We start from the raw sequence: 68,309 nt of genomic DNA on the forward strand, positions 1-68,309 counted from the left end.
TTGTTGCCGGACTCCTCCATTCCACCCAAGCGCTAGCCGATCAAGCCACCACCGGCCACGACCGTCACGTCCCCCCCTCCACACGTGGGTCCCGCCCGGACAAGATCTCCCCGCCGCGACTTGGTACTCACTCCTCTGCCGACCCGTTCGCACTCCAGCGACACCTCCTCGCTTTGGAGACCTATTTCCGCGACGCTCTCTTACACTGGAGCCCCGGCCCGGCAGAACAGGCGTGGAAGATTTCTGTGGCAAACACCTCGATCTCCCAATCGGGCGGCCGTTTCACCACGTGGCTTGAACTCCATGGCCAACACGCGGCGACTTGGGAAGCATGGCAAGTCTCCCTTAAGTCTCACATTCTCACCCGCAGTTGGGAGTCCAAACTCCGCCACCGATTCATGCAGCTCCGGTGTTTGGACACCACACCCGCAGCGTTCGATGCATTCTTCCATCTTGTTATTAGTTACCAAGGCATCCTTCACGACTTTGAGGACCCTCTTAGCGATGTTGACGTCAACCGCCGGCTATTGGACGGTGTCGATGCCTTGGTTACTCACCGCACCAAAGCTGCTCTCCGCGCACGTGGCAACACGGTGCTCTCCGCAACGTCGGCCGACCTATATGAGATCATGATGGACGTCATCGATGACGCCATGCTTGAGGCGCGTTTCCTTCAGGTGTCGACGCGCCCCCGCCACCCACCAACCGTCGCCAACGTCATCGCTCCTGTCCCCGCGCCTCCACTCATCGCCAAACTCGCCCCCGCCCCCTCCACCACCACGAAGGGCCACACTGCACAACAGCTCGACTGGCTCGACCCCGCCAAACGGCTCCCCCTTGGTGACGCCGGCCGATCTGCCTGCGCCTATCTTCAAAGCATCAACGCGTGTTTCTCATGCCGCGTTGTCGGCCATCACCGCCTTATCTGCCCAACCCGCCCCCCTGTAAGAGGCTAGCCTCCGACCCAGTTGACCCACATCTCATGAGGTCACCACTTTCCCCAGCTTCTAATTTCGAGCCGCGTTTCAATTTACTTCCGTTTCTTCCTCCAAGTTGCGCGCGTCAAATTGCATCCGCTCTCCCTTCTCCCAGGTCAAGTGCTTTATTTTTCCCCTGTTTCTCCGAGCCGCGTCTCAATTTACTTCCGCTCCTTTCCTCCAAGTCGCGCGCGTCAAATTGCATCCGCACTCTTCCTCCCAGGTGTAAGTGCAGAGCCCTTACCACCATTCATTCTCACCATATGGTAGGATTTATTCCTATGCATTGGTCGATGTTGGTAGGTGAGATTTGATGCCGAAACGCGTCTTTCGGACTTCGCCGAAACGCGGCATCGAGCTCTGTCCCGCCTTTATCCTATGCATGATATTTTATTCTCATGCATAGGACCGGCAATTGCTGCCGAGACGCGGCGGCGGACTTTGCCGGATCTCTGTCCCTTTTTTTCGATGGACTTCTGTTTGTTTCTGCATACATCCATACATATATATATATATAGATCTCATACATAGTTATAGTTTTCTCTTTCTCTAAGCGAAACTCATGCATATCAACCATTGCTAGTTTCGCATCCAGTAGACCACTATAACTATAAACAAACACCGAACGCTTCCTCGAACGCATCCGAACGCCCTCTAGACCTATACCACGAACGCCCATCCTTTTTCGAACGCCCACCGAACGCAGTGAGGCACACTCCAGTGCCTACACCAGGTCACGTGCATTATTTTACTTCCGCTTTTTCTCTTCTTATTTTCTCTTCCATTTCTCGTCCTAAGTCCGAGTTTCTTGTCCGATTTTTCATGCCACAAGCCCCGGTGTTTACCGGAGCTTTGGTCGCGACTGGTTTCGAGAGCGAAGGCAAGGTACATGGAAAGGTTGACACACAAATTCCTTTATTCTTTTATCCTTGTTGTGTTCAACCTTTTCCTTCTTCCGACCGTACAGTCACAAGTACCTTGCCTTCTCCTCTGTAAGCAGAGCTCTTTACCAGTTACCTTCGCCCCTCAGACCCCCTGGCTAATCTTGATCAGTGTTCCTATCAATTCTTCATCTTGTCTCCTTTACTAGTCGCTGATAGGACATAATCAGGTAAGCTTTGGGCTCCTTGGGTTTCACACAAATTCCTTTATTCTTTTATCCTTGTTGTGTTCAACCTTTTCCTTCTTCTGACCGTACAGTCACAAGTACCTTGCCTTCTCCTCTTGTTCCTATCAATTCTTCATCTTGTCTCCTTTACTAGTCGCTGATAGGACATAATCAGCATATGCATTTGGGATCTTGTTTGTGTCACGAGCCTGCACAAAGAAGAAGAGATAAGATATCATAGGAGGGAGTTATGTAATAGGAAGGCAAGATCCGATTCAGATAAGAAGGTCCAGCTGGACCTCCAGTTGGACCTCCGAGAAAAGAACTGGACCTCCAGCTGGACCTCAAAGGATATAAATAGATTTCTGTAGAAGTATATAAAGGGGAGCTTTGTCCTCGATCTTGATCTTCTTCCCCTCGAAGATCAATATGTCATAAGTTACTTTGCGAAAGGTCCTCGAGCTCCCAGTGCTCACTCTCATCTTACCTTGCACCACCTTCGACATAAACTTACTCCACTAGTATATAAGCTTGCCTGATCTTCCCAAGCGAATATACCTCCGCCCTATACCATACGCCAACAGACAAGTGTCAAGAGGTATATCATACATATATCTCATTGCTTAGTTAAACTACGGCTTTCTATCTCGTCTCCAAGGCCGGACCTTGTTGGGGACGAGTCGTAACAGTAAATATTGATCTTCCACACTTGTGGTTGGTTGGTATAGACTTYAWGTACCTTTTACCTTCGACACATAYGTATACCCTTATACAACTTCATCAACAACTTCATCAACAACCTCAGCCACCTATAACCTCATACCACCACTTCGTATACCATATCCTATATCATGTCAGGTCCATCCACTCGTAGTGGTCGAGCTGTGGAAAAGGTCGAAAAAGGCAAGGAAGTAGAACATACCCTCGATGACGACCACAATCCCGCGGGTTCATTCAACACCAATCCTCAATCCGATCCATTTACCGCCGACAACACATCAAACGACACCCAAACCCAACTCGAGATGATGCGCAACCATATTGCAAGACTTGAGCAACAGAAGGAAGAGTTGACACATAAGTTGGAAGAGAGCAAAGTCGAACGACAGATGTTTGATAATAGTGAAGATAATGAGGGCGAAAACGAACAAGAATTGGATGAAGAAGACGAAGAACCTAGATCAAGCCGCAACCTGTCAGCGCAAACACCATACTCAGAAGTTAAAAGGGAATACAGCCGACAACGCACCTCAGTACCCTCCAGTAGACCTCAAGAGCCGAAGGTATCCCAACCCGAGTACTACCATGGGCAGTATGCCAAGCTCTCAACCTTTATCACTCAAGTAACGATGGTGATTACCCTCCAACCTTCTCGTTTCCCTACTGAGACCTCCAAAGTCCTATACGCCGGATCTTTCCTCCGAGACACCCCATTCTTATGGTTCCAACCCTTCGTAACCATCGATCCCCAGCCCAAGTTTATGCTGGACTTCAAGAAATTTTGTGCCGAATTAAGGAAGAACTTCGGAGATCCAGACGAAGAACAGACAGCAGAACGACAACTAAACACTGTTCGTCAGCAAGGTTCTGTATCCTCATACCTCGCAACCTTTATGCGTTATGCCACCTTGGTTCAGTGGAACAACGAAGCGAAGAAGGCTTGCTTCTACAAGGGCTTGAAGGATGACATCAAAGACGAACTTGCCAGACTACCCAAAGCCAAGTCATTCAAGAACCTCCAAGACATGGCAATCCGCATCGACAGCCGCCGATATGAACGGGCATTAGCAAAGCGAGACCAGCAACCAAAGGCGCTTTTCAATGCCACCCGAAACGACTACACCCACACCTCTTACAATAACAATCGCCCCAACAACTTCAGAGGTTTCTCTGCGGCGAATAGCATGCCGATAAGGTCTACCACTGCCAACACCACCTTCAATAAAGAGGTGACGCCGGCAGTCAACCTGAGGGCTGCATTTGTCCCAAGTTCAGCTAGGATAACCAGACGTGGACGTCTGACTCCAGAAGAATATCAGAGGCGAAAGGATCATAACCTCTGCCTCTATTGCGCCGACAAAAACCATCAAGTCGCCAAGTGCCCAGTGGTCCCCTCGCAACAATCCAATACTACTCTCCCTTCAAAAAACTAGATATGCTCTTGTCTGCCAAAGTCGAAGAAGGTAGCCGGGAACAAGAGCGTACTATCAAACCGGCCAATACAGACTCCTGCGAATATCTCCAAACTCTCGAAGATAATAACAAAAACAACAAAAACCAACTCACAATCGACTTTCTCTTTCACAACAATGTTTATCAAGCTTTAATCGATTCCGGTGCCTCTACAAACTTCATCGACAAAAGATTCGTCCAGACCTTTAACCTCAAAACCACGAAAATAGAAGATTCGATCCCATTATACCTATTCAACGCTGCGGGTCAGCGAACTATAATTGAAGAAGAAGCCAACATCCTGGTCAACTTCCAGAAACCATTCGGACACACCTTACTCCGACTCCTCATAACCGACATCGGCTCCTATCCCATCGTCTTAGGTATCACCTGGTTACAAGAGCACAATCCGTCCATCAGCTGGGAAACACTTTCCATACACCCACCTGTATCACAGACGACGAGTGCCAACTTAGCCATGGTCATCACCAATGACAAACCYCCAAAAGAAAACACCGATGCCGAAATAGTACCTAAAGAATACCATCAATATCTAGATGTATTCGACAAGAAAAGCGCCGATACACTCCCAGAACATAGGTCTTTCGACCACCATATCCCTCTCGAAGAAGGAAAGAACCCACCTTTTGGTCCCATATACAATCTCTCCGAAACAGAACTTGAAGCTCTCCGCGAATACCTTGATGAGAATCTTAAGAAAGGTTTTATCTGACCGTCCGAATCACCAGCCGGAGCACCCATACTCTTTGTCAAAAAGAAAGATGGATCGCTTAGGATGTGTGTCGATTACCGGGGAATCAACAAGATCACCATCAAGAATCGCTATCCTCTACCATTGATCGCCGAACTCCTAGATCGACTCAAATCAGCCAAAGTATTCACCAAGATCGACCTGCAAGGAGCCTACAATTTACTTCGCATTAAGGCAGGCGAAGAATGGAAAACAGCTTTCCGTACTCGCTATGGGCATTTCGAATATTTGGTAATGCCGTTTGGCCCCACCAATGCCCCTGCATCCTTCCAACATCTCATGAACCACAATTTCCGTGACTTGCTAGACATATTTGTTATCATCTACCTCGACGACATCCTCATCTACAGCCCAGACTTGGAGACTCACCAGTCACACGTCATACAAGTCCTAGATCGCCTCCGCCAAACCCAATTATATGCCAAAGCTTCAAAGTGCGAGTTCCATCAAACCTCAGTAGAGTTCCTAGGTTTCGTTGTCAGCGACCAAGGTCTATCAATGGACACCAAGAAAGTAAAGTCTATCACGGAATGGCCGACACCTTGCAATCTCCGTGATACCCAATCCTTCCTTGGGTTCTGTAACTTCTACCGAAGGTTCATCAAGAACTACTCTAGTATCGCCAAACCTCTTATCGACTTGACAAAGAAGGACTTACCCTTTGTATGGGAAGAACCTCAACAAACATCTTTTGAAACACTCAAAAGGAGCTTCACCTCTGTTGATCTCCTATGTCACTACAAACCACCAAGAAATTAGATCACCACTATCTCAGTCCCTACACCATTATGGTGCGCGTTCCTTCCCACGCGTATTGCTTTGAGTTGCTGAAATCAATGCGCATCCACGACGTCTTCCACGTCCAATTGCTTGAGAAATATATTGAGAATGAGATACCAGGGTGAACACAAGTCGCACCATCATGAAGGTGACCTAGAATACGAAGTTGAGTGCATCCTCAATCATCGATTTTACCGAAAATGCCGCCAATTCCTTATCAAGTGGCTCGGCTACAATGCCGAACAGAACAGTTGGTGTAAGAGGCTAGCCTCCGACCCAGTGACCCACGGTCACCACTTTCCCCAGCTTCTAATTTCGAGCCGCGTTTCAATTTACTTCCGCTTCTTCCTCCAAGTTGCGCGCGTCAAATTGCATCCGCTTTCCCTTCTCCCAGGTCACGTGCTTTATTTTTCCCCTGTTTCTCCGAGCCACGTCTCAATTTACTTCCGCTCCTTTCCTCCAAGTCGCGCGCGTCAAATTGCATCCGCACTCTTCCTCCCAGGTCACGTGCATTATTTTACTTCCGCTTTTTCTCTTCTCATTTTCTCTTCCATTTCTCGTCCTAAGTCCGAGTTTCGTGTCCGATTTTTCATGCCACAAGCCCCGGTGTTTACCGGAGCTTTGGTCGCGACTGGTTTCGAGAGCGAAGGCAAAGTACATGGAAAGGTTGACACACAAATTCCTTTATTCTTTTATCCTTGTTGTGTTCAACCTTTCCTTCTTCCGACCTTACAGTCACAAGTACCTTGCCTTCTCCTCTGTAAGCAGAACTCTCTACCAGTTACCTTCTCCCCTCAGACTCCCTGGCTAATCCTGATCAGTGTTCCTATCAATTCTTCATCTTGTCTCCTTTACTAGTCGCTGATAGGACATAATCAGCATATGCATTTGGGATCTTGTTTGCTTCTCTCCAGTCCGAAGTTAAGCCTCGAGCCCTGCCAGCCCTAAGAGCCCACCAGTTCTCTCCAAGCCTTGTCCCTCTGAGCTAGTCCCAACAGTACAGTGAAGGTCTATTGTCCGGACCTTACACTTTTTTTCAAACTCATTACCCAAATCAATTCAAACCACACCCCACCACACCAACATACATCATGGCGTTCGACTCTCAGGGCCAACCCATCATTGCCTACGACGAGGTGACTTCCCGTCCCATCATCGGGCATCACCCCACTGGCGTTCCCATCTTCGGCACCTTCACGGAAGACCACCTATCGTCCACGGGCTCCGGAGACAATTTGGCTTCGCCCACAACTTCTAACGTGGTGCCTTCGGTGCCTGACACCACCGACGAAAAGATGGTAACCTACGCCACCCCTGTACACGACACCACGGGTGCAACCTACTGAAAGACCCCGGGCCCCACCACTGCCCTTTCCGGCACGACAGTTCCTGAGATCGACGAACTTAAGTCTATTGTTGCCGGACTCCTCCGCTCCACCCAAGCGCTAGCCGATCAAGCCACCACCGGCCACGACCGTCACGTCCCCCCCTCTACACGTGGGTCCCGCCCGGATAAGATCTCTCCGCCGCGACTTGGGACTCACTCCCCTGCCGACCCGTTCGCACTCCAGCGACACCTCCTCGCTTTGGAGACCTATTTCCGTGACGCCCTCCTCCACTGGAGCCCCGGCCCGGCTGAGCACGCGTGGAAGATTTCTGTGGCAAACACCTCGATCTCCCAATCGGGCGGCCATTTTACCACGTGGCTCGAGCTCCATGGCAAACATGCCGAAACTTGGGATGCATGGCAAGTCTCCCTCAAGTCTCACATTCTCGCCCGCGGCTGGGAGCCCAAACTCCGCCACCGATTCATGCAGCTCCGGTGTTTGGACACCACACCCGCCGCGTTCGATGCATTCTTTCACCTTATTATCAGTTACCAAGGCATTCTTCGCGACTTTGAGGACCCCCTCAGCGACGTGGACGTCAACCGCCGGCTACTGGACGGTGTTGATGCCCTGGTTACTCACCGCACCAAAGCTGCTCTCCGCGCACATGGCAAAACGGTGCTCTCCGCAATGTCGGCCGACCTATATGAGATCATGATGGACGTCATCGATGACGCAATGCTGGAGGCGCGCTTCCTTCAGGTGTCGACACGCCCCCGCCACTCACCAACCGTCGCAAACGTCATCGCTCCTGCCCCTGCGCCTCCACTCATAGCCAAACTCGCCCCCGCCCCCTCCACCACCACGAAGGGCCACACTGCACAACAGCTCGATTGGCTCGACCCCGCCAAACGGCTCCCCCTCGGTGACGCCGGCCGATCTGCCTGCGCCTATCTTCAAAGCATCAACGCGTGTTTCTCATGCCGCGTTGTCGGCCATCACCGCCTTATCTGCCCCACCCGCCCCCCCTCCACCCCGCCCAACGCCCCCGCGTCCGTGCCGGTCGCCAACCTCGTCTCCCTTGCCGACGATGACGAGTCCGACCACCAAGGCGTTTTCGCTGTCGGCCCTGTCACAGACACTCTAGTACAGGATGCCTCATCTGCGCTCGCTGGGTCAGTACCTCTCATCATGGTCAATTGCTGTTTCAAGGCTGACGGAGACACTGTCCCAGCACTCGTTGATTGCGGCGCTGGCATCAACGTCGTCGACTGGGCGTACACAGAGCAACAGGGATGGCAAGGACGGCCGATTATACCGGTGGGGACCAAAATGGCAGACAATCGGGCGGGTCCAGTCGTAGACCAGGAGTATGTAGTGGATGTAATCATTGGTGACACTACCTACAACGCTACCCCATTCTACGCCATGGCCCTTGGTCCACGATACTGCCTTATCCTCGGATTACAGTTCTGTCGTCAACACCGCCTATTTGATGGGGCGGAGCGTTTAAATCACCTCCTCAATGCAGGGGGGTCATCCTATACATCGCTTGTGCAACTACAACTCAACTCCATCACACCAGTCGAATCCCCGACCGTAAGCACTGAACGCCACTCCCACTCCGACGCCATCCTCCGTGAATTTGCCGACATCCTTCCAGCCAATATCTCTGACGTCTCCCACTACCCGCCAATTTGTTCTTCCACCTCCCAAGTCTGCCACCGAATAAACATTCTTCCTGATGCGATGCCTGTCGCCCGAGCTGGATTTCGAGTACCGTTAGCGTGGCGCGACACCCTTCGGCAAGAAATCGAGAAACACCGTACCGCAGGCCGCCTCCGTCCATCCAGTTCCCCTTGGGCCGCCCCTGCTTTCCTCATCAAGAAAGAAAATGGCAAATTCCGTTTCCTCTGCGATTTTCGCGGCCTCAATAGTGTTACGGTTAAAGATCGAACCCCGGTTCCCAACATTGACGACATTCTTCAATGCGCCGCTCGTGGCAAGGTTTTCGCCAAACTCGACCTTACCGATGCATTTTTTCAGACGCTCATGCACGAGCCTGATATCGAGAAAACGGCAATCAGCACTCCCTGGGGTTTATACGAATGGGTTGTGATGCCGCAAGGTGCGTGCAACTCGCCGGCAACACAACAACGCTGCCTCAACGAGGCTTTACGTAACCTCATCAGCGTTTGTTGTGAAGCATATGTCGATGATATCATCATTTGGGGCGCGACCGACTCTGACTTAGCGAAAAATATTCGCGCGGTTCTCACGGCTTTACGTAACAGCGGGTTTGTTTGCTCGCCTAGCAAGTCGAAATTTTTTGTCGACTCAGTATCCTTCCTGGGCCACGTAATCTCCCCCAATCACATTGGGCCAGATCCGAAGAAAGTCGAAGCACTACGCGCATGTGTAAGGTCCGGACAATAGACCTTCACTGTACTGTTGGGGCTAGCTCGGAGGGACAAGGCTTGGAGAGAACTGGTGGGCTCTTAGGGCTGGCAGGGCTCGAGGCTTAACTTCGGACTGGAGAGAAGCAAACAAGATCCCAAATGCATATGCTGATTATGTCCTATCAGCGACTAGTAAAGGAGACAAGATGAAGAATTGATAGGAACAAGAGGAGAAGGCAAGGTACTTGTGACTGTAAAGTCGGAAGAAGGAAAGGTTGAACACAACAAGGATAAAGGAATAAAGGAAATTTGTGTGTAACCCAAAGAGCCCGAAGCTTACCTGATTATGTCCTATCAGCGACTAGTAAAGGAGACAAGATGAAGAATTGATAGGAACACTGATCAGGATTAGCCAGGGGGTCTGAGGGGAGAAGGTAATTAGTAGAGAGCTCTGCTTACAGAGGAGAAGGCAAGGTACTTGTGACTGTAAAGTCGGAAGAAGGAAAGGTTGAACACAACAAGGATAAAGGAATAAAGGAATTTGTGTGTCAACCTTTCCATGCACTTTGCCTTCGCTCTCGAAACCAGTCGCGACCAAAGCCCGGTAAACACCGGGGCTTGTGGCATGAAAAATCGGACAAGAAACTCGGACTTAGGACGAGAAATGGAAGAGAAAGCAAGAAGAGAAAAAGCGGAAGTAAAATGATGCACGTGACCTGGTGCAACAACCCAGGGGGGATGTTCACTGAAAGAGTTCGGCTTGATTTGATTGAAAGAGAGACGGCTGGAACACGACTGTTGTCTAGTCGGTGGCAAGGAAAGAGGTAGTTGGATTGTCCGGGCGCAGAAGCGGTCTATGAGTTTGCATATGTTTGTTGATCACTGGGCAGAGTGTCAACGAAGCTATAATTAAAGCACTCAAAAGAACTACAGCAGGTCGCGGACAACCAAAGGAAAAGGGCTCTCTTTCTAAAGATAAAGAAGAAGTTACAAGCCTACCTGGGCAGAGTGTCAACGAAGCTATAATTACTAAAGTCCGCCCAGTTAGCATAAAACCACAATTCCAAGTAGGAAGTGGGACTCACAAGCACTCAAAAGAACTACAGCAGGTCGCGGACAACCAAAGGAAAAGGGCTCTCTTTCTAAAGATAAAGAAGAGAGGCTTTTCCTTGCTGCAAATTCCTTTGAGGCCTGTGAGGAGCGCGCAAAATAAACGGAATCAAAATAAGAGAAAAGCGGCAGCAAATCTATGTATGAAGTGAAACAGACCTTGGGATCATAATGACCGTGTTTGGCATGCATGCCTTACACCTGGGAGGGAGAGTGTGGATGCAATTTGACGCGCGCGACTTGGAGGAAAGGAGCGGAAGTAAATTGAGACGTGGCTTGGAGAAACAGGGGAAAAATAAAGCACGTGACCTGGGAAAGGGAGCACGGATGCAATTTGACGCGCGCAACTTGGAGGAAGAAGCGGAAGCAAATTGAAACGCGGCTCGAAATTCGAAGCTGGGGAAGGTGGTGACCGTGGGTCACTGGGTCGGAGGCTAGCCTCTTACACCCTCCCCCTCCTGGATGAGACGGAGTATGTGAGGGAGAAGAAGGAAATGAGACACACACACAAGGAGGGAGAAAGAAATGAGCTAGGAAACTGTAGAAGCTGGGCTTCAATGAGGGGCCAGGCTGAGAGACAATCCATGAAACATGTTGACTGAGGGAAACCCCCACCACGAAAAAACTCCCTGGCCTTTTGGCTTCTTTTCAGATTCTTTGTCTGGGGATAAAAAAAATGGGGGGTGGGGGAACCTCTTGTCTGTCTTCAGGCCCGTGAGGAAGGGGGGGAGGAAACTGAAGGAGAAATAAACGGACGAGAAAAAAATGAGAAAACACGGCACGAAGGAAAAAAAGGGGGGAACGGAATTGAAAACCTGGACAGGGGTGGGCTGGGGACTTGAGGAGGGGGGTGGTTTGGCATCTGTGCGAAGGTGTCAGCCTGGTCTGAGGGGTAGATGAGGAAAAAAAGGGTGTTAGGGAGGGTGTATACAGCTCACGACGGAGTGTGGCCATGTCGGGACCGTTAACCCTGGGTGAACATCTGAGGAACATCAGTAGTAACGTCCAGTACGTCGAGATGTAGCTCATCTTCGCCAATAAAGTCTTCCCAAGCCTCCTGCCAACCTGCATAGTCCTGCGCTGTATCGCGACTGAGCCACCGAGCCTTGGGGCCTTCACCGGCGAGGCGGGCGCGCACTTGGTAAACCTTTGGATGATTTCCCTTGGGGGTGAGGGTGCGGTCTTCAAGGATTTGGAGGATGCGTGGCGAGGAAACTGCCGGGCGGTCGAGTAGGCGAGGAACCGCGTGCTGGTGGTACTGTTCGGACTCTCGGTATGGCTTGAGGCACGAAACATGGCGGCGAGGCGTCGACTGTGTTGAGGTGACGGGGACATCCAATTCATAGAGTGATTGCTCGGGAAAGGCCTGGAGGATGGTGAAGGGGCCTTCCCAGCGGGGCATGAACTTCGCAGAACGGTTAGTGGCGGTCTTATATTCGTGACGGAACTCAGCTGTGTTCAAGTAGACTTTGTCTCCCGGGTGGTAAACAGGGTCCGGCCGACTGTAGGCACTGGGGGTGCCTCACTGCGTTCGGTTGGCGTTCGAGAAGGATGGGCGTTCGTGGTATAGGTCTAGAGGGCGTTCGGATGCGTTCGAGGAAGCGTTCGGTGTTTGTTTATAGTTATAGTGGTCTACTGGATGCGAAACTAGCAATGGTTGATATGCATGAGTTTCGCTTGGAGAAAGAGAAAACTATAACTATGTATGAGATCTATATATATATATGTATGGACGTATGCAGAAACAAACAGAAGTCCATCGAAAAAAAGGGGCAGAGATCCGGCGAAGTCCGCCGCCGCGTTTCGGCAGCAATTGCCGGTCCTATGCATGAGAATAAAATATCATGCATAGGATGAGGCCGGACAGAGCCGATGCCGCGTTTGCCGATGCTTAGCGAGAAGCAGTTCGTCACGAGCGATGCCCTCTTCGAGGGCCATGCGTTTGGCAGCGAGATCCCATTCGGAAGCCGTAGGTTGAGCGAGGGATGGGTCCGTAGCTGATGTTGAGGGGAGAAGCGGCGGAGTGAGTGACAGGCGTTTCCCGAAAACGAGCTCGGCGGGGGTGTGGTGGGTTGAGCGTCGGATGGTGTTGTTCATTGCGAAAGCGACCCGCTGTAGGTTGGCTGCCCAATTTCGGCCTTGGTCGTCAGTCCAGGTTCGCAGGATCTGGATGACTGTCTTGTTAGATCGTTCTGATATACCATCGGTCTGGGGGTGGTATGCTGTGGACATCTTTAGCTTAGTGCCCAGGAGGGAATTCAACCGATGCCATGACGCAGCAGTGAATAACTTATCGCGGTCTGAGACGATCGATTGTGGTACCCCATATTTAGAAACCCAGTGGTCGTAGTAGAGTTGAGCAAAAGCGGAGGACGTGAGCGTCGTGACTGTTGGTATGAGAGCGACCCAGCCGGTGAGGCGATCGGTAATGACGATGAGATAGTCGAAACTGTGTGATTGCGGTAGCGGCCCCACAAAATCTATGCCTATGTCGGAGAATTTGGTGGGAGGAACTGGTAATGAGTGTAGTAGTCCGGGAGGTTTTGTGGTGGTAGCTTTGGATGTCTGACAGGCTGGGCAAGTGCTGACAAAGTCCTTTATGTCACTAGCCATACCATCCCAGAAGTACTTACAATGCAATAGTTCAAGTGTTTTCTCCACCCCGAAATGGCCCATCGCATCGTGGCATTCCTGTAGGCACTGTTCTCGCAAGGTTAGTACGTCGGGAATGCAGAGCTGGTCCTCATATGTCAGCACCGTCCTGACCCCCCGTGCTCCATTGACTTCGGTAGTGCGGACACCCGGAGGACAGCGGTCCACTTCCCTCCAAATACTCATTACCGGGTCCTGCCCATACCCTTCAGCTACTTCATCTAGGAAGGTTGCGTTTGGTGAGAGAACCATCATGGTGAGGGCGTTGACGTGGGCATCAGAGTTGCGGAGCCGGGAGAAAGCGTCGGCGATGACATTAGTGGCCCCTGGAATATGGGAAATCTGGAGGTCGTAATCGGCGAGCACTAGTAGCCACCGCTTCTGACATTCGGACAGATTTGGTTGTTGAAAGAACCACTTGAGAGTCGCATGGTCCGTCATGACGTGTACCGGGACGCCGAGAAGTAGAGGCCGCCACTCTTTGAGGGCGTGGATGATGGCGCATAACTCTTTTTCATGTACCGGATAATTTCGTTCGGCGGCAGTGAGAGAGCGGGAATCGTAGGCGATAGGTTGAGCGTTGTCGGGGGATAAACCCGTGCCCAACCAGGCGCCGAGGCCGGTATTGCTTGCGTCGGTGAAAAGGTAGAGATTGGTTTGACCTGCGAGGATAGCTTCATGAGAAAGGGGGGACAGACCTGTGATACGTGCCACCATTTCCTTCAGCGCCTCTGTAAGAGGCTAGCCTCCGACCCAGTGACCCACGGTCACCACTTTCCCCAGCTTCTAATTTCGAGCCGCGTTTCAATTTGCTTCCGCTTCTTCCTCCAAGTTGCGTGCGTCAAATTGCATCCGCGCTCCCTTTCCCAGGTCACGTGCTTTATTTTTCCCCTGTTTCTCCGAGCCGCGTCTCAATTTACTTCCGCTCCTTTCCTCCAAGTCGCGCGCGTCAAATTGCATCCGCACTCTCCCTCCCAGGTCACGTGCATCATTTTACTTCCGCTTTTTCTCTTCTTGGTTTCTCTTCCATTTCTCGTCCTAAGTCCGAGTTTCTTGTCCGATTTTTCATGCCACAAGCCCCGGTGTTTACCGGGCTTTGGTCGCGACTGGTTTCGAGAGCGAAGGCAAAGTGCATGGAAAGGTTGACACACAAATTCCTTTATTCTTTTATCCTTGTTGTGTTCAACCTTTCCTTCTTCCGACTTTACAGTCACAAGTACCTTGCCTTCTCCTCTTGTTCCTATCAATTCTTCATCTTGTCTCCTTTACTAGTCGCTGATAGGACATAATCAGCATATGCATTTGGGATCTTGTTTGCTTCTCTCCAGTCCGAAGTTAAGCCTCGATGTAGGCACTGGGGGTGCCTCACTGCGTTCGGTTGGCGTTCGAGGAGGATGGGCGTTCGTGGTATAGGTCTAGAGGGCGTTCGGATGCGTTCGAGGAAGCGTTCGGTGTTTGTTTATAGTTATAGTGGTCTACTGGATGCGAAACTAGCAATGGTTGATATGCATGAGTTTCGCTTAGAGAAAGAGAAAACTATAACTATGTATGAGATCTATATATATATATATGTATGGATGTATGCAGAAACAAACAGAAGTCCATCGAAAAAAGGGGCAGAGATCCGGCGAAGTCCGCCGCCGCGTTTCGGCAGCAATTGCCGGTCCTATGCATGAGAATAAAATATCATGCATAGGATAAGGCCGGACAGAGCCGATGCTGTGTTTCGGCGAAGTCCGAAAGACGCGTTTCGGCATCAAATCTCACCTACCAACATCGACCAATGCATAGGAATAAATCCTACCATATGGTGAGAATGAATGGTGGTAAGGGCTCTGCACTTACACTCTCCCCCGTCCAGATGAGAGCCAGGGGAAGACTCGACCGGATCAAAAAGATAAAAGAAAGAATTAAGAGATAAGGCAATGGAACATAAAATTGAAAAGGAGAGAATAAGGGCAAAAGAACGAACAATCACCAGGCCGTGGGGACTGCCAGCGCCCCCCTGTCAACACGTTACTTTCCAAATCCATCCACGTTGGAAGGACTGGGCAGGAGAACACTCTGTGAGAAAGTCCTGTTAATTTAGTCTTGCTGAGCGCAAGCCAGGGAAAAAAACCAATAATGGCCAAAAAACCCACGGAGGAACGCAAGCAGCCCCCCCAGACACGTATACAAAGGAAAACAGGAGCAAACAGGAAGGGGACTCACAAGGCCAGTTCGTCGTCGCCTATATATTCGTCATATAAGGCCCGGAAACCATCGTGTGTACGCAAGTCGTCGAGATTCCTCCATTGACCATTAGGACCGTCGCCGCTGAGTACTACTCGGAGTTGTCTATGACCGCGATACACTCGATCATCCAGGATTTGAAGAATGCTGCGACGTCCAGTGTCAGATTGGTGGGTTACCGGTGATGTTTGATGGAACCTAGGCGACGACAGATAAGGCTTAAGGAGATGACCATGGAATTTTGGGTATGTCCGGTCATTCATGTGAAGACGGTAAACTGAGAGGGCAGGGTTAGCTTCTTGTATCTGGTAAGGCCCCTGGAAGCGGGGGAAGAACTTAGCAGCGCGATATTCCCCGTCTCCAGCACGAAATTCCTTCAACCTATTTCGGGTATCCAACCACACCCAATCTCCAACCTTGTAGGCTACTTCAGGACGGCGATGGCGATTGGCCTGGACGGCCATACGATGCTTCGCCACAAGGAGGTTATCGCGCGCCTCAGCGAGCGAGAGGTCGGTGCGATCCGCTGCGAGAGTCCATTCGGCCTGTGTGGGAAGGGAAGCCCGGGTGAACGGAGGAGGACGAGCCAGACTAGGTAGGGTACGGAGCCGACGGCCAAAGACCAGTTGTGCCGGAGAGAAACCTGTGGAACGTCTGACAGTGTTATTCATGGCTTGGGAAACACGAGAGAGGTACTTAACCCAAGAGGTGCCATGCCTATCCACCCAGCTACGTAGCAGTTGCACCACTGTCTTGTTGGACCGTTCCGAAGTGCCGTCAGTCTGCGGATGGAAGGCCGTGGACATCTTGAGCTTGACGTTCTGCTGTTCCCATAGTGTTGTCCAGAATCGCGAGGTGAACAGAGTATCACGATCGGACGTAATGGAGAGCGGCAAACCATAACGAGACACCCATCGCTCCCAAACCAGGATGGCGAGATCCCGCGCATTGATCGTGGTGGAGCAGGCGACCAGTTCGATGAACCCGGTTAGTCTATCCGTGATCGTGAGGAGATAGTCGTGTCCGCCGGAAGAAGGGAGTGGTCCTACAAAATCGATAGCGATGTCATCGAATTTATCGCGTGGGACCGGAAGCGGATGCAAGGGACCAGCCGGCTTCGTCGTGGGTGCGTTCGCCTGTTGACATAAGTGGCACGCACGGACAAACTCACGAACATCCTTGGACATTGTCTCCCAAAAGTATCCACTCCTGAGTACCTCCATGGTTTTCTCCACTCCCAGATGCCCAGCAGTGCCTTCATGAGCTTGCCGCATAAGTTCCTCGCGAAGTGTATTAACGTCCGGAATGCATAAGCGGTTGTCAACGAGGAGAAGTCGGTGGGTATCATGATCATGGAAGGTAACACCTGGAGCAGTAGACGGATCAGCAAGCCATTCTTTGAATAATACATCACCTTGATAACCCTGCGCAATCGCGCGAAGGGTGTCCGGGTCCAAAGTGGGCTCGTATGTCATTGTGGCATGAACTGAAACCGGTGATTGATCCAGAGAGGGGTCGGCAGGTTCGACGGCATCCGAAGGGGCGTGACGAGAGAGGTAATCGGCGAGAGTATTGAACTCCCCTTTGATGTATTCGATGCGGAGGTCGAAATCCTTCAGCGTACTCAGCCACCGAAGCTGACGGGGAGAGAGATTACGTTGACCTAGGAACCATTGAAGGGTAAAGTGATCGCAGTAGACGTGGACTGGAATGCCGTATAGCAGAGGGCGCCAATGATCGAGGGCATTAATAATCGCCAGCAGCTCACGGTCGTGTACCGGATAGTTCCGTTGTGCACTATTGAAAGTGCGCGAATCGTAGGCCACAGGCTGGGCGGACTCCCGAGAGGTACCGACACCAATCCAAGCGCCAGTACCTGTGTTGGAAGCATCGGTGAATAGAAATACCTGCTGTTTTCCCGCTTTGACAGCATCATAATCGATAACGGCAAGACAGGGGACAGTACTCACCGCGCGTCGAGTCGCTTCAAAGGCCGCCTTCTCCGCAGGGCCGAACGACCATCTCCAACCAGTCCATCCCTCGGGGAGGTGTCCCTTATGCATCTTAACAGCTTTGTAGTAAGCTTTCTCAGCCGCCGCATTCGGAGGAAGAGTGGCGTGAAGCACGGCGGTATGGTCAGCCAGGTTTGGTACGAAATCGCGAAGGTAGTTAACGAGACCGAGGAACGAGTGAAGTTGGTGAGAATTGACCGGGAGGGGGAACTGCTCGACGCGTGCTATTTTGGCGGGGTCGGGCAGAATCTGTCCGGGGCGGATGATATGTCCTAAGAACGCTACTTCGTCGAGGAACAGCTTTGACTTCTCACGCGAGCAGCGAAGACCACTTCGACGTAGGGCAGAAAGAACACTCACAATATTATCATGCAGGTCCTTAGCATCCTTCCCCCAGATGATGATATCGTCCACATAAGCCTCGCAACATTCCCCAGTTAAACCTTGTAACGCTTCATTAATGCGACGCTGTTGAGCAGCCGGCGCGTTCCGGATCCCTTGAGGCATTACCACCCACTCTAGGAGACCGAGAGGAGTGGTGATAGCGGTTTTCGGGATGTCCTCCTCCTTCATGAGCGTTTGGAAAAAGGCATCCTTACAGTCGAGTTTTGCGAAAATCTTGCCCTTCCTAGCGGCACGGTGGAGGATATCCTGGACGTTCCCCATAGGGTACATGTCGGGGACCGTGACATCGTTCAGAGCACGGAAATCGCAGACCATTCGGAATTTGCCATTACCTTTGGAAACGAGGAACGCCGGGGAGGCCCAAGGGGAACTAGAGTATCGAAGACGTCCTGCATTCAGATGTTCTAATAACATCTCTCGGAAACGTGGAAGCAGGGCTTCCGGTACTCGATAGGGTGGCGAGCGGTGGGGAGTAGCACCATGTTTCAAGTTAATTTCGAAGCGCACGCCAGACTTTGTTTTGGAGATGGTGGGGAAATTTCGTACGTCGCCTAGGTCGTCGCAGAAAACATCGTGGAATTCGGTCTGAAGCTTGCGTAGAACATCCGTCAGACTGTCGGACTCGGCGGCCGTGCGGGTCTGCGAAAGATTGGGGCGGGTGTCGGCGAATGACACTGTGGCGGTAGTCGAGGCGGGATTTGCGGCGGCGTGGGAAACTGGCGCACCTAACTTCTGCAAGCCTAACGCAGACAAGTTCACACCGCCCGCCTCCAATAACCGGACGAAAGAATTTGATTCCGCGAGTAATCCGTGCCGCGCGAAGAAGTTTAGTCCTAAGATACCATCGTAGGTACCGTGCAGATCCATCAGGACACCATCGACTCGATACATGCGACCACCTAGGGAAAACGACCCGACGACCATATCTGTGACCAACGGACCCGCCAAACCTCCGGCTAGACGCACTCGCATCCGTACCAACCCTTTTCTCACTTCCCAGCCCAGTCTCGCCGCCAACCTCGGATCCACAAAAGTTGTGGACGCCCCCGTGTCGAGTAAGAATTTAGGGGAGGGGGCTGATAAACGGCTGTCAGCGGAGACTGGAACGGATATGGAGAGCAACGGATGGAAAAGAGCGTACGTCGCGTCACGGGTATCATCATCGGCTGGAGGAACGGTTTGGGTTAACGTCAGATAGGCCGAGGTGGCATCGCCTGCCGTCAGTTCAGTCTCGAGTTGGTTGACCTTAGGAGTCGGAGTGCGTGTACGGGTAGGGCACTTGGAATGCTGATGCCCCGTTTTACGACAATCGTAGCATCGGTTCTCCTTGCGGAAAGCTTCACGGATATGGCGGCCCGCCGGGGAGAGATAATATGGCAGAGCGTGGGAAGGGTCGTGGTAGTAGGACATCGAGTGGGGTAGTTGGACGTTGTCGGAAGAAACCTGGTTGGTGGGACGGGACCTAATCCGAGAGGTGGCATCCTCGTGTTGAATTCGTTCGACGTGATTGCTGATCAAGGCCCGCAGGGCATCCAGATCATCGATGTGAAATTCGGGCAAGTCAACCAAGCGAAGGAAAAGGCGCTCGGGACAGGCCGCACGGTAAAAACTGGTGAGTTGTTGGTCGGTCGGGTATAGCTTGCTCCCATGGAGGTGGGCACGGTGCAAAATCACCGCGTTGTCGAATTTTTTCCAACCCTCCGACGACACCTCGTGGAAGGAGAGGCGAAAAAGAGCACGGCTTTCGCGGAACTCCCAGTTGGACGGCATGGCCTTAGCCTTGAAGGCAGCTGACCACGTCTCCCATGTCGTTATTCCATCGGCCTCCATACGGCGACCGTCTTGCTCAACCCAACCAACGAGACCAGCGCACTCAATCGAATTGTTCGCCAGCTCAATTACTGTCACACGGCGTCTCTCTTCCACCTCCTCGTCATCCGAGGGAGTCAGAAGGCCGTGCGTTCGCAAAACCTGTTGAAGCCGACGCAAATGGGTAAGGGCGCGGTCCGCATCGCCAAGGGGACCCTCGAAACGAGGGATGTCTGACGCCTTGGGCAATGGTATACCTCGGGGTGTATAATGTTCCTTGGTAGCTGATAGTTTGTTTTGTTTAGCCAACAGCTCAGTGAGGAGCGCCAGCGTATCGTCTTGTTGTTGAACGCGGTCGACCAGACGCGCGAGTAACTCCGTTGGAGAGTCTTGAGCTGATTTGGGCATGGTGGGTATGGTGTAAAAGGTAGGTGCTAGTTTCGAAAAAAGTGTAGGCACTGGGGGTGCCTCACTGCGTTCGGTTGGCGTTCGAGGAGGATGGGCGTTCGTGGTATAGGTCTAGAGGGCGTTCGGATGCGTTCGAGGAAGCGTTCGGTGTTTGTTTATAGTTATAGTGGTCTACTGGATGCGAAACTAGCAATGGTTGATATGCATGAGTTTCGCTTAGAGAAAGAGAAAACTATAACTATGTATGAGATCTATATATATATATATGTATGGATGTATGCAGAAACAAACAGAAGTCCATCGAAAAAAGGGGCAGAGATCCGGCGAAGTCCGCCGCCGCGTTTCGGCAGCAATTGCCGGTCCTATGCATGAGAATAAAATATCATGCATAGGATAAGGCCGGACAGAGCCGATGCCGCGTTTCAGCGAAGTCCGAAAGACGCGTTTCGGCATCAAATCTCACCTACCAACATCGACCAATGCATAGGAATAAATCCTATGTCAGATGTAGAGTTGTCTAGAGAGAGCTTGAGCACGCGGTGTCGATTGCCAGAGATGTCTAAGTTGCATGGAAACTATTCTACAATCCTTTGTCTTTATTTGTTTCGATATTGTAAGTGTTCTGGCTTATGTAATCTAATCTCCCCTTCTTCCCATGCCACCACCAACAATTCCCATGCCTCCACCAACAATTCCCATGCCTCCACTAACAATTCCCATGCCTCCACTAACAATTCCCATGCCTCCAGATCCCTACTGATCTCTCCAGATCCAGGTTGGATCAATCATTCTGACACTCCCCCTTGATCCAACCTCTGCATTCCAAGGAGATGGCACAACTTGACAAAAGCTTCAGCTGGAAGGCTCTTTGTCAGAAGATCAGCAATGTTTTCCACTGATGGGACATGGGCAAGTGAGATAGCCTTATCCTCAACCTTCTCTCGAATGAAATGATGTTTCATATCAATGTGTTTAGACTTTTCATGATTCACTGGATTCTTTGACAAGGCAATGGCCCCAGCATTGTCATTGAGCAGCTGGAGTGGCTGATCACCCAGGCCAAGTCCTATATCATCCAAGAGCAGCCTTAGCCAAATAGCCTGCTTTGCTGCATCAGCAGAGGCCATGTATTCGGCCTCTGTGGTTGAGAGAGCCATAGTAGGTTGCCTCTTTGACTTCCAGCCAACTACACCTCCATATATCTTGAAAACATAACCAGTGGTGGACCTCCTTGTGTCAAGGTCTCCTCCCCAATCTGCATCAACGTATCCCAGTGCAACTCGCTTGCTTGAGTGGGCATCAAAGGTCAATGAAAGATCTGAAGTGCCTCTGATATACCTCAGACAATGTTTCGCTGCAAGCCAATGGGACTCATTCCATTTGCTGATGAATCTTGACAGAACACTTGCTGCATGGGCTAGATCTGGCCGTGTCACTGTTGCTGCATAGAGAATGGAGCCCACTAGCTTTGGATATGGTCGATGTTGTGCTAGCTCATGCTCTTGATCTGTTGCTGGAATCGGTTTGAAGCCTGAAGGAAGAGGCGTCTTTGCTGGATTGCAATTGGACATGTCAAAGCGGTCAAGCAGGGACTCCATATAATGCTCCTGGGAGAGATAGAGTTTCTTCTGTGGCCTGTCCCGGTATATATTGATGCCCAGGAAGTAGCCAGCAGGCCCAGAATCAGAGCACTCAAATTTGCTGTTAAGTGCCTGCTTGAATTCGTCCAATGTCTTTCTTGAATTGCAGGCAATGAGCTGATCATCCACATGGACAGAGAGCATGAGCAATTCCCCCTCACAACGTCGAACATAGAAGCAGGGGTCAGCTCTGGTTGGCTTCAGCCCTTGAGACTTTAACCACTGATCAAGTGCTTTGTTGAAACATCTTGGTGACTGTCGCAACCCATAGAGTGACTTGTTCAAGAGTAGGATCTTGTTTGCTGGGATGTCGCTTCCTTCTGGTGCTTCAAGATAGATGGTTTCTTCGAGATCGCCATTGAGAAAGGCTGCCTTGATATCCACCTGGTCACATTCCATGTCAAGATGGTTGACCAGAGAGAGGAATACCCTAATCGAGTCTTTGTGGGCAACAGCAGAGAAGACCTCATTGTAATCAATTCCAGCCTTTTGAGAAAATCCTTTGGCAACCCATCTTGCCTTGTATGCTGCTGGTTTCCCTGTTGTCCCATCAATCTTCCTGGTATAAACCCATCTTGCCTTCAGGACCCTCTGTCCTGGTGCCCTATCCACCACCTTCCACACATTATACTTCTCCATCTTTTCCAATTCTTCCATCATAGCCTGATGCCACTGCTCCCCCTCGCCTGACTGAATAGCTTCTCTGTAGGTATTGGGTGTGTTGATTGCCATAGCATTCAGAGCTGTTGCGATAGTACCCCAGGTCTCCGGATTGTCAGTCAGGGCAAGAGGATCAATGGATGAAACATCACTGTTTGTCTCTTCTGATGCATTGGATGATGGTGATGCCTCAGGTTGTTGCTGTATTCCAGTGTCATACCTTGCCAGCCTACGAAGAAGCTCCATGGGTGATTGATGCTCAGCTGGAACTGCTCTAGGTCTTACTTCATCCTGAGGATTCACTTCCATGGGGGCAGGGATGATTCTGTCAGGTATTTCTGCCAATGGATCTTGAGCATGTGTTGATGTGTCTCTGTTCTTGTTGTCATCCCACTCCTCCAGCCTAAGAATACTCCCCCTTGCTGGCATCTTGGAATGAGGAATGTCCAGCTTCTTTGGCAAAATGGTATCCCTTGACACCTTGATCTTCTTGTCTTCATCATCCAGAATTCGATAACTGGAAGTGCTGCTATCACTGGCATACCCCATAAACCTTCCTTGTCGATAGCGAGGCTTCAATTTGTTGGTGTTGGTATAATCCCTAAAGAAAATCTTTTCTCCAAATGCGTGAAGTTGAGTGAACAACAGTTTCTTGCCATACCAGCGTTCAAAGGGAATTCCATTGTTGGAGTCAAAGGAGCAGTTGCGAGAGAAGGCAATGTATTTAGCAGCCTCACCCCAGAAGCTAGCTGGCAGTCCAGTCTCCACAAGCAAAGTTCTCACACCATTGAGGATAGTAAGATGCGCCCTCTCCACTCTCCCATTCTGTGCATGAGCATCAGGTGGCACCATGACATGCTCAATCCCTTTCTCCCTGATATACCTCTGGAATGCTGCTGATGTAAATTCTCCGCCCCTATCAGACCGAATAGATTGAACCTTATGACCAGTCTGAGTTTCAGCATGATTGACAAAGTTTTTGAAACTCTGCAGTGTCTCAGACTTCATTCTCATCAAGGTGAGGGAAATCCGGTGGCTGTAATCATCATAGACAGTCAGGAAGTATCGCATACCTCCCTTGGAAGCGACTGGTGCTGGTCCCCAGATGTCGATATGCAATAGTTCAAGTGGCCTGGAAGCTCTGATGTTGGGTTCAGGTGGTGAAGGAAGTCGCCCAGTTTTCCCCTTAATACACGCTTCACAATAGAAATCTTTGGTATCACCAGCATTTGCATTCTTCAATTGATTATTCTGACCAAGTCTCCCTTCTTTTGCAAGCCTAACCACTTTCTCAATCCCCAAATGCCCTAGCTTATGATGCCATTCTGAGAGAGTATCAGCCAGTTGAACAGGATAGGCATGGCCAGATGGATCTACCTGCAGGGAGTAGGCACCATCTTTGAATGGGGCAGACAAGCAGACCTGGTTAGATTGATCAAAAAGTTCACCTTTACTGCTGCTGAATGCCCAGTGGAAACCAGATGGGACCTTGTTAACAGCGAGAAGGTTGCACTGGAGTTGGGGAACATGGAGGACTTGCTGAAGAGTGGTAGCTCCAATGGTCATAGTTCCCTGGCCAGCGACTGGAAGGATAGTGCCATTACCAATCTTTACACTTCTGACAATTGTTGCTGGCCCATAGTTGTGAAGTAAGTCTTTGTTGCTAACCATGTGGTGTGAAGCCCCTGAGTCCACTATGAAGGAGTTGTCATGGAAACAGGTTGTAGTTGCTGCTACAGCATGGAAGGTAGATGCCAGCTCCTCTGTCTTAGCAGACTCACCGGTACCCACCCTAGCCTGACCTGACTGACTGTGGTTATTGCTGAACTTCCTGAGAGAGCAGTCTCTGGTATTGTGAGTAGGCACTTTATGGATACTGCACCATTTCTCAGTCCATTCCCTTGGCTTGGCCCTTCTATTGCTTTTGTTGCCTTGGGTGTGACTCTCCTGCACCCTGTTAGCCATTGCTACCTCCTCACTGGACCTCCTTGTCCACTCAGCTTGGACTGCTGCCTGCACAGCCGAAGAGGTAAGTGGTTCCCTGAGCCAGAGAGTTTGCTTGACAGTGGTGAATGATTCTGGAAGAGCTAGGGTCATGGCATAGGCAAGCATTCGGTCCGAGAGGTTCTCACCACTGCTGTTGATCTGAGCATGGGCTGATCTGATTTCTGCCATGCGCTTGTTTGGGTCTTCTCCTTCAATGACAGGGGATATCCACATTTGTTGCAAAAGTTGAGCCTGTCTTGCACCCACTGCTGCTGAGTACTGGGATTTGAGCTCCTCCCAGAGTGCTGAGCTGTCTGCTGTCTCTACAGATCGTATGTTGGCAGGGAGGGATGCCTGGACTTCTGGTGAGAGTGATTTGATAAGAAGGGCAAAAGCTTGCCTGGACCTCTTGTACTTCTCCTTGTCCTCTTTGGAGGACATGCTGTCAAGGCTGACTGGAGTACCAATCTCCAGGTCCTTGAGGATGAGAGATGTTTTGATAGATAGCTCCCATTCAGCATAGTTCTGGGGGCCAGTTAAGATGACCCCCTGGTAGGATGTGTTGTTGTCTGTATTGTTGGACATGATGTGTGTGTAGCTTTCAGAGCTCTATAGGAGAAGTGAGAGTCGTGTTCTTTGTAATAGAGATAAAGAGACGTCCAGGTTGTACTTAGCTAATGCAAGGCAAGTTTGCTTGTGCACTAGGCGCAGTGACTTGCCACTGGGGGGCACCAGATTTTCTCACCACTTGTTGGTATCAAGCAGTACCTGTGGTACTAATGCAATAGTGACCTGCAGGATTTGTGTTGGTTGACTGATGTGTTTGCTAGAGTCTAGTGCTGTTAAGCAGCAAGGCTCATAACCTGTCAGATGTAGAGTTGTCTAGAGAGAGCTTGAGCACGCGGTGTCGATTGCCAGAGATGTCTAAGTTGCATGGAAACTATTCTACAATCCTTTGTCTTTATTTGTTTCGATATTGTAAGTGTTCTGGCTTATGTAATCTAATCTCCCCTTCTTCCCATGCCACCACCAACAATTCCCATGCCTCCACCAACAATTCCCATGCCTCCACTAACAATTCCCATGCCTCCACTAACAATTCCCATGCCTCCAGATCCCTACTGATCTCTCCAGATCCAGGTTGGATCAATCATTCTGACATCCTACCATATGGTGAGAATGAATGGTGGTAAGGGCTCTGCACTTACACTCGAGCCCTGCCAGCCCTAAGAGCCCACCAGTTCTCTCCAAGCCTTGTCCCTCCGAGCTAGCCCCAACAGTACAGTGAAGGTCTATTGTCCGGACCTTACACTTTTTTTCAAACTCATTACCCAAATCAATTCACACCACACTCCACCACACCAACATACATCATGGCGTTCGATTCTCAGGGCCAGCCCATCATTGCGTACGACGAGGTGACTTCCCGTCCCATCATCGGGCATCACCCCACTGGCGTTCCCATCTTCGGCACATTCACGGACGACCACCTATCGTCCGCGGGCTCCGGAGAAAATTTGGCTTCGCCCACAACTTCAAACGCGGTGCCTTCGGTGCCTGATCTACCCGACGAAAAGATGGTAAACTACGCAACCCCTGTGCACGATACCACGGGTGCAATCTACCGAAAGACCCCGGGCCTCACCACTGCCTTTTCCGGCCCGGCCGTACCTGAGATCGACGAGCTTAAATCTATTGTTGCCGGACTCCTTCATTCCACCCAAGCGCTAGCCGATCAAGCCACCACCGGCCACGACCGTCACGTCCCTCCCTCCACACGCGGGTCCCGCCCGGACAAGATCTCCCCGCCGCGACTTGGGACTCACTCCTCCGCCGACCCGTTCGCGCTCCAGCGACACCTCCTCGCCTTGGAGACCTATTTCCGTGACGCCCTCCTACACTGGAGCCCCGGCCCGGCTGAGCACGCGTGGAAGATTTCTGTGGCAAATACCTCGATCTCCCAATCGGGCGGCCGGTTCACCACATGGCTCGAGCTCCATGGCAAACACGCCGAAACTTGGGATGCATGGCAAGTCTCCCTTAAGTCTCACATTCTCGCCCGCGGCTGGGAGTCCAAACTCCGCCACCGATTCATGCAGCTCCGCTGCTTGGACACCACACCCGCCGCATTCGATGCATTCTTTCACCTTGTTATCAGTTACCAAGGCATTCTTCATGACTTCGAGGACCCCCTCAGCGACGTGGACGTCAACCGCCAGCTATTGGATGGTGTCGATGCCTTGGTTACTCACCGCACCAAAGCTGCTCTCCGCGCACGTGGCAAAACGGTGCTCTCCGCAACGTCGGCCGACCTATACGAGATCATGATGGACATCATCGATGACGCCATGCTTGAGGCGCGTTTCCTTCAGGTGCCGACACGCCCCCGCCACCCACCAACCGTCGCCAACGTCATCGCTCCCGCCCCCGCGCCTCCACTCATTGCCAAACTCGCCCCCGCCCCCTCCACCACCACGAAGGGCCACACCGCACAACAGCTCGACTGGCTCGACCCCGCCAAACGGCTCCCCCTCGGTGACGCCGGCCGATCTGCCCGCGCCTATCTTCAAAGCATCAACGCGTGTTTCTCATGCCGCGTTGTCGGCCATCACCGCCTTATCTGCCCAACCCGCCCCCCCTCCACCCCGCCCAACGCCTCCGCGTCCGTGCCGGTCGCCAACCTCGTCTCCCTTGCCGACGACGACGAGTCCGACCACCACGGCGTTTTCGCTGTCGACCCTGTCACAGACACTCTAGTACAGGATGCCTCGTCTGCGCTCGCTGGGTCAGTACCTCTCATCATGGTCAATTGCCGTTTCAAGGCTGACGGAGACACTGTCCCAGCACTCGTTGATTGCGGCGCTGGCATCAACGTCGTCGACCGGGCGTACGCAGAGCAACAGGGATGGCAAGGACGGCCGATTATACCGGTGGGGACCAAAATGGCAGACAATCGGGCGGGTCCAGTCGTAGACCAGGAGTATGTAGTGGATGTAATCATTGGTGACACTACCTACAACGCTACCCCATTCTACGCCATGGCCCTTGGTCCACGATACCGCCTTATCCTCGGATTACAGTTCTGTCGTCAACACCGCCTATTTGATGGGGCGGAGCGTTTAAATCACCTCCTCAATGCAGGGGGGTCATCCTATACATCGCTTGTGCAACTACAACTCAACTCCATCACACCAGTCGAATCCCCGACCGTAAGCACTGAACGCCACTCCCACTCCGACGCCATCCTCCATGAATTTGCCGACATCCTTCCAGCCAATATCTCTGACGTTTCCCACTACCCGCCCATTTGTTCGTCCACCTCCCAAGTCCGCCACCGAATAAACATTCTTCCTGATGCGATGCCTGTCGCTCGAGCTGGATTTCGAGTACCGTTAGCGTGGCGCGACACCCTTCGACAAGAAATCGAGAAACACCGTACCGCAGGCCGCCTCCGTCCATCCAGTTCCCCTTGGGCCGCCCCTGCTTTCCTCATTAAGAAAGAAAATGGCAAATTCCGGTTCCTCTGCGATTTTCGCGGCCTCAACAGTGTCACGGTTAAAGATCGCACCCCGGTTCCCAACATTGACGACATTCTCCAACGCGCCGCCCGTGGCAAGGTTTTCGCCAAACTCGACCTTACCGATGCATTTTTTCAGACGCTCATGCACGAGCCTGATATCGAGAAAACGGCAATCAGCACTCCCTGGGGTTTATATGAATGGGTTGTGATGCCGCAAGGTGCGTGCAATTCGCCGGCAACACAACAACGCCGCCTCAACGAGGCTTTACGTAACCTCATCAGCGTTTGTTGCGAAGCATATGTCGATGATATCATCATTTGGGGCGCGACCGACTCTGACTTAGCGAAAAATATCCGCGCGGTTCTCACGGCTTTACGTAACAGCGGGTTCGTTTGCTCGCCTAGCAAGTCGAAATTTTTCGTCGACTCAGTATCCTTCCTGGGCCACGTAATCTCCCCCAATCACATTGGGCCAGATCCGAAGAAAGTCGAAGCACTACGCGCATGGCCATCTCCTGGTTGTGTGAAAGACCTCCGATCTTTTCTTGGCCTTCTCCAGTATTTACGCAAATTCATCCCACACATCGCCACCAAGACGTCCGTTCTCACGGCTCTTCTCCCTCCGAACAAGACCGCAGAGAAAGCGTATGAATCCCGTAAACGTCAACTAGCTAAGGGCCTCCCAGCCGAGCGATTAGAATCACTGAGTTGGGTATGGAAGTGGACAACGTCGGCGCAAGATGCGTTTGAGGCGCTGAAGGAAATGGTGGCACGTATCACAGGTCTGTCCCCCCTTTCCCATGAAGCTATCCTCGCAGGTCAAACCAATCTCTACCTTTTCACCGACGCAAGCAATACCGGCCTCGGCGCCTGGTTGGGCACGGGTTTATCCCCCGACAACGCTCAACCTATCGCCTACGATTCCCGCTCTCTCACTGCCGCCGAACGAAATTATCCGGTACATGAAAAAGAGTTATGCGCCATCATCCACGCCCTCAAAGAGTGGCGGCCTCTACTTCTCGGCGTCCCGGTACACGTCATGACGGACCATGCGACTCTCAAGTGGTTCTTTCAACAACCAAATCTGTCCGAATGTCAGAAGCGGTGGCTACTAGTGCTCGCCGATTACGACCTCCAGATTTCCCATATTCCAGGGGCCACTAATGTCATCGCCGACGCTTTCTCCCGGCTCCGCAACTCTGATGCCCACGTCAACGCCCTCACCATGATGGTTCTCTCACCAAACGCAACCTTCCTAGATGAAGTAGCTGAAGGGTATGGGCAGGACCCGGTAATGAGTATTTGGAGGGAAGTGGACCGCTGTCCTCCGGGTGTCCGCACTACCGAAGTCAATGGAGCACGGGGGGTCAGGACGGTGCTGACATATGAGGACCAGCTCTGCATTCCCGACGTACTAACCTTGCGAGAACAGTGCCTACAGGAATGCCACGATGCGATGGGCCATTTCGGGGTGGAGAAAACACTTGAACTATTGCGCTGTAAGTACTTCTGGGATGGTATGGCTAGTGACGTAAAGGACTTTGTCAGCACTTGCCCAGCCTGTCAGACATCCAAAGCTACCACCACCAAACCTCCCGGACTACTACACTCATTACCAGTTCCTCCCGCCAAATTCTCCGACATAGGCATAGACTTCGTGGGGCCACTACCGCAATCACACAGCTTCGACTATCTCATCGTCATTACCGATCGCCTCACCGGCTGGGTCGCTCTCATACCAACAGTCACGACGCTCACGTCCTCCGCTTTCGCTCAACTCTACTACGACCACTGGGTTTCTAAATATGGGGTACCACAATCCATCGTCTCAGACCGCGATAAGTTATTCACTGCTGCGTCATGGCGTCGGTTGAATTCCCTCCTGGGCACTAAGCTAAAGATGTCCACAGCATACCACCCCCAGACCGATGGTATATCAGAACGCTCTAACAAGACAGTCATTCAGATCCTGCGCACCTGGACTGACGACCAAGGCCGAAATTGGGCAGCTAACCTACAGCGGGTCGCCTTCGCAATGAACAACACCATCCGACGCTCAACCCACCACACCCCCGCCGAGCTCGTTTTCGGGAAACGCCTGTCACTCACTCCGCCGCTCCTCCCCTCAACATCAGCTACGGACCCGTCCCTCGCTCAACCTACGGCTTCCGAATGGGATCTCGCTGCCCAACGCATGGCCCTCGAAGAGGGCATCGCTCGTGACGAACTGCTTCTCGCTAAGCATCGGCAAAGTGTTCAAGCCAACAAACATCGTCGGCCGGACCCTGTTTACCACCCGGGAGACAAAGTCTACTTGAACACCGCTGAGTTCCGTCACGAATATAAGACCGCCACTAACCGTTCTGCGAAGTTCATGCCCCGCTGGGAAGGCCCCTTCACCATCCTCCAGGCCTTTCCCGAGCAATCACTCTATGAATTGGATGTCCCCGTCACCTCAACACAGTCGACGCCTCGCCGCCATGTTTCGCGCCTCAAGCCATACCGGGAGTCCGAACAGTATCACCAGCACGCGGTTCCTCGCCTACTCGACCGCCCGGCAGTTTCCTCGCCACGCATCCTCCAAATCCTTGAAGACCGCACCCTCACCCCCAAGGGAAATCATCCAAAGGTTTACCAAGTGCGCGCCCGCCTCGCCGGTGAAGGCCCCAAGGCTCGGTGGCTCAGTCGCGATACAGCGCAGGACTATGCAGGGTGGCAGGAGGCTTGGGAAGACTTTATTGGCGAAGATGAGCTACATCTCGATGTACTGGACGTTACTACTGATGTTCCTCAGATGTTCACCCAGGGTTAACGGTCCCGACATGGCCACACTCCGTCGTGAGCTGTATACACCCTCCCTAACACCCTTTTTTTCCTCATCTACCCCTCTGACCAGGCTGACACCTTCGCACAGATGCCAAACCACCCCCCCCTCAAGTCCCCAGCCCACCCCTGTCCAGGTTTTCAATTCTGTTCCCCCCTTTTTTTCCTTCGTGCCGTGTTTTCTCATTTTTTTCTCGTCCGTTTATTTCTCCTTCAGTTTCCTCCCCCCCTTCCTCACGGGCCTGAAGACAGACAAGAGGTTCCCCCACCCCCCATTTTTTTTATCCCCAGACAAAGAATCTGAAAAGAAGCCAAAAGGCCAGGGAGTTTTTTCGTGGTGGGGGTTTCCCTCAATCAACATGTTTCATGGATTGTCTCTCAGCCTGGCTCCTCATTGAAGCCCAGCTTCTACAGTTTTCTAGCTCATTTCTTTCTCCCTCTTTGTGTTTATGTCTCATTTCCTTCTTCTCCCTCACATACTCCGTCTCATCCAGGAGGGGGAGGGTGTAAGAGGCTAGCCTCCGACCCAGTGACCCACGGTCACCACTTTCCCCAGCTTCTAATTTCGAGCCGCGTTTCAATTTGCTTCCGCTTCTTCCTCCAAGTTGCGCGCGTCAAATTGCATCCGCGCTCCCTTTCCCAGGTCACGTGCTTTATTTTTCCCCTGTTTCTCCGAGCCGCGTCTCAATTTACTTCCGCTCCTTTCCTCCAAGTCGCGCGCGTCAAATTGCATCCGCACTCTCCCTCCCAGGTCACGTGCATCATTTTACTTCCGCTTTTTCTCTTCTTGGTTTCTCTTCCATTTCTCGTCCTAAGTCCGAGTTTCTTGTCCGATTTTTCATGCCACAAGCCCCGGTGTTTACCGGGCTTTGGTCGCGACTGGTTTCGAGAGCGAAGGCAAAGTGCATGGAAAGGTTGACACACAAATTCCTTTATTCTTTTATCCTTGTTGTGTTCAACCTTTCCTTCTTCCGACTTTACAGCCACAAGTACCTTGCCTTCTCCTCTGTAAGCAGAGCTCTCTACTAATTACCTTCTCCCCTCAGACCCCCTGGCTAATCCTGATCAGTGTTCCTATCAATTCTTCATCTTGTCTCCTTTACTAGTCGCTGATAGGACATAATCAGGTAAGCTTCAGGCTCTTTGGGTTTCACACAAATTCCTTTATTCTTTTATCCTTGTTGTGTTCAACCTTTCCTTTCTTCCGACCTTACAGTCACAAGTACCTTGCCTTCTCCTCTTGTTCCTATCAATTCTTCATCTTGTCTCCTTTACTAGTCGCTGATAGGACATAATCAGCATATGCATTTGGGATCTTGTTTGCTTCTCTCCAGTCCGAAGTTAAGCCTTGAGCCCTGCCAGCCCTAAGAGCCCACCAGTTCTCTCCAAGCCTTGTCCCTCCGAGCTAGCCCCAACAGTACAGTGAAGGTCTATTGTCCGGACCTTACAGCCTCAAACGCATCTTGCGCCGACGTTGTCCACTTCCATACCCAACTCAGTGACTCTAATCGCTCGGCTGGAAAGCCCTTAGCTAGTTGACGTTTACGGGATTCATACGCTTTCTCTGCTGTCTTGTTCGGAGGGAGAAGAGCCGTGAGAACGGACGTCTTGGTGGCGATGTGTGGGATGAATTTGCGTAAATACTGGAGAAGGCCAAGAAAAGATCGGAGGTCTTTCACACAACCAGGAGATGGCCATGCGCGTAGTGCTTCGACTTTCTTCGGATCTGGCCCAATGTGATTGGGGGAGATTACGTGGCCCAGGAAGGATACTGAGTCGACAAAAAATTTCGACTTGCTAGGCGAGCAAACAAACCCGCTGTTACGTAAAGCCGTGAGAACCACGCGGATATTTTTCGCTAAGTCAGAGTCGGTCGCGCCCCAAATGATGATATCATCAACATAAGCTTCACAACAAACGCTGATGAGGTTACGTAAAGCCTCGTTGAGGCGGCGTTGTTGTGTTGCCGGCGAGTTGCACGCACCTTGCGGCATCACAACCCATTCATATAAACCCCAGGGAGTGCTGATGTAAGTGCAGAGCACTATACTCATTTATTCTCTATGCATGCAGTCTTTGTGCATGCATCCTCCTATGCATATTGCATATGCAGGAATTTATGCATCGCATTTACATGCAGGAATTTATGCAGTGCATTTACATGCATGCATTCCCATGTATAAGCTGTATGAATATTCAGCGATATTTGTTGTGTATGTAATCATCCAGATTATGTAACATTCCATGTGTATAATGTTACATTTGAAATACTTAGTAATGACGTGGCATTTGATGTGTGTAACTTTACTTTCTGACACACAGTTGGTACTTAGTAAAATAGTAGTCGCATATTGCTGTAGTTCTTCAATACTCAATCCACATGTATTACAACCAGTGCATGTTTTGCTAGTCAACTACACACTATACTACTACGACACTCAGTGAGACACCCAGTGTCTACACTTTTTTCAAAACAACGCACACAAAATAATGCCAAACGCCCACTCACCAAACGCTCAAACGCCCCTCATGCCCCCCAAGGGTCAAACGCTCAAAGACACTCCTCCCTCGGAGGAGGCAAACACATCTCCTGTCGAAGGAGACATCAATGCTCAGGTGGCAGCAGTTATCCTCCACCTGTCGAAATTAACCAGTCAGCAAAGCCTCTTCGGTACTCAGGGGAATCACAAACCTCGAGAAGTAACTATCCCACAAGCCTCCAGCATTCCGAACTTTACTGGTCCCATTCGTGATGCTCCAGCTGTCCTTCTCATTGATCATCTAGAGAAACTTCTCCGGACTAATTCGCTTTTTTCCCCTCAAGATGACGATGCCCAGACAGAGAAACTGCGAGTCATTATCCTGGAGGTGGCGAACAACTCTATCGAATGTACCGCGCTGAAAGCATGGGTGAGGACTACTGGTCGGATGATGGAAGCAGATGGCGAGTCGGGATGGGACGCATGGACAGTGGCTTTCAAAAAGGCAGCGATGCCGCTCGCCTGGGATCAGAAAGAACTTCGTTCCCTCCTCCGCCTACAGTTCAATCAGGTTAGCGACTGGGAAACCTTCGATAACCAAGCCATACAACACCGACACAATTTGATGGGCACTGACCTCTATCCCAGTGACACCTCTATGGCCACCCTTTACCGCGGCGCTTGTCCCGAGCCATTATTCATTCGTTTGATGACGACGCCGGAGTTCAGGAATGGAAGCTTGGACGAGGTACGCAACCTGTTAGAACTGACAGTTGTCAAGTACTTGGAGAACCGGGATCAACCCACTCATGCTCGCACCAAACCTCAAGCCTTGGTCACCTCGCAGACCCAACCGCACCTGGCTCATCCAATCAGTCACTATTATCAAGCTCAAAACCCCCTACCTTACTATCTCTCTCCTGCCGGTAAACACATTCGCGAACTTTTCGCCAAAGAAAACCGATGCAATGACTGCCACAAGGTGGGCCACAACTTCAAAACCTGTCCCAACCGCCGTGGTCCTACGCGTGTCAACTCTCGCCACGTCGACAACCACGAGGTTCTCATCCAAGAACTTACCAGTCAGCTTGACGACCATCTCCAGCTTGAGACGTCTATTGACTCAGACGAGACCTCGTACGCACTGTTTCATCCTCCTCTAGTCATTCAAGCCTCTGCTGCCGCTGACGGACGTACCTCGATTGCCCCTCCCCCTCCTCTCCAATTTCTCCTCGACACGGGCGCTGGTACATCTTTCTTTGATCCGTCAGTGGTAGCTAGACTAGGTTGGAAAGTCCGAAAGGACGCAGTGGAGCGTACTGTGCGGTTGGCTGGTGGGAAACCTGGGCCGGTAGTCAGAGATGTGACGAGTGGAACGTTTAGGGTTCGACATGCAATATATTCAGGCGAAGGAGTTGTCATGGAGTTGAACGGTACATATGATGGGATCTTGGGTCTCAATTTCTGCAAGCGCTATCATCTACTTGATCAAAGTCCTCTTTTTCGGCGTCTCTTGAGCAGCTCTGGGAAAGTTCTCACCGGCAATGACGTCGCCGTTCCCACGAGTCCCCCACCAGTTTCTCATGATGCGAAAATTTCTCCTCTCGCCGGGACTGACGTCACCGTTCCCATGCGCAACTCCAAAATTTTTCACAAGTCAAAAGTTTCGACAACTGCTGCCGCGCCAAACGAAGACGTCACCGTTCCCACGCCTCACTCCAAAATTTTTCACAAGTCAAAAGTTTCGCAAACTCCTGTCGCGCCTCAGCCTTCGGCGATAACCACCAAATTTTCGGCGATTCCTTCATCAAATTCTGTCTCTCTCGGTGCGGCCGAAACTGCTTCCTACACTGAGATCATTGCACAACTCAAGAACGACTTTGCAGAAGTTTTTTGTGACAAACTGGGTGATGTAGCCGATTTCCCAAGCATTACGAAGACCAAGAGTGGTGTTAGGTTCGAAATCATCTTGAAACCTAACGCTACGCCCAGTCATGCAGCTCCCTACCGGGTTCCTGAAACTCTTTTGCCCAGTCATGCAGCTCCCTACCGGGTTCCTGAAACTCTTTTGCCCCGTTTCCGTGAGATGATTGCTGAACATCTGAATGCAGGTCGTCTACGCTACTCTAGTTCTCCTTGGGCGTCACCTGCCTTTCTCGTCAAGAAACCAAATGGCCAACACCGTCTCGTCTGCGACTTTCGCGCACTCAATAACCAGACCGTGCCCGACATGTATCCTATGGGAAACATCCAGGACATCTTGCACCGTGCTGCTCGACACGGCAATCTTTTCGCCAAGCTCGACTGTAAGGATGCCTTCTTTCAGACGTTGATGAAGGACGACGACATTCACAAGACAGCGATTACAACACCGCTTGGGTTGCTGGAATGGGTCGTCATGCCGCAGGGCATTCGGAATGCACCTGCTGCCCAACAACGTCGCATCAATGAAGCACTGCAAGGTCTCGCTGGAGAATGTTGCGAGGCGTACGTGGACGATATCATCATCTGGGGAACGGACAGCGAGGATCTTCGTCGAAATTGTGTGAGTGTTCTCGCAGCTCTGCGTCGGAGTGGTTTGCGCTGTTCTCGTGAGAAATCACAGTTCTACCTCACCGAAACCTCTTTCCTCAGCCATGTCATCCGTCCTGGTCAGATACTCCCCGACCCCACAAAAATCGCACGCATTGAACAGTTCCCTCACCCCACGACTCCCAAGGCTTTACACTCGTTTCTTGGTTTATTGAACTATCTCCGTGAGTTCATACCCAGCCTTGCTACTCACGCTTCGGTCTTGCACGCATGTCTCCCTCCCAACACCGCTGCCGAGAAAGCCTACTACAGGCACTTGAAGGAGCATAAGGGCCGTTTGCAAGAGTCATGGCAGGGTTGGAGGTGGAACTATGGGCCTAAGGAACGGGTAGCCTTTGACGCTTTGCGTCGCGCCGTGAGTACTGTTCCCTGCTTGACTACAATCGACTATGATGCTGTCAAGGCTGGTACTCTCAAGGTTTTCCTCACCACAGATGCATCCAAAGTCGGCATGGGCGCCTGGATAGGCGTCGGTACTACCAAGGAAAACGCTCAACCTGTCGCCTACGATTCCCGCTCGTTCAACTCTGCACAACGCAACTACTCCACACACGAGCGCGAACTCCTGGCCATCGTCCATTCTCTTGATCATTGGTGCCCTTTCCTTTATGGTATTCCCGTGTATGCTTTCACAGATCATTTTACGCTCAAATGGTTCTTAGGTCAACGCAACTTGTCCTCTCGACAAATCTGCTGGCTGGACATCCTCAAAGACTTCGACGTTCGTATAGAGTATATCAAGGGTGAACATAACGTCTTAGCCGACCATCTTTCACGACACATTGGCTCCGACACTCTTCCGCCCACCGATCCCGCCCTGCCCGAGCCCGACAATTGTATTCTCGCCCCCGTGGTCACCTTCGCTCCCACATTAGCACCGGAGATTATTCGTACCATTGCCCAGGGTTATGACCGTGAGAATCTGTTCAAGGACTGGCTCGCTGATCCTACCACAGCTCCTGGCGCCTCTACCATCCCCCATGACACTCATACTCTCCTCCTTCTCGATAACCGCCTCTGCATCCCCGACGTTGACACTCTTCGTGAGGACCTTATGCGTCAAGCACATGAAGGCACTGCAGCACACTTGGGCATAGAGAAAACAGTGGAGGTATTACGTGAAGGCTACTTCTGGGAAGGCTTGGTTGGAGATGTCCGTGAGTTCGTCCGTGCTTGTCACTCATGTCAACAGGCAAATGCATCCACCAAAAAACCTGTCGGTCCCTTGCATCCGCTGCTGGTCCCTCGCGACAAATTCGACGATATCGCTATGGATTTTGTTGGTCCTCTACCCAGCGCTGGCGGCCACGACTATCTCCTCACCATCACCAACCGGTTAACTGGCTTCATTGAACTCGTCCCATGCTCCACCACCCTCAACGCTCGCGACCTCGCCCTTCTCTTCTGGAACTGTTGGGTCTCTCGCTATGGCTTACTGCTCTCCATCACCTCGGATCGTGATGCTCTCTTCACCTCTCGCTTTTGGACAACCCTTTGGGATGAACAGGGTGTCCGGTTGAAGATGTCGACTGCTTTTCATCCGCAAACTGATGGGACTTCAGAGAGATCAAACAAGACAGTAGGACAATTGTTGCGGAGTTGGGTTAACAGACAGGGCACTTCATGGGCTAAGTTCCTTCCTCGTATTTCTCAGGCTATGAACAATACTGTCCGTCGTTCTACAGGGTACTCTCCCATTCAGCTTGTCTTTGGCTGCCGCCTCCGCATGCTTCCTGGCATCGCCCGCCCGCCACCCTTCACTCGCGAGTCCATCCCTACTCGTGCTGACTGGACCGCCGCTGCTGCTCAACAAGATCTCTTCCTGGCCGACGCTCAGGACAACCTGGTCTTGGCTAAGCATCGCATGGCTATCCAAGCTAACCGCCACCGTCAGTCGGAGATCATTTACAATGTTGGAGATTGGGTCTGGTTGGATACTCGCAATAGACTCAAAGAGTTCAAGTCTGGTGATGGGGATTTCCGTGCTGCTAAGTTCTTCCCACGTTTCCAAGGTCCTTACAAGGTACTGGCTGCTCACTCCGACCGCTCAGTGTATACCTTGGATCTTCCAGACTCTCCCTCTGGCAGTTACACCACGTTCCATGCCAACCTTCTCAAGCCCTACCTCTCATCTTCTCGCTTTCATCAGACCTCCCCTCTGACTTCTTCAGCGCCATCAAGCCCTTCCTCTAGTTCCTCCCCAAGGTTATTACAGATTCTGGATGATCGTGAGTTCCGTGGTCGCCGTCAGCTTCGTGTGGTATTCTCTGGCAATGGTCCCACTGGCCAATGGCGCTACCTGGATGACCTCCGCCCTCTGGCTGGTTTCCAGTCCCTGTATGAGGAGTACTTGGGTCCTGATGATCTTGCCATTTGATCATTCCTTCCTATTCTTCTCTATTCCTCTCCTTATTTTCTCTTTCTCGTCCGCCTGTTCCTTCTTCCTTTCCATTTTCTTTTCTCTCTTCATTTTTTCTTTTTATCTTCTTCTCTCTTCTTCTGTTCTGGCTCATTTCTTCTCTTCCTTTTTGCTTATTTTCTGGTTTCCTCTCCTCTTTTCTTTTCTTCCATAGTGTCATGGCTTGGCTTGGGCTGCTCTGTTGGGTTATTTTTTTTGGCCTTTATGGTTTGTTTTTCCCCTGGCTTGTGCTCAACAAGACTAAATCTTAAAAGGCTGCGCTCAGGAGTGGTTACCTGCTGCGTTCTCCTTCCCCATCTTATCCATCCTGGATCTGGTGACAAGAATTTACAGAGTCAGCCCATGACCCCCATGCTTATAGCTGTTTTTTTCTCCTTTCTTTTTTGCCTCTTTGTCCTTCTCTTATTACTTCTATTTCTTTTTCCTGTTGTAAGTGCAGAGCCCTTACCACCATTCATTCTCACCATATGGTAGGATTTATTCCTATGCATTGGTCGATGTTGGTAGGTGAGATTTGATGCCGAAACGCGTTTTTCTGACTTCGCCGAAACGCGGCATTGAGCTCTGTCCGGCCTTATCCTATGCATGATATTTTATTCTCATGCATAGGACCGGCAATTGCTGCCGAAACGCGGCGGCGGACTTCGCCGGATCTCTGCCCCTTTTTTCGATGGACTTCTGTTTGTTTCTGCATACATCCATACATACATATATATATAGATCTCATACATAGTTATAGTTTTCTCTTTCTCCAAGCGAAACTCATGCATATCAACCATTGCTAGTTTCGCATCCAGTAGACCACTATAACTATAAACAAACACCGAACGCTTCCTCGAACACATCCGAACGCCCTCTATACCTATACCACGAACGCCCATCCTTCTCGAACGCCAACCGAACGCAGTGAGGCACCCCCAGTGCCTACACCTGTCCCTGCCTCCTGGTAACTGCTGTTCTTGCTTCCAGGCATAGGCTCTTTGACAGATGGGGGAGAGTGTAAGTGCAGAGCTGTCAGAATGATTGATCCAACCTGGATCTGGAGAGATCAGTAGGGATCTGGAGGCATGGGAATTGTTAGTGGAGGCATGGGAATTGTTAGTGGAGGCATGGGAATTGTTGGTGGAGGCATGGGAATTGTTGGTGGTGGCATGGGAAGAAGGGGAGATTAGATTACATAAGCCAGAACACTTACAATATCGAAACAAATAAAGACAAAGGATTGTAGAATAGTTTCCATGCAACTTAGACATCTCTGGCAATCGACACCGCGTGCTCAAGCTCTCTCTAGACAACTCTACATCTGACAAGAGCACTATACTCATTTATTCTCTATGCATGCAGTCTTTGTGCATGCATCATCCTATGCATATTGCATATGCAGGAATTTATGCATTGCATTTACATGCAGGAATTTATGCAGTGCATTTACATGCATGCATTCCCATGTATAAGCTGTATGAATATTCAGCTATATTTGTTGTGTATGTATTCATCCAGATTATGTAACATTCCATGTGTATAATGTTACATTTGAAATACTTAGTAATGACGTGGCATTTGATGTGTGTAACTTTACTTTCTGACACACAGTTGGTACTTAGTAAAATAGTAGTCGCATATTGTTGTAGTTCTTCAATACTCAATCCACATGTATTACAACCAGTGCATGTTTTGCTAGTCAACTACACACTATACTACTATGACACTCAGTGAGACACCCAGTGTCTACAGTTTCCCTCAGTCAACATGTTTCATGGATTGTCTCTCAGCCTGGCCCCTCATAGAAGCCCAGTTTCTACAGTTTTCTAGCCCGTTCTTCTCCCCCTTTTTTTGTGTGTTTTTTCCCTTCTTCTCCCCCACATCCTCCGTCTCATCCAGGAGGGGGAGGGTGTAAGAGGCTAGCCTCCGACCCAGCTGACCCACATCTCATGAGGTCACCACTTTCCCCAGTTTCTAATTTCGAGCCGCGTTTCAATTTACTTCCGCTTCTTCCTCCAAGTTGCGCGTGTCAAATTGCATCCGCTCTCCCTTCTCCCAAGTCACGTGCTTTATTTTTCCCCTGTTTCTCCGAGCCGCATCTCAATTTACTTCCGCTTTTTTCCTCCAAGTCGCGCGCGTCAAATTGCATCCGTACTCTTCCTCCCAGGTCACGTGCATTATTTTACTTCTGCTTTTTTTCTCTTCTTATTTTCTCTTCCATTTCTCGTCCTAAGTCCGAGTTTCTTGTCCGATTTTTCATGCCACAAGCCCCGGTGTTTACTGGAACTTTGGTCGCGACTGGTTTCGAGAGTGAAGGCAAAGTACATGGAAAGGTTGACACACAATTTCCTTTATTCTTTTATCCTTGTTGTGTTCAACCTTTCCTTTTTCCGACCTTACAGTCACAAGTACCTTGCCTTCTCCTCTTGTTCCTATCAATTCTTCATCTTGTCTCCTTTACTAGTCGCTGATAGGACATAATCAGCATATGCATTTGGGATCTTGTTTGCTTCTCTCCAGTCTGAAGTTAAGCCTCGAGCCCTGCCAGCCCTAAGAGCCCACCAGTTCTCTCCAAGCCTTGTCCCTCCAAGCTAGCCCAACCAGTTCAGTGAAGGTCTATTGTCCAGACCTTACAGAGACCTCATCGAGAAATAACTGAGATTTCTCACGAGAGCAGCGAAGACCACTATGACGAAGAGCAGAAAGGACGATCACAATGTTATCGTGTAGGTCCTTAGCATCTTTTCCCCAGATAATAATATCGTCCATGTATGCCTTGCAACATTCCCCAGCTAACCCTTGTAAGGCCTCGTTGATATGACGTTGTTGGGCAGCCGGCGCATTGCGGATGCCTTGAGGCATGACTACCCACTCCAGAAGGCCGAGAGGTGTGGTAATAGCTGTTTTGGGGATATCCTCCTCCTTCATGAGTGTTTGAAAGAAGGCATCTTTGCAGTCTAGCTTGGCGAATATCTTCCCTTTGCACACCGCACGGTGCAAGATATCCTGGACGTTGCCCATGGGATACATATCAGGGACCGTGACATCGTTAAGAGCCCGAAAATCGCAAACCATACGGAATTTCCCATTACCTTTAGACACAAGAAATGCCGGAGATGCCCAAGGAGAACTGGAATAGCGAAGACAACCTGCATTCAGATGCTCTAACAGCATCTCGCGGAAACGAGGGAGCAGGGCTTCGGGTACGCAGTAAGGCGCCAAGTGTTTGGGAGTGGCGCCATGTTTGAGATTAATTTCGAAATGGATACCCGACCTGGTCTTTGATATGGTGGGGAAGTTTCGTACGTCGCCTAGATCATCACAAAAGACATTGTGGAACTCGGCCTGGAGACGACGCAGGACATCTGTCAGACTGTGAGAATCTGCGGCCGCGGTCGCATGCGGAGTTGTCGGGTGGATCTCCGTGTGGTGTAGCCTAGTAGCGGAGACAAGCTCCGAAGGAGACGCGCCATCCTTTCGCAGTCCTAACACAGATAGGTTCGTGCCTCCAGCCTCCAATAGATGAACAAGGGAGGTTGTATCTGCCAATAAACTGTGCTGAGCAAGGAAGTTAAGCCCTAAGATACCATCATACATTCCATGCAAATCCATCACCACACTGTTTATTTGATACATCCTGTCGCCTAGAGAAAACGAACTGATAACCGTATTCATGACTATGGGACCCGCCTTTCCGCCAGCTAACCTAACTCTCATCCATACGGCACCTGTCTTCACCGACCATCCCAGCCTCGCTGCCAGCTTTGGATCCACGAAGGTCGTGGATGCCCCTGTGTCGATTAGGAGCCTAATGAGACGAGCTGGCCAGAGGTCATCAGCCGGGATCAGAACGGATATAGCAAGAAGAGGGTGGAAAAGGGCATATGAAGAGTCTTGAATAGGTTCGATGGCTGACAGAATAGTTTGCGCAAGAGTGAGGTATGCCGAAGTGGTATCCCCAGCAGTTAACTCGGTCTCCAGCTGATTCACCTTAGGCTGAGTATGGTGCGCACGACTGGGGCATTGTGGGTGTTGGTGACCAATCTTGTGGCAGTTGAAACAACAGCTCTCTTGGTGGAATACATCACAAATGTACCGACTGGCTGGCGAACGATAATAAGGGAGCGGGTGGGTGGGGTCATGATAGTAATTGACCAGCTGAGGAAGTTGAGCAGAGTCCGAGGATCAGGAGGCGGAAGAAGCAGGAGTCTTAATAGAGCATGGTGCGTGTTGAGAGGCTGCATCTTCATGTGCGATTCATTCAATATGATTGCTAATCAACGCACATAGGCCATCCAAATTGTTCGTGTGAAATCCGGGCTCATCCACTAGGCAGAGAAAAAGGCGCTTGGGACAAGCAGCACAGTAAAGGCGAGCAATTTCATGGTTGAGGGGATAGTGGTGGGTACCATGAAGATGGCTGCAATGAAGAATAACAGCATCGTCGAATTTTCGCCACGCATTGGGAGAAACCTCTGGAAGTGAGAGACAGAATAAGGTACGAGACTCCCGATACTCCCAATGTGAAAGTATGGCCTTAGCTTTGAAAGCAATTGACCAGTCTTGCCAAGTACTCCTCCCATCCTCCTCCATACGGCGGCCCTCGTGTTCGACCCAACCAACTAAACCAGCACAGTCTATTGAATTGTTGGCCAACTCGATTACAGTAATTCGCCTTCGCACCTCAAGCTCCTCATCATCAGAAGGAGTCAATAAGCCGTTTGTTCGAAGTAGTTGTTGTAGGTGACGAAGGTGTGTCAATACGCTGTCTGCATTCCCCAGGGGACCCTGGAAACAGGGAATGTCTGAGGCCTTAGGTAGAGGAAGACCCCGAAGATTGTACTGATCTCTAACTGTTGACTGTTTTTGTTGTTTGAGCAGTAACTCAGTAAGGAGTGCAAGTGTGTCGTCCTGCTTCTGGGCACGGCCAACTAGGCACTCCAAAAGCGCTGCAGTAGGGGATTCAGGAGGTGGGTCCTCCACTGCTCCTTTAGTGGGTTTCGACAGCATCGTAGGTATTGCGATTCATGGGAAAGGCTAGTTTGAAAAAAAAGTGTAGGCACTGTGGGTGCCTCACTGCGTTCGGTTGGCGTTCGAGAAGGATAAGCATTCGATGTTTGTGTTCAAGGAAGCGTTCGAGGGTGTTCGAGGGCGTTCGAGGGCGTTCGGATGCATTCGAGGTTTGGTTATAGTTATAGTGGTCTAAATGGATGCAAACTAGCACTGGAGTATGCATTAAGTTTGCTAAGTAAAAGGAGAACTATAACTATGTACCAATATATATATATATATGTATATATGCATGACTAAAGAACCAAACAGAAACCCATCGAAAAAAGGAGGCGGAGATCCGGTGATATCCGCCAACGCACCTTGGCAGCAATTGCCGGTCCTATGCATGAGAATAAAATATCATGCATAGGATAAAGGCCAGACAGAGCTCGATGCCGCGTTTTGGCGAAGTCCAAAAGACGCATTTCGGCATCAAATCTCACCTACCAACATCGACCAATGCATAGGAATAAATCCTACCATATGGTGAGAACGAGTGGTGGTAAGGGCTCTGCACTTACACGAGGCTTCAATTTGTTGGTGTTGGTATAATCCCTAAAGAAAATCTTTTCTCCAAATGTGTGAAGTTGAGTGAACAACAGTTTCTTGCCATACCAGCATTCAAAGGGAATTCCATTGTTGGAGTCAAAGGAGCAGTTGCGAGAGAAGGCAATGTATTTAGCAGCCTCACCCCAGAAGCTAGCTGGCAGTCCAGTCTCCACAAGCAAAGTTCTCACACCATTGAGGATAGTAAGATGCGCCCTCTCCACTCTCCCATTCTGTGCATGAGCATCAGGTGGCACCATGACATGCTCAATCCCTTTCTCCCTGATATACCTCTGGAATGCTGCTGATGTAAATTCTCCGCCCCTATCAGACTGAATAGATTGAACCTTATGACCAGTCTGAGTTTCAGCATGATTGACAAAGTTTTTGAAACTCTGCAGTGTCTCAGACTTCATTCTCATCAAGGTGAGGGAAATCCGGTGGCTGTAATCATCATAGACAGTCAGGAAGTATCGCATACCTCCCTTGGAAGCGACTGGTGCTGGTCCCCAGATGTCGATATGCAATAGTTCAAGTGGCCTGGAAGCTCTGATGTTGGGTTCAGGTGGTGAAGGAAGTCGCCCAGTTTTCCCCTTAATACACGCTTCACAATAGAAATCTTTGGTATCACCAGCATTTGCATTCTTCAATTGATTATTCTGACCAAGTCTCCCTTCTTTTGCAAGCCTAACCACTTTCTCAATCCCCAAATGCCCTAGCTTATGATGCCATTCTGAGAGAGTATCAGCCAGTTGAACAGGATAGGCATGGCCAGATGGATCTACCTGCAGGGAGTAGGCACCATCTTTGAATGGGGCAGACAAGCAGACCTGGTTAGACCTGGTTAGATTGATCAAAAAGTTCACCTTTACTGCTGCTGAATGCCCAGTGGAAACCAGATGGGACCTTGTTAACAGCGAGAAGGTTGCACTGGAGTTGGGGAACATGGAGGACTTGCTGAAGAGTGGTAGCTCCAATGGTCATAGTTCCCTGGCCAGCGACTGGAAGGATAGTGCCATTACCAATCTTTACACTTCTGACAATTGTTGCTGGCCCATAGTTGTGAAGTAAGTCTTTGTTGCTAACCATGTGGTGTGAAGCCCCTGAGTCCACTATGAAGGAGTTGTCATGGAAACAGGTTGTAGTTGCTGCTACAGCATGGAAGGTAGATGCCAGCTCCTCTGCCTTAGCAGACTCACCGGTACCCACCCTAGCCTGACCTGACTGACTGTGGTTCTTGCTGAACATCCTGAGAGAGCAGTCTCTGGTATTGTGAGTAGGCACTTTATGGATACTGCACCATTTCTCACTCCATTCCCTTGGCTTGGCCCTTCTATTGCTTTTGTTGCCTTGGGTGTGACTCTCCTGCACCCTGTTAGCCATTGCTACCTCCTCACTGGACCTCCTTGTCCACTCAGCTTGGACTGCTGCCTGCACAGCCGAAGAGGTAAGCGGTTCTCTGAGCCAGAGAGTTTGCTTGACAGTGGTGAATGATCCTGGAAGAGCTAGGGTCATGGCATAGGCAAGCATTCGGTCCGAGAGGTTCTCACCACTGCTGTTAATCTGTGCATGAGCAGACCTGATCTCTGCCATGCATTTGTTTGGGTCTTCTCCTTCAATGACAGGGGATATCCACATTTGTTGCAAAAGTTGAGCCTGTCTTGCGCCCACTGCTGCTGAGTACTGGGATTTGAGCTCCTCCCAGAGTGCTGAGCTGTCTGCTGTCTCTACAGATCGTATGTTGGCAGGGAGGGATGCCTGGACTTCTGGTGAGAGTGATTTGATAAGAAGGGCAAAAGCTTGCCTGGACCTCTTGTACTTCTCCTTGTCCTCTTTGGAGGACATGCTGTCAAGGCTGACTGGAGTACCAATCTCCAGGTCCTTGAGGATGAGAGATGTTTTGATAGATAGCTCCCATTCAGTATAGTTCTGGGGGCCAGTTAAGATGACCCCCTGGTAGGATGTGTTGTTGTCTGTATTGTTGGACATGATGTGTGTGTAGCTTTCAGAGCTCTATAGGAGAAGTGAGAGTCGTGTTCTTTGTAATAGAGATAAAGAGACGTCCAGGTTGTACTTAGCTAACGCAAGGCAAGTTTGCTTGTGCACTAGGCGCAGTGACTTGCCACTGGGGGGCACCAGATTTTCTCACCACTTGTTGGTATCAAGCAGTACCTGTGGTACTAATGCAATAGTGACCTGCAGGATTTGTGTTGGTTGGCTGATGTGTTTGCTAGAGTCTAGTGCTATTAAGCAGCACGGCTCATAACCTGTCAGATGTAGAGTTGTCTAGAGAGAGCTTGAGCACGCTGTGTCGATTGCCAGAGATGTCTAAGTTGCATGGAAACTATTCTACAATCCTTTTTCTTTATTTGTTTCAATACCACAAGTGTTCTAGCTTATGTAATTTGATCTTCCCTTCTTCCCATGCCTCCACCAACAATTCCCATGCCTCCACCAGCAATTCCCATGCCTCCACCAGCAATTCCCATGCCTCCACCAGCAATTCCCATGCCTCCACCAGCAATTCCCATGCCTCCACCAGCAATTCCCATGCCTCCAGATCCAGGTTGGATCAATCATTCTGACACAACTACCCCGTCATCTTCGAGGGACATCAACATCTCTAGCTCTGTGGGGAGCTTCGGCAGTGCTCAAGGGAGTCCCTTGCCATCATCATCCTCCAGGCCTCTTTCCCCTTCACCAAACCTGAGAACTTTCTTCATCCCTCAGCACCCCCCCCCCCCCATCGTTACTCCGGTTTGGGAGCCTTTAACAAGCCTTGAGGGCATTGCTTCTGCAGAGGCCCTTACTTCTCTTATCCTGCAGGACCTGCAGGCCATTAACCAAGGTAAGCGACATAATAATATTCCTCAAAAACTTCCGGGAAGGAGACTTTGAGTCTTCTTCAACCATCATGCGAGCCTTGGGGAAACATCTCCCAAGGACATTGGGAGATGTCGCTGAGCATCAAAACAAACTAGATTGGCTCACCTCCTCCCTCATCTCCTCGTTGACTTTAATAAAATGCTACCAACAATCTTTAACTGACCTAAGGTCTGAAATTCTATATTTAAAAGAAAAAATATCAGTGATTCAAGAGGCACAGCCTCACGATGGTGAGAACAGGCCCAGAAAGAAATCCAAGGGCACACACTTGCCCGAGGTGGTGGTATGTTGCCATTGTGTCATTGAGATTGATGTTAATGCTCACCCTTCCTTAGGCACTGGTCCACCGTAACGTCAGGATCCTGTTGGGTTTGCCTCCTTGTGGGGGCAAAACACTTTACTCCCCAGAGGACTGGCCAGATTATGACCCAGTCCTCGCCCCTAACGGCTACTTCCATGATGGCGAGACAAATGCCGTCATCTGGAGGCCCAATTGGGAAAATTTAAAATGTTCTTTGTGAGCAATGGTTTGTAATTCTGCTGGTGATAGAGAGCCACTGACCTCGGATATCAGTTTTTCGAATCTAATTAATGCAGCTGTGGACGCCTGTCTGCAGGATTCGTCTGTAAGCACGATGCCCAGTCGGGAGCAGCTTAGCAGAAGAGTAAAAGAATACCTAGAAGGTATTTCAAAAATGAAAAAGAAAACCAAAGAGGAAAGGGAGGCCAACCAGCTCCTTAAGACCATTTGTGCCAGGGTAAACCCCGTAAGTGCTTACTAAGAGCCCAGTCAGCCATCATATCAACTAACATCCAACATACAGTTGAGTACATGGATCTCAGCTAACTTTGAAAACACCCCCCTCGCCCACTGTCATGAGAGTGAACTCATTCAGACTGCCTTCAAGCGAGGGATCCTAAAATCCTTACTCCTTGTCGACCACACAGAGACGTCCGTTCATGGTTTGTCTATTACTCAAAACACAACCAACTCACAAGACGATGAAGTCTTGACAACTGATTCCAATAATTACGATGAGTTTAAAGTCCTCTGCGACCTCTATGAGCAAGAAAGGATAGATGTGTTGAACTGGTCTTTACTTAGCACCTTCGTACAAACAGTCTCGTAGAACAGTGTACTAGATAGTGATACATACCTGGTCTTTACTTAGCACCTTCATACAAACAGTCTCATAGAACAGTGTACTAGATAGTGATGAGAAAGACCAGAAAGTTACAAAAAAGGAATATTAATAATGGTATAGAGTCTGACCGAAAATAGACCACGTAGTCATCTATCTAATTAAGGAACTAGACTAGTGAACTCTGTCAAGATGAGCCACGGTGGGTAGCGCTAGAAGTTTGGTGGTGGTCGGATGTTGTTACGACTCGTCCCCAACAAGGTCCGGCCTTGGAGACGAGATAGAAAGCCGTAGTTTAACTAAGCAATGAGATATATGTATGATATACCTCTTGACACTTGTCTGTTGGCGTATGGTATAGGGCGGAGGTATATTCGCTTGGGAAGATCAGGCAAGCTTATATACTAGTGGAGTAAGTTTATGTCGAAGGTGGTGCAAGGTAAGACGAGAGTGAGCACTGGGAGCTCGAGGACCTTTCGCAAAGTAACTTATGAAATATTGATCTTCGAGGGGAAGAAGATCAAGATCGAGGACAAAGCTCCCCTTTATATACTTCTACAGAAATCTATTTATATCCTTTGAGGTCCAGCTGGAGGTCCAGCTGGACGTCCAACTGGAGGTCCAACTGGAGGTCCAGTTCTTTTCTCGGAGGTCCAACTGGAGGTCCAGCTGGACCTTTTTTATCTGATTCGGATCTTGCCTTCCTATTACGTAACTCCCTCCTATGATATCTTATCTCTTCTTCTTTGTGCAGGCTCGTGACAGTCACCCCCCCCTTCGAAGACGGTCGCTCCGTCGTGCCGTCTGCGGCTTGTTCTGTTGTGTACTTGTAACTAAAATTTGCTGGAGCTATGGAATAAATTTCTATGAACTGGTCGTGAAAAATGTGGCTATGCTTTGATCTATCTAGAATAAAAAATAAGATTGATTGGGGAGTTAGGAATCTATGAACAGTTGGCAAAAAACAGAACGGAGGATTGAGTTCCAAATAGTGGGGTGTCTGTGAGCGCAAAGAACGTGTGGTATCGCCAAGAACAGGTGGTATTGGTCATATGTGAAGATAAGATCCCTTTTTTGGGTTCGGGATATGCGCTGTGGGTCCTCTGGAAGATTGGCTGTTAAGGGGGAGACGGGGAGGAGGATTTTCGAGGTATAAAAGGATTGGGATTTGGTGCAAGATCACCGAAGTTTCTCTATCCGCCAAAAAAAATCTCGTCTGCCTATTTATCTTTGATCTTTCCTTCATGCCTGGATCCACGTTTCAACCTAGCCTGATGAGTAACAGTTGGTGTCTCGATGACCCATATGGCATTATTCGACAGTTCTGCGCAGAGAATGTGTCGGTTGGTGATAATACCGCTGATGTAATAACGGATAATGGCGTATCGGTGGTTGCCGCTTCTGCTGTGTCGCCGAGTAGTTCTTCTGACAACTCCCTCGGGGTTTTCTTTGATCAAGTACGTGTGCTAATGTTGACAACGTGTTTGTAAGGTGCTAATGCCGAGTGTTTGAATAGGATTTCGCCTTCCCATCAATGGGATGGGTCCCAGCGATGCATGATAGTGGAGTACCGATGGAGGCAGCGGGTGATAATATTCACTCGACTTCACTTTCTCGACCTGTGGATCCGCGAGTGCCACGTTTGCAGGGTGCTGAACTATTCTTTGGTGCTCATGTGGAGGGAACTGTCTCGTCTGAAGTGGTTGAGGAGAGGGAGGAGGCAGTGGATGAGGGATATGAGCAGCGGCACCAGGTGAGGAGAAATGCTTTGTCTTGTGTGCGACCCGATTGAAGAGCTAATGGCGTAAGGAGGCACTGCGCAGGGAGCAGAGGAGGCGTAGGGTTGAGGAGCGTCAGAGGGCACCAGAGGTTTCGCCTTGTGACCAATGTCATGGGGCGGGTGCTGAATGTCGGGCCCTCTCATTATTCTCGACTTGTGGACGGTGCACGGTGAAGGGTGTGCGGTGCTCGCACAATGCCAGCGGGGGTAGGGGTTCGGATGTTGTGAGTGGTAGGTCGGGGGTTGAAAATGTACAAGCTGATGGGCAGGGTAGGCAAGAGATTGGGAGGTTTCGTCGTCTATCTCCAGCGCGAGGTGAATGGCGCAGTGGCTTGTTTGTAAGACATGGAGATTCACGTGCTAATGTGTGAATGTAGCGAAACCAACACGTCTACCGCGTTTGAGGGAGTCCAGCAGGCAATCATTGCCTACCTCATGGAGGAGGAGGTGCTGGAAGTCCGAAGGCAAGAGATGAGGGGGAGGTTTCGGGAGGAGTTGCTGGTGGCATTGGGTATGTCGCGCAAGAGGAAGCGTGATGACAGGGAGGACTTGTCCGAGGACGAGGAGTAGGACCCGTGTGATGGTTCTGTTTTCCATTCTTCTCTTAATCTAGGTGTGTTTTCCATTGATTCGCCTTTCTTCCCTCGGCCAGAAACAAGGTTTATAAACTACTGTAGATATATTGTACTAATACTAACTCTTAGATGGCTTCTCGTTTTTTCGGTCTGGTTCAACTTTGATCTGTCTGTAGATTTTTCTTTCTTTCTCTTTTCTTTTGACCATAATTTTAATAACTACGAAAATAAAATGACTGTTACTATGAACTTGGTTTCCTATAATCGGTGTGTTGACTTATACTGATCAACAATCTCTGAAGCATTTTCTAGAGCGGTTTCGGGTTCCCAACTGTTGTGTTCGGCACTGTAGCCGAGCCACTTGATAAGGAATTGGCGGCGTTTTCGGTAAAATCGATGATCGAGGATGCACTCGACTTCGTATTCTAGGTCACCTTCGACTTCGATAGGTGATGGTGCGACTTGTGTTCGCCCTGGGATCTCATTCTCAATATATTTCTCAAGCAATTGGACGTGGAAGACGTCGTGGATACGCATTGATTTCGGCAACTCAAGGCGATACGCGTGGGAAGAAACGCGCGCGATAATGGTGTAGGGACCGAGATAACGGTGATCTAATTTCTTGGTGGGTCGTTTCGTTTTGATGTTACGGGCAGATAGCCAGACTTTGTCGCCGATAGTATATTCGGGAAGTGGGGCACGGTGCTTATCAAACTGTAGTGCTGCACTCTCTTGTGCTTTGGACATTTCTATCTTGAGGTGTTCGTGGAGCTTGCTCAAGTCGGTGATGGAGGCTCTGGCAGGTGGGCTGAAAATAGGAACGTTGTCATCGGGGGTAAACGATGCCCTGGGATGGTACCCTTTGTTGGCAAAGAAGGGGGACATGGTAGTGGACGAATGGGGCGTATTGTTGTAAGTGAATTCCGCAACTGGGAGTAGCGGTGCCCATTCCTTTTGCTTATAATCGGTATAAAGGCGCAGATATTGTTCTAAGACCTGGTTCACTCGTTCGGTTTGTCCATCTGTTTCTGGGTGAAAAGCTGTACTGAGTTCTAACTCGATGTGTAGGAGTTGTGTGAATGCTCGCCAAAAGCGGGATGTGAATTCAGATCCACGATCTGATACAATACTGGTCGGAATCCCGTGCTTGGAGAAGACGTGGGTGACATATAATTGGGCGAGTTCCTCGGCGTTGAGGCTAGTCGTTGTGGGGATAAAGAGAGCCATCTTGGTGAGTCGGTCTACGATCACAAGGATGGTGTTGTAGCCGTGTGATGGGGGAAGTTGTTCAATGAGGTCCATCGATACAGATGACCAGGGATATGGGGGAATGGGTAGAGACTTGAGTTCGCCATAGGGCTGATGACGTCTTGTCTTAGTTCTGCAACAAAGATCGCAGGAATCAATGTAGTGATTGACGAAGCCTTTTAGGCCTGGCCACCAGTAATGGCGTCGGATGAGTTGGATAGTCTTGCGTCGTCCGGGATGCCCACTAGTGAGTGCATCATGGCATTCTTTCGTGACGAGGGTGCGTAGCTCGTTATTGGCTGGGACATAGAATGATTCGCCATATCTGAGGAGTCCTTCATCGTCTCGAGTATATGGGTGAGCTTCGGAGGGATGGTTGGCTTTGTCCAAGAATGGTTTTGCTGATTCATCGGTTTCTAGACCGGTTTTCAACAACGACTTGATGGGCGAAGATATTTCCAACCGATCGAGTCCGGTTGTGGCAGTACCCAAGTACTGTCCAGGGCGAAGGAGAGTCTGGAAATTCTGAGGATTGGCAGCAGTAGTAAGGCTGGAGCCTTTCTCGAGTGGATGATAATCATGTCTTCGGGTGAGTGCGTCAGGCTTTGTGCCTTGTACGCCTGGTCGGTAGATGATATTGAAGTCAAAGTCGGCTAGGAATTCAGACCATCGCGCCTGTCGTCGATTGAGTTGCTTGGTAGTCATAAAGTACTCCAGGCTTCTGTGGTCGGTGTAGACACGAATGGTTTCTCTAGCACCTTCGAAGTAATGTCGCCATTCTTTGAATGCTGAAACAATTGCTAACATTTCTTTGTCGTGAATAGGATAGTTTAACTCGGCAGGCAACATTTTGTGAGAGAAGAAAGCAACTGGTTCGAGTTTCTTGTCGATTTCATGTGATAAGATACCTGCGATGGCATAGTCGGAGGCGTCGGTTTCAAGGATGAGTTGCTTGGTCGGATCGTAATGACGTAGGAGATCAACAGAGGTGAAACTCTTTTTGAGTGCTTCGAAAGATGTTCGTTGAGGTTCTTCCCATACAAAGGGTAAGTCCTTCTTTGTCAAGTCGATAAGAGGTTTGGCGATACTAGAGTAGTCCTTGATGAACCTTCGGTAGAAGTTACAGAACCCAAGGAAGGATTGGGTATCACGGAGATTGCGAGGTGTCGGCCATTCCGTGATAGACTTTACTTTCTTGGTGTCCATTGATAGACCTTGGTCGCTGACAACGAAACCTAGGAACTCTACTGAGGTTTGATGGAACTCGCACTTTGAAGCTTTGACATATAATTGGGTTTGGCGGAGGCGATCTAGGACTTGTATGACGTGTGACTGGTGAGTCTCCAAGTCTGGGCTGTAGATGAGGATGTCGTCGAGGTAGATGATAACAAATATGTCTAGCAAGTCGCGGAAATTGTGGTTCATGAGATGTTGGAAGGATGCAGGGGCATTGGTGAGGCCAAACGGCATTACCAAATATTCGAAATGCCCATAGCGAGTACGGAAAGCTGTTTTCCATTCTTCGCCTGCCTTAATGCGAAGTAAATTGTAGGCTCCTCGCAGGTCGATCTTGGTGAATACTTTGGCTGATTTGAGTCGATCTAGGAGTTCGGCGATCAATGGTAGAGGATAGCGATTCTTGATGGTGATCTTGTTGATTCCCCGGTAATCGACACACATCCTAAGCGATCCGTCTTTCTTTTTGACAAAGAGTATGGGTGCTCCGGCTGGTGATTCGGACGGTCGGATAAAACCTTTCTTAAGATTCTCATCAAGGTATTCGCGGAGAGCTTCAAGTTCTGTTTCGGAGAGATTGTATATGGGACCAAAAGGTGGGTTCTTTCCTTCTTCGAGAGGGATATGGTGGTCGAAAGACCTATGTTCTGGGAGTGTATCGGCGCTTTTCTTGTCGAATACATCTAGATATTGATGGTATTCTTTAGGTACTATTTCGGCATCGGTGTTTTCTTTTGGAGGTTTGTCATTGGTGATGACCATGGCTAAGTTGGCACTCGTCGTCTGTGATACAGGTGGGTGTATGGAAAGTGTTTCCCAGCTGATGGACGGATTGTGCTCTTGTAACCAGGTGATACCTAAGACGATGGGATAGGAGCCGATGTCGGTTATGAGGAGTCGGAGTAAGGTGTGTCCGAATGGTTTCTGGAAGTTGACCAGGATGTTGGCTTCTTCTTCAATTATAGTTCGCTGACCCGCAGCGTTGAATAGGTATAATGGGATCGAATCTTCTATTTTCGTGGTTTTGAGGTTAAAGGTCTGGACGAATCTTTTGTCGATGAAGTTTGTAGAGGCACCGGAATCGATTAAAGCTTGATAAACATTGTTGTGAAAGAGAAAGTCGATTGTGAGTTGGTTTTTGTTGTTTTTGTTATTATCTTCGAGAGTTTGGAGATATTCGCAGGAGTCTGTATTGGCCGGTTTGATAGTACGCTCTTGTTCCCGGCTACCTTCTTCGACTTTGGCAGACAAGAGCATATCTAGTTTTTTGAAGGGAGAGTAGTATTGGATTGTTGCGAGGGGACCACTGGGCACTTGGCGACTTGATGGTTTTTGTCGGCGCAATAGAGGCAGAGGTTATGATCCTTTCGCCTCTGATATTCTTCTGGAGTCAGACGTCCACGTCTGGTTATCCTAGCTGAACTTGGGACAAATGCAGCCCTCAGGTTGACTGCCGGCGTCACCTCTTTATTGAAGGTGGTGTTGGCAGTGGTAGACCTTATCGGCATGCTATTCGCCGCAGAGAAACGTCTGAAGTTGTTGGGGCGATTGTTATTGTAAGAGGTGCGGGTGTAGTCGCTTCGGGTGGCGTTGAAAGGCGCCTTTGGTTGCTGGTCTCGCTTTGCTAATACTCGTTCATATCGACGGCTATCAATGCGGATGGCCATGTCTTGGAGGTTCTTGAATGACTTGGCTTTGGGTAGTCTGGCAAGTTCGTCTTTGATGTCATCCTTCAAGCCCCTGTAGAAGCAAGCCTTCTTCGCTTCGTCGTTCCACTGAACCAAGGTGGCATAACGCATAAAGGTTGCGAGGTATGAGGATACAGAACCTTGCTGACGAACAGTGTTTAGTTGTCGTTCTGCTGTCTGTTCTTCGTCTGGATCTCCGAAGTTCTTCCTTAATTCGGCACAAAATTTCTTGAAGTCCAGCATAAACTTGGGCTGGGGATCGATGGTTACGAAGGGTTGGAACCATAAGAATGGGGTATCTCGGAGGAAAGATCCGGCGTATAGGACTTTGGAGGTCTCGGTAGGGAAACGAGAAGGTTGGAGGGTAATCACCATTGTCACTTGAGTGATAAAGGTTGAGAGCTTGGTATACTGCCCATGGTAGTACTCGGGTTGGGATACCTTCGGTTCTTGAGGTCTACTGGAGGGTACTGAGGTGCGTTGTCGGCTGTATTCCCTTTTAACTTCTGGGTATGGTGTTTGCGCTGACAGGTCGCGGCTTGATCTAGGTTCTTCGTCTTCTTCATCCAATTCTTGTTCGTTTTTGCCCTCATTATCTTCGCTATTATCAAACATCTGTCGTTCGACTTTGCTCTCTTCCAACTTATGCGTCAACTCTTCCTTCTGTTGCTCAAGTCTTGCAATATGGTTGCGCATCATCTCGAGTTGGGTTTGGGTGTCGTTTGATGTGTTGTCGGCGGTAAATGGATCGGATTGAGGATTGGTGTTGAATGAACCCGCGGGATTGTGGTCGTCATCGAGGGTATGTTCTACTTCCTTGCCTTTTTCGACCTTTTCCACAGCTCGACCACTACGAGTGGATGGACCTGACATGATATAGGATATGGTATACGAAGTGGTGGTATGAGGTTATAGGTGGCTGAGGTTGTTGATGAAGTTGTTGATGAAGTTGTATAAGGGTATACGTATGTGTCGAAGGTAAAAGGTACATAAAGTCTATACCAACCAACCACAAGTGTGGAAGATCAATATTTACTGTTACGACTCGTCCCCAACAAGGTCCGGCCTTGGAGACGAGATAGAAAGCCGTAGTTTAACTAAGCAATGAGATATATGTATGATATACCTCTTGACACTTGTCTGTTGGCGTATGGTATAGGGCGGAGGTATATTCGCTTGGGAAGATCAGGCAAGCTTATATACTAGTGGAGTAAGTTTATGTCGAAGGTGGTGCAAGGTAAGACGAGAGTGAGCACTGGGAGCTCGAGGACCTTTCGCAAAGTAACTTATGAAATATTGATCTTCGAGGGGAAGAAGATCAAGATCAAGGACAAAGCTCCCCTTTATATACTTCTACAGAAATCTATTTATATCCTTTGAGGTCCAGCTGGAGGTCCAGCTGGACGTCCAACTGGAGGTCCAACTGGAGGTCCAACTGGAGGTCCAACTGGAGGTCCAGTTCTTTTCTCGGAGGTCCAACTGGAGGTCCAGCTGGACCTTTTTTATCTGATTCGGATCTTGCCTTCCTATTACGTAACTCCCTCCTATGATATCTTATCTCTTCTTCTTTGTGCAGGCTCGTGACAGATGTGGTAAGTGGTCTGCTGGGTATGTTCTGCCCCTTAGAGCTGACTACAAGATCATAGATTCGAACAGCCATTTGGACAGCTTTTGAAATCTATCGCTCGCAGAGCACCCACAGGCCCACAAAGGTATTCCATCTGCCATGGGAGTATATTGACAGTTCCATGGGCTTCTGAATCCAGCAGTCAGTGTCGAAGGGCTCACAGGGCGCCAGCACCAATATCAACACCTTGCGCCAGCCTGAGGTCCATGTGACGAAGGGCATGGTGGATGAAAAATTGATAGAGATGTTCAAATCATCCAATGTCCCTGACCCCATCGACATACCCTTCGACCAAACAATCAACAGCCTCCCTTCAACCTCAAGTAAACCGCCTCTGTCAGAACTGCTTAAAGTTCAGCACCATAGTCTCTGGCTGTCAGTCCAAAAGCATTTGAAACCACTGTCATATCCCCTGACTGAGTCAATTGTCAGGGTATGGCACAGTCAATGTGAGGATGTCACGAGCCTGCACAAAGAAGAAGAGATAAGATATCATAGGAGGGAGTTACATAATAGGAAAGCAAGATCCGATTCAGATAAGAAGGTCCAGCTGGACCTCCAGTTGGACCTCCGAGAAAAGAACTGGACGTCCAGTTGGACCTCCAGTTGGACCTCCAGCTGGACCTCAAAGGATATAAATAGATTTCTGTAGAAGTATATAAAGGGGAGCTTTGTCCTCGATCTTGATCTTCTTCCCCTCGAAGATCAATATTTCATAAGTTACTTTGTGAAAGGTCCTCGAGCTCCCAGTGCTCACTCTCGTCTTACCTTGCACCACCTTCGACATAAACTTACTCCACTAGCATATAAGCTTGCCTGATCTTCCCAAGCGAATATACCTCTGCCCTATACCATACGCCAACAGACAAGTGTCAAGAGGTATATCATACATATATCTCATTGCTTAGTTAAACTACGGCTTTCTACCTCGTCTCCAAGGCCGGACCTTGTTGGGGACGAGTCGTAACAGTAAGCTACATCGGAAGTTATGCTTGTTACCGTTTCAATGACTGGTTTCTAGAGCAGCATTTTTGTAGATAGGATACAGAACCATCCATTTCCCCTTTACTTCAAGTTCAAAGAAGCTTTGAACTTCAAAAGTGCAAACAGTGACAACGCGGTCAATTTCTTTCTAGAGGAGGCAGAGAGCAATTTCCCATCACAGCAGGAAACTGTTGAGGTCACATCGTCCTTGAGCCGCAAAAGACGTCATGAGGGGAACGCCAAATATCGAAGGGAAGAAGAGGAAGAAGAGGATGAAGAGGATGAAGAGGAAAATGATGACATATATGCAAGTTGTAAATAAAGGCTTGAAACAAGCCCTAAATCGGATTGCCAGCCCAAGCCTGAAATGGTCTTTTAAAATGCAAGTCTCAAAAAGGCTTAAAACGAGCCATGATCATCAAAAAAAGCCGAAAAAGGGATAGGCAAGTTTAAATTAAGCCGCCATGGGTGGTCCCATAGTGTTTTGATGTTTTCTTGGAGATGCCAGAAGCAGGAAAAGTGGTAAGCATTGAGAAGGACAGACATGAGGGCATTGATGAGTGCCAGATCATGATCAGTAATGATGACCTTTACCTGGTTTGCTGATAAGTTCAAAAAATGAACCAAGAGCACTATGGGACCCAAAATGGTTTGTTTTGAGCCTATTGATACTTTTCTGGATTGTTTTAAAACACCCATTCTTGGATGGTCATTTCACTTTTTTATTTGTGCAACAATGTGAATTGTGAAAACCTTCTCCCATTGAAAGCCTTAATTGCTCTACTACAGTGCATGCAATATTTATAATTCTTCTATATCTAAATAGTACATTTGAAATGAATTATAATCAAAATCTAATTGTTGTGTTCTATTCTCTCATGTTGTAAAGATGAAATTGTTGTCTTCTATTTCTGTTCCCAGAAAAATGACTTACCTTACTCGGCAGCTGTGAACATCACTCGACTTGCAGGGGCACCACAGTCAATAATGAAGTTTTTTTTTTTCTTACCCTTGATGATGCTCTCAACTCTGTCCATTGACTGGTTGACAGATGCCAGATCAACCAGCTCCTCCTTCGCAAATCTATCATAGCACACCCAATCTTTACTTCCAAGCGTGACCTTTCTGTCCATGATAGGGTTGACATGGGCAAGAGCAATCGTGATCTCTCCAGAATCGGCATTGGAAGTAGGATGGTGCGGTAGGATGACAGTGATGATGTCGAGAAGTTGGCCAAAGCACATGCGCTCCTCAAATTCGATATCTCGCCTCTGGTAATGCATATTTCTGTCAATAGCAACAATATACTAGGGGAAGTAATGATCTCATCAGTGAAATTCAATTCACTCCCATAGAGATGCTCACTGACATGAAAGAAGCGTCCCCTCCTGTCAGCTTCAGCCCCATTCAATCTGGCCACTCATATAGAATCGCCTCCACCAAGGACTCGAACATGTCCATAGACACTGATTTTATTGAAGGTGACCAGGTCTCTGAGGCTGTGCTCTGGCGGAAAGTTCCATATTGTTGCGAGTGTGCCAATGATGAGATTAAATGTGTGGGCAGAAACCTGCTGATGGGTTGTCGGCTTTGGGCCAGGCAAGGGGAGAGTATAATTCAGGTCTGTATATCCACTGATCAGCCAAGATACTGTGTTTTCAATGACGAAGCTCACAATAGGCAAGGACCGTTTTGGTTTCCTTTGCAGGTCCATCACCAACTTCCATTTCTCCAAGCTCAAGGCGTCCTTGATGCCATACTTGATACCAATGTGTGCCAACATTCCCTTGGCGAATATGCGCTTGGAAATATTGGAATAAGGGCGTCGATGATTAGACACACTGGCACTGAGATCACCACAGTATCTCTCCATAGCAAACCGTCATGTCACCCACACAGGCCCAGCAGCATTGATATAATCAGCGACATGCAAGAGCATATGTACTTGAAGGTTACAGACACGAAGACAGCCAGGAATGTTGTGACAGTAGAGCCTTGCTGATAATGGTCAGCTGCAGCATGAATATCATATGATGAGAAATTGAAGCACTCACTTTTCGAGATCTTGCACCCACTCTGCAAAGTCTGTAGACACTGGGTATCTCACTGATTGTTGTTGTAGTATATTTGTGTAGTTTAGAAACTAGCAAAACATGCACTGGTTGTATATATGTGTAATTATGTGATGAAGAACTACAACAATATGCGTTCGCTTTTGATCCCGTTTTTCCAGTACTGTAACAACATTGATTGCATGTATCATTTTACAAGTGCATGTTTTCAGGCAAACTAAGTACATAGGCAGATTCTATGTAAATTTACAATAACTAGTACTTGGTTGACTTCCCTTTCGCTTTCCATACCACTACACGCATCTGCTCCATCTCATCTATGAGATCCCTGATCTGCTCCAGGTCGATCTCATCCCATGCCTTCTGTATCTGTTCCCAGAGCTCGTCAAGCGACGTAGCGACCCTGGAGAAAGCCGCGACCTTTGTATTTAAGTGATACCATCTGTTCTCTATGGGATTTAGGTCAGGAGAAGAGGGGGATGGTCAAGAGTTTCGATTCCCATTTCAGCTCTCTTCTTTCGCAATGGCAGAGCGATGCGAGGGAGCTCCATCCTCCAACACAAGGATGTTTTCGAAACTGGAGGACCTCAGCGACTTAAGGATACCACCCTCGCCCCCCAAGACGCCTTTGATCACCATCTCGGTGTACCTGGGTCTGTTGAGGGACTCGGCCTTGGTCCTGACACCATTTTTGACCGTCGATGGAGCCAGAGGAAGGTCTAAAATAGGGATTTTTGGTAAGCTAATTGCTCCCCAAACCATCAGGCTCTGTCAACCAGAATGGAAGGTTGGCAGGACATGTTGCGGAGCGTATGCTTCGCCTACACGTTGGGTAGTCCTTGGCCACATAATTCCTTCCCCCAGCTCCAATGCACATTCATCAGTGAAAACAACATCCCGCCAGTCCCCCTTCACGTTGTTCCTGGCCCACTCTTTTCTCTTAGCTATGGTTTTGGGCAAAAGATAAGGCTTACACCGCATAATCCTGCAGTAAAACCCATGCTCATGTGCGACCTTGACAATAGTCATCACACTGACATTGTATCTCTTCACGTGGACGCTCCAAGGTTCACGGGGAGTGCGAACAAAGCCCCTCAAAAGATTCCGTACTTGTCCCTGGTCCAACACCTTTGGCCTTCCAGGGATTGGAAGCGGATAAGTGTGTCCACCACGGTGTGTATACTCTCAACACCAGCGCTTGATTGTACACTTGGGACGCTTATATTGTTTTGCAAAATTGTTGAATGATTTCCCCTTTTTGTGGGCTTCCACAATAGTTCGCTTGGTAGTGGGGTGACCTGGGGTGCCATTATGGGAAAAAATCAGATAGTTATAAGTACATGCATGAACAATTCAAAATCATATTTATGGGGTATTGTCAAAAACGCGTCGTGGGATCAAAAGACCAGGGGGGGGAGGGTGTACATCCTTTTCCGTAGGTACCAGTACATTATTCATCCACAATATGCATAATCACATCAACAAAACCTTCTTAACCTGTATGACTTCTGATTAACAGACCATTACTACTGCTACTGTAACCCCATCTACTGAGCCTTGGCATCAACACCAGCAATGTAAGAGATGAGGTCGCAGACACGCCTAGAGTAACCATACTCATTGTCATACTAAAAGACATCAGTCAACGTTGGCAAACCATGAACAAGTATGAAACATACCCAGCTGACAAGCTTGACAAAGTTGGCATTAAGAGCAATACCAGCCTGGGCATCGAAGATAGAAGATTCGGTAGAGCCAATGAAATCAGTGGAGACAACAGCGTCTTCAGTGTAACTACCAATTTGGACCATTACTAAATATGTCATGACAAAGCACTTGCAATGCACTCACCCCAAGATACCCTTCAACTCAGGGCTCTCAGAAGCCTTCTTGATGACATTCTTGATTTCTTCATAAGAGGCACCTTTCTCAATGCGACAGACGAGGTCCACAACGGACACATCAGAGGTAGGGACTCGGAAGGACATGCCAGTAAGCTTGCCATTGAGGGAAGGAATGACCTTGCCTACAGCCTACAAAATTGTTAGACTCTGACACACAGCGGTAATGTGTACCCACCTTAGCAGCACCAGTAGAAGAGGGGATGATGTTAGCAGCAGCACCTCGACCTCCTCGCCAGTCCTCTGCAATATGTAATCAATAAGAAACTCATGTTTTCATAGCATGATATAGGAAGCTTACTGTGGGAAGGACCGTCGACGGTCTTCTGGGTAGCAGTAGTAGCATGGACAGTGGTCATCAAGCCCTCGATAATAGTAAACTAAAAAGATGCCAATTGAAACGTCAGTCGATTCAATAGTAATACTTGGGAGTGTCACTAACGTTGTCATGGATGACCTTGGCAAGGGGAGCGAGACAGTTGGTGGTGCAAGAAGCGTTGGACACGATTTGGTACTCCGGTTTGTAGGCATCGAGGTTGACACCGCAGACAAACCTAAATGATGTCATCAGCCATCACGTCATATAATTTGAGTAGCGGTAAAATCGCAACGTACATAGGAGCATCAGCAGAAGGAGCGGAAATGACGACCTTCTTGGCACCTCCCTTGAGATGGACACCGGCCTTTTCGGTAGTCGTGAAAACACCGGTAGATTCAACGACGTACTCGGCACCAGCCTCACCCCACTTGATGTTGGCAGGGTCTTTCTCGCCGAAGACGGCAATGGCCTTGTTGTTGATGTAAAGTTTACCGTCCTTAACCTCGACGGAGCCCTTGAAGCGACCATGTGTCTGTCGAAAATCAGGTTAATAAGCCATACAGAACGTTAGAACTTGGGAGACTTACGGAGTCATACTTGAACATGTAGACCTGCGCAACAGAGTCAGTACGAAGCTATTGGGCGGAAAGAAGTATCATACCATGTAGTCTAAGTCAATAAAAGGGCTATGGACAATTAAGTGATTCATCTAATGGATTAACACTTTTGGGACACTCACTCGTTGACAGCAACAACCTCGAGGTCCCCATGCTCGATGGCGTTCCTACCTGAACGTTAGATACACGGGCTTCTTACCCCGTTGACTTAAAGAAAGCATACCTGAGAACAATTCGACCAATACGACCTATCACATAGCTATTAGCTACCATAACTCAAGAACAGCCAGCGCACAATATTGGAAGTCACATCGGTGGGATATGAAGCAACGGGAAGAGAAGGATTGATTACGTACCGAAACCGTTGATTCCAACCTTGACGACCATTGTATTTATGCAAGTATACTCCTAGAAGGATTCAATGGATAGAACAAAAGAGTTTGTTAAATTGTTGGAAGAAAAGAGAAAGAGAAAAGAGAAAGCAAATCAGCCAAAATAATTCAAGAGAATGTGGGAAAGTTGAAAGGCTGAAGGGCTACTACGATGACGCAAGCGACAGGGCACGAGTCGACTCGCGCGAATTTCTATTCGCTGATTCACTCCCCATGCGTTCGTTTCCGCCTCGTTTCCAAATCCCTCCATCTCGTTCTTTCTATAAACTCCTCTGCCACATTTGGTAATGCAGCGGCAAATGGCGAAAATCCCCGCGGCATTTGCCTTTAAGTCATCGCTTGTTGCACCGGGGTCTCCACACTACCTACGTGATTTTTCCGGCGTGTTCGCGTCGCTCGGCAATGTTGGAATAAAATGGCACAACACCGTAGTAGCCGTTGAATCGGTGGTTACCGCTTTTTCTCAGTTGAATCGGATAAACCTTCAACAGGCACATAAAGGGGGTGCTCGGCAGATCAGCGTTTGAATCGTTCATTTATCGGAATCAGAGTCCAAAAATCTCCCCTTCCAGTAATAATGATTATCCTACCTCTTGCCTCTGAGGTAGAAGTAATCAGCGAAGATCAGCAGATGCCGTCATACCGTCATGCATCTTCCATCAATCCTTCGTCTCCACTCGCGCTCATCTTTCGTTATAATAGTTACAGGACTGAGGAGGTATCTCTTCAACAAGTTCCCTCGGCAACCTTGCATTAACTTTCCATACATTTATGACCCATATTTATTATCTCAAATCCAGCTTGAAGCGATAATGCAGGCATCCTCTCATCACTTTATACCCTTGGCCGACCAAACCAACCATGGCTCCAGCCAGCCTTCCCAATCTCCTACTATTGCTTCGACAAGTCATCGACCCTCGAGAAATCACTTGTGGGTCTCCTCCTATCGTTCTCCAACGCAGCCAGATGCTGCAGCTCGTCCTCTCCATTTTGGTGGCACTTCTTATCATTGCACGGATGATAATGTGCGCTCGCCTCCGACATCCATTTCCTCACTTAATGAATCTTGCCCTCTCTCTCAAATGAGCGCATACGAAGTTGCCCACCATAATCCACTATTCCAACTAGATCCCAATCTACCAGCTCGCCAGCAGCAACGTAATGTCCCCATGGATGAACGTTTTGAATACTCCATTGTATCCACCCCTACCAGTACAACGCCGGAAGCACAACCAAGCCAACAACTTGAGACAGTCGCATCAAGATATGATTGGCAACCGCCTCTTGGCCCAAATGGACCCAAAAATACAGGCCGAGCAACCAAGGGGAAGGGCAAGGGGAAAGGATACCGAGGCAAAAGGAAGCAAAGGGGAACAACCGGCGGCTCACAGACCCAACACACTATCAGCCAAGGTAATTCTATGACTTTTGCCCACATCCATGCTCTTGATGAATTCGTGGTAGATAATATCATTGATTATCAATCGTATGTCCTCCTCAGTATCTATCGATCACCTTTCACTGAAAATTAACTGTGCCCCATTTCTAGCTGTACCAATGAGAAGTTCAAAATTACCGACAAAGCCGCTTGTTCTGATCTGCAAGAACAAATCAACGATGATCCGGATATGCAGAAACTCATCCAGAAACGTTTGACTGGTGATTATCTGTATCACCACATAAACTATCTCATGAAGAATTACATCAATCCAATCAGTGACGTCTTGGAAAAGTCGGGTATGAATTGGAACGAGGTTGAGCATAAGATCGAAGCGGGTGATGAACAGTGGGACGAGTGGCAGGCGGTAAGCTACATCGGAAGTTATGCTTGTTACCGTTTCAATGACTGGTTTCTAGAGCGGCATTTTTGTAGATAGGATACGGAACCATCCATTTCCCCTTTACTTCAAGTTCAAAGAAGCTTTGAACTTCAAAAGTGCAAACAGTGACAACGCGGTCAATTTCTTTCTAGAGGAGGCAGAGAGCAATTTCCCATCACAGCAGGAAACTGTTGAGGTCACATCGTCCTTGAGCCGCAAAAGGCGTCATGAGGGGAACGCCAAATATCGAAGGGAAGAAGAGGAAGAAGAGGAAGAAGAGGATGAAGAGGATGAAGAGGATGAAGAGGATGAAGAGGATGAAGAGGATGAAGAGGATGAAGAGGGAATAAGAAGTAGACCAGTTCCACGCAGAGACGCAGAACAGTCTTTCCTCGACAGGGACCAAGCCATAATTGGTATCCTAGACAAACTAGCTAACATAATAGCTATTCGTAACGACAAGATGACGGAGAGCAGGCGGAGGGCGGACGATGTTAACATCGTTGCCAGGTTCCTCGAGGTCGATGGACAGATTTCCGACGTCCAAAGGGACAAGATCTTGAGCAAGTGCCTGGAAAGCCGGAGTGTTTTAAATGACATGGTGGTTTTGGCGAAGGACCCCAATGGGCGTGTCCGGAGGATAATCTTGGACAAGGTATTAAAGTGAGAATAAAAAAGGATGTACCTGTGTACAGTAAGTTTTCACCCCGTCCGAAATCTTGTGGATCAAGCTGAAATGCCGAGCGGTCGTGGAGATTGGTTGAAATGAAAGCATTGTCGGACGATAGCCGTGGGTAATAGGGTATAGATAGCTACTTATGCCTGAGAACATTGTTGTGTTCAACTATGCACTCCTCTTGTCATCTTCCGTTCCTTCAAACAGTTCCCCTCACTTATTACTCTCCCATACCTTCTCGCACCTTGCATGCCGTGTCATAAATGGGTCTTCCTGAATTGTCTGCTGGATCTCAGGGAGTCGCTGGGATATCTTACTTATGACTTTGTCAGCCGCTTCGTTGGCTGCTGCTTTAGCGACAGGAGCGATGAATAGTGAGTGTGACAATAGCCCCAACCTTCCGAAACGAGCAGGTAAGGCAGCGAGGGAGCATCCTTTGGCTTCAAGACCAGGCGGCACAACGTACTTGGCCAAGCAAAGGCCATCTTTCCAGAAGCCATTGTCAAGTGGGAGCCACTCTTCTCGAATGTTGTCTGGGAAGTGGACATAATAAATGATTATGTCATGAGCGAGGCATATACAGAGGAGGAGGACATGCTGGGGTGGAAGGGATTACAGTTGGAAATTTTCGTGATTCATTTGAATTTGCCTTGTGAGAAGGTTCTGCGCGTCATTGTGCTGCGAACATTGTGCCCAGTAGTTTGGACCCGTTCTCTTGTATGTCCTTCAGGCATCTTGATTGAACAACTGTCCTCAGTGAGTTTGGGCACATGACTCTTTGGAAGCTAGGGAGTACTTACTTTCATTGAGCGCTTTGTAGTCGGGCGAGAGGATGGGGACGTCGTCGAGGTATGTAATTATTTGATAATGGAGTCCGAGAGGTTGCATAGGAAGTTCATTAAGCGTGGGGAGTAGGGCTAAGGAGAAGAAAATAGGCCCGAAAGGTCCACCTAGCGGACCCCCTACAAGGAGGATAGTATATGCCCGTCACATATAAGCATGAACGGACTATTGTAGGACCTTTGTATGCTTGGTAGAATTTGGGGGCGTGGTAACTATCTTAGTCTCCGTTTACCCCTGTCGATATGGTTAAAAGGCATTAGATGCATCCAGAGAGGAAAGGTAGATGTAATGACCATCCGAACAATGAACCTTCGATTGCTCGCCCAACCGCTCTCGCATTGGCTCGACTCCGCTTGCGACATAACCCCTATCTGAAAGGGTGGAGAAGGTCTCCTTTGGATGTGCTTCATGAATGGCCTTCGCACAGACCCTGCTGTAGATGAGGTTGCCTACAATCGTCCGGTTTGTGAAGTGAGACGACTTACAGGGCTAAGAAGGTTTCCTTGCCTGCAGTGATAGAGATTGTTAGCAATGGCGCAACTCATCAAAGATGTTGCAGCACTTGTCACTCTTGTTTCATAATGAGGCTGGGAGGTCTAGATATGCCGGGCGCCGTTCTCGGGTTCAGTTTGCTGGCTGTTCCCCAGAGCAAGTCAAGGGTGATGAGGGCTGTTGGGGTTCCTGGCAGGGAACTATACTTGATTTACTTGTTTCGTGTTTCGGATATATATATACAACATTTATCAAACTACTGCCATGCTGGTGTTAGCGTACTCTCACCTCGACTTCCATCTTCTGACGGAGTTGTAAATAGTTTTGAAGAGCCGAAGTACTTGTGTAGCAGTTTCTCTCCTCCATTCTTTCCAAAATATAGGTGCATTCAAAGCCGGCTTTATTTCGGTTACTCCTAGCCTATTTCTTTCGGGACACCTTCCCTCCTTCTACTTTGGGTGATTTTGACAAGGGCCGTCGAGAGATAACACCATTGACCCTGTGGGCATCCCTGAAGCCCGTGCGCAGATATTTTACGTAAATAGATGTTTTTCCCATTTTGGGGCGCTTCCCAACAACTGCCCGCAGCCGACATACAGTACTATGATGTCAGTATGCCGTATGCTGATCCTCTTCCTCTTCAGCGCACAAAACACCGACGAAAGCAGTTATTCCGGCGGTGGACCGATTTCACAGCTCATGCAAAATTGGGGTCGCCTTGTGGTCGTCATGGGACGTCGTCAGCTGACCGTTTAATCTGACCTCACGGCACACAGCATGCCCATCATCCAATTGTTGTGTACCTTATCCGCACATTCGCGCTCGCGGATAACGAAAGCGTCTCATATAAGACGCCGGTCTCTTTATTCATTCCTTCTCTCGTCCCTTACGTTTTCCCTAACAATCATTACTACTATTTCATTTGTGCAGTAACCGTTGTATCAGTATGGCACGCGAGACACTATCCTCGGCCGGGACCAGATACAACAAAACGGCCGTGTTTACAGCCGATGGGGTCCTTTTTGATATGGTATGGCAGCCTGAACCGGAAGTTGCGGTCGTATTTGCTCATTAGAATATATAGGACGGAACTTTGACGGATTCTATTGCTGCTGTGGAAGCTGCGTGGACGGCCAAAGCGGAGGAATTTGGCCTGGAACCGGAGGCTGTTATCAAGGCCACACATGGTCGACGGGCCAGTGACAATCTTCAAGATCTCATTCCCAACCTTCGCAAGGAACATATCGATCGCGAAGTTGAAAGTAAGAGAATACATAAGTTAGACCTTCATGCGCTCACATAGCATTGCAGAGTTCGAACAGTCTATTCTTGCCTTCGCAGACACCCCCCCTCGCTCTCGCCGTAGCTCCTCCGCCTCTTCCACCCGTACTTCGCGGTCTGACTCCCGATCAATGTCAGGATCCATGGGTCCACTCGCGCCTTTTACACCCATGAGAAGCTGTACACCTGCAGCCACAAAGCCTTTCAGCACGGATGAGGCTCTGAATCTTACCAGCTTCAAACTGAGCGAGTCTAGGGGACTCGAACCTCAGTCGGATGACTCTGTATTTGAAGACGAAGCAGATGATCTCATCGACATGAGCGTCCGTATCCTGCCAGGTGTAAGGAGTTTGATCAATTCTTTACCTCAAGATAAGTACGCCATCGCCACTTCTGGTGCTAAAACATACTGTCATGGATGCCTGAACCGTACCGGGTTAGTTTCTCTTTTCTTTACCCTCTTCCGTAGTAGAATTGACCAGAGTTTATTCAGAATTACAATTCCTAAAGTCTGCGTGACAGCCGATGATCCTAGACTCCTGCGAGGCAAACCTTTCCCTGATCCCTTCTTGCTGGCAGCTGCTGATCTTGGAATCGACCCTACTCGCGCTGTCATCTTTGAAGATTCTCCTTCGGGTATCAAAGCAGCCGTAGCAGCAGGAGCTACTGTTATCGCGGTCTGCACATCTCACCAACGCCACCAAATCGAACACCTGGATGCTCATTTTGTGGTCGACACGATGGATCAGATCGAAGTTGTGCAGGGAAAGGATGGTCAGTTGGAGTTTACCATTAGACATTAGTCCAGGTCACCTTCCTTTCGCACCTTTCTTTCAAAATTTGTAGCCATTAGTACACAATGTGTC

The 68,309-nt window shown here is 49.4% G+C and overlaps 6 protein-coding genes and 9 pseudogenes across 6 annotated transcripts in view; 6 read left to right on the plus strand and 9 right to left on the minus strand.

Annotated features, from left to right (window-relative positions):
* The first annotated feature begins 2,936 nt into the window (after window positions 1–2,936).
* On the plus strand, window positions 2,937–9,542 carry CNF03040 (annotated as a pseudogene).
* Window positions 9,543–11,615: 2,073 nt separating this feature from the next.
* Window positions 11,616–14,015, minus strand: CNF03050 (annotated as a pseudogene).
* A 1,454-nt stretch (window positions 14,016–15,469) lies between these two features.
* CNF03060 lies at window positions 15,470–20,182 on the minus strand (annotated as a pseudogene).
* Window positions 20,183–20,821: 639 nt separating this feature from the next.
* Window positions 20,822–25,519, minus strand: CNF03070 (annotated as a pseudogene).
* A 161-nt stretch (window positions 25,520–25,680) lies between these two features.
* Window positions 25,681–32,226, plus strand: CNF03080 (annotated as a pseudogene).
* Window positions 32,227–32,244: 18 nt separating this feature from the next.
* On the minus strand, window positions 32,245–32,823 carry CNF03090 (annotated as a pseudogene).
* Window positions 32,823–38,459, plus strand: CNF03100 (annotated as a pseudogene).
* Window positions 38,460–40,900: 2,441 nt separating this feature from the next.
* CNF03110 lies at window positions 40,901–41,725 on the minus strand (annotated as a pseudogene).
* Window positions 41,726–43,505: 1,780 nt separating this feature from the next.
* CNF03120 lies at window positions 43,506–46,192 on the minus strand (annotated as a pseudogene).
* A 267-nt stretch (window positions 46,193–46,459) lies between these two features.
* CNF03130 (hypothetical protein) lies at window positions 46,460–48,196 on the plus strand. Its single transcript, XM_571376.2, has 4 exons — window positions 46,460–47,033; window positions 47,086–47,267; window positions 47,325–47,517; window positions 47,575–48,196. Exons 1-4 carry the CDS (start codon window positions 46,779–46,781, stop codon window positions 47,878–47,880), a joined length of 936 nt encoding a protein of 311 aa, XP_571376.1. The 5' UTR covers window positions 46,460–46,778; the 3' UTR covers window positions 47,881–48,196.
* A 2,309-nt stretch (window positions 48,197–50,505) lies between these two features.
* On the minus strand, window positions 50,506–55,292 carry CNF03140 (hypothetical protein; the record flags this gene model as incomplete). The annotated part of the gene is made up of 2 exons (XM_571377.1): window positions 50,506–53,822; window positions 54,155–55,292. The coding sequence occupies 2 exons, from the start codon at window positions 55,290–55,292 to the stop codon at window positions 50,506–50,508; spliced, it is 4,455 nt and encodes a 1,484-aa protein (XP_571377.1).
* Window positions 55,293–57,808: 2,516 nt separating this feature from the next.
* CNF03150 (expressed protein) lies at window positions 57,809–59,204 on the minus strand. The gene is made up of 4 exons (XM_571628.2): window positions 59,085–59,204; window positions 58,706–59,028; window positions 58,400–58,653; window positions 57,809–58,337 (listed from the first exon to the last, which is right to left on the minus strand). Exon 4 carries the CDS (start codon window positions 58,311–58,313, stop codon window positions 57,966–57,968), a length of 348 nt encoding a protein of 115 aa, XP_571628.1. The 5' UTR covers window positions 58,314–58,337; window positions 58,400–58,653; window positions 58,706–59,028; window positions 59,085–59,204; the 3' UTR covers window positions 57,809–57,965.
* A 1,340-nt stretch (window positions 59,205–60,544) lies between these two features.
* On the minus strand, window positions 60,545–62,417 carry CNF03160 (glyceraldehyde-3-phosphate dehydrogenase). The gene is made up of 12 exons (XM_571627.1): window positions 62,296–62,417; window positions 62,163–62,187; window positions 62,062–62,106; window positions 61,984–62,008; window positions 61,910–61,933; window positions 61,619–61,854; window positions 61,446–61,557; window positions 61,305–61,383; window positions 61,182–61,246; window positions 60,954–61,135; window positions 60,782–60,896; window positions 60,545–60,730 (listed from the first exon to the last, which is right to left on the minus strand). The coding sequence occupies exons 1-12, from the start codon at window positions 62,324–62,326 to the stop codon at window positions 60,650–60,652; spliced, it is 1,020 nt and encodes a 339-aa protein (XP_571627.1). The 5' UTR covers window positions 62,327–62,417; the 3' UTR covers window positions 60,545–60,649.
* Window positions 62,418–62,503: 86 nt separating this feature from the next.
* On the plus strand, window positions 62,504–65,016 carry CNF03170 (expressed protein). The gene is made up of 4 exons (XM_571602.2): window positions 62,504–63,817; window positions 63,881–64,136; window positions 64,189–64,845; window positions 64,907–65,016. Exons 1-3 carry the CDS (start codon window positions 62,979–62,981, stop codon window positions 64,816–64,818), a joined length of 1,725 nt encoding a protein of 574 aa, XP_571602.1. The 5' UTR covers window positions 62,504–62,978; the 3' UTR covers window positions 64,819–64,845; window positions 64,907–65,016.
* A 1,877-nt stretch (window positions 65,017–66,893) lies between these two features.
* CNF03180 (hypothetical protein) overlaps window positions 66,894–68,309 on the plus strand; it is a 1,508-nt gene continuing 92 nt past the window's right edge. The window contains exons 1-4 of the mRNA XM_571604.2: window positions 66,894–67,192; window positions 67,247–67,424; window positions 67,474–67,879; window positions 67,937–68,309. The exon at window positions 67,937–68,309 is cut by the window's right edge and continues 92 nt beyond it. Of these exons, the coding sequence (XP_571604.1) occupies window positions 67,109–67,192; window positions 67,247–67,424; window positions 67,474–67,879; window positions 67,937–68,246 (978 nt within the window). The 5' untranslated portion in view covers window positions 66,894–67,108 and the 3' untranslated portion in view covers window positions 68,247–68,309. The remainder of the gene's footprint in view (window positions 67,193–67,246; window positions 67,425–67,473; window positions 67,880–67,936) is intronic.

Source organism: Cryptococcus neoformans, assembly GCF_000091045.1.
Source record: "Cryptococcus neoformans var. neoformans JEC21 chromosome 6 sequence".
Taxonomy (NCBI): Eukaryota; Fungi; Basidiomycota; class Tremellomycetes; order Tremellales; family Cryptococcaceae; genus Cryptococcus; species Cryptococcus deneoformans.

Excerpts from the sequence above, each read along its gene's own strand:
- CNF03130 (XM_571376.2), top strand. The coding sequence starts at position 46,779 with ATGCGAGCCTTGGGGAAACATCTCCCAAGGACATTGGGAGATGTCGCT. Across the intron at positions 47,268-47,324 it reads GAAAATTTAAAATGTTCTTT|TTTTTCGAATCTAATTAATG; the intron begins GTGAGCAATGGT and ends CTCGGATATCAG. Across the intron at positions 47,518-47,574 it reads TTTGTGCCAGGGTAAACCCC|TTGAGTACATGGATCTCAGC; the intron begins GTAAGTGCTTAC and ends TCCAACATACAG.
- CNF03150 (XM_571628.2), bottom strand. The coding sequence starts at position 58,313 with ATGCATTACCAGAGGCGAGATATCGAATTTGAGGAGCGCATGTGCTTT.
- CNF03160 (XM_571627.1), bottom strand. The coding sequence starts at position 62,326 with ATGGTCGTCAAGGTTGGAATCAACGGTTTCG. Across the intron at positions 61,558-61,618 it reads CCTTCTGCTGATGCTCCTAT|GTTTGTCTGCGGTGTCAACC; the intron begins GTACGTTGCGAT and ends GACATCATTTAG. Across the intron at positions 61,247-61,304 it reads CGTCGACGGTCCTTCCCACA|AGGACTGGCGAGGAGGTCGA; the intron begins GTAAGCTTCCTA and ends TACATATTGCAG.
- CNF03170 (XM_571602.2), top strand. The coding sequence starts at position 62,979 with ATGCATCTTCCATCAATCCTTCGTCTCCACTCGCGCTCATCTTTCGTT. Across the intron at positions 63,818-63,880 it reads AATATCATTGATTATCAATC|CTGTACCAATGAGAAGTTCA; the intron begins GTATGTCCTCCT and ends CCCCATTTCTAG. Across the intron at positions 64,137-64,188 it reads AGTGGGACGAGTGGCAGGCG|AGCGGCATTTTTGTAGATAG; the intron begins GTAAGCTACATC and ends ACTGGTTTCTAG.